The sequence below is a fragment of the Varroa destructor genome, unplaced genomic scaffold, assembly GCF_002443255.2.
Source record: "Varroa destructor unplaced genomic scaffold, Vdes_3.0 BEIS01000007.1, whole genome shotgun sequence".
Classification (NCBI taxonomy): domain Eukaryota; kingdom Metazoa; phylum Arthropoda; class Arachnida; order Mesostigmata; family Varroidae; genus Varroa; species Varroa destructor.
Genome location: NW_019211460.1, coordinates 39,142,075 through 39,214,163, shown reverse-complemented (window position 1 = coordinate 39,214,163; position 72,089 = coordinate 39,142,075). Strand labels below are relative to the sequence as shown.

Here is a 72,089-nt window from a genome sequence, read left to right as displayed (position 1 = left end):
TGCTTACGCTGTCGGCCAACGGCACAGGCCAATGCACTCACACGCAAAATGTAAAAAAATTATGTTCTTTTATTGCTAAAAACATAACGAGTACGACAGCTGGAACAGCGGCACAGCAGCACCGATACGAGTATCGGCAATAGCAATAACAACAACAGAAGGCAAACTCGTTTGTCTAGTTTTTGTAGTTATTTGTGTTTCTTTTATTGCCGCTGTGGGTGTTTGTGTTGGCTTTGGATCACAGTTATGCAAGAATATTTGCATTAATGTTGTTAATGCAACGTAGATGGGTTCGTGAGTAACAAGTTTGCCGCTGGGCTACGGGCTGGATAAACTGAATTATAGATCACAAGAGGTAGCTTGTCGATATAGGTTACTTTTCGCGTTAGGATTCCAATCCAAGCTTCCACGTAGGAAAACGTGCAGTACCTATCGAAGTTAGATGGATGACAATGAATAATGCTTAGCGCACAGTACGACGACCTCTTGCTTGTCCCGGTCTTCAAGGAGAACGAACGAGCTTCTTTGCTTGATTTGTCAAACACTGAACAGACGCCTGACATAGAGAAATTATATACTATTTAGTAACGTTTAGATGTTTTTCATTTGCATCAGTATACTGACATGTTCAATCATCTATTAATAGTCAACAGTTGCTCTTTTACCAGCGTTATTCTCGTTCTACCTCACTTGATAGATAATAGAGAAAAAACCTCTAGCCTGGCTCCATGAAGTTGAGAATGACAGCTCTTCAGTGAAAACAAATTGGCGAACCATGTAAGTTGGTTTGATTGAACATCCATTCGACTAATTAATATGAACTTCCAGCATTAATAGATGGATATGTGTTCAAAAAAGCGCGCGTTCCCGTTTGACCTTGCGTTTCATAGAGCTTTTGTGTGGATTCTAATACACAGGTAAGAAAGCAATTCAGAACAACATTTGATTCTTTTTCCTCACTTGATAAACTGTACAACTTTAGATCAGCCGCTTATTTCTACACAGTTATCGGTGCTGGCTCTGCTTCTCTTAAAACTATTGTTATTTTCAATTGGTAACTGGGCCAACTCTTTGACGGTTCCTTTAGAACCATTCTGACGCAGACTTCGCCATTGGTAACAACTTATTTTGGTCCAGATTTTCATTATCTGTATAGTTTTACTACTATCACTACTGCCGTAACAGAAGTTTAGAGATTCGGCGGTTTAATTTATAAACATTTCGTACGTAGTCGCGTGTACCGTCTTGGCTTTAGCAAACACCTGAGCCTTGAACCCAGCTATATAAGCTAAAAATGTTTAACCCAATGGAGGAAACCTAGATGAGACGTCTCAAACGAGGTGACAGACAATAAAATGATAATGATATGCTTATTGGAATACATTTCAGAAAATCAGTCGTGTATTATAGCTGACAGCGCCTTCTAGCCGCATGTCGTAGCTAGAAATGATAGATTTAAGCAAGTGAATAGCCGTATAGTAATCATGGTATCAGGCGAGTAGAAGACCAGCAACGATAGTGAGGGACGGTAGCACCATGGCGACGCCGGAGAAGAAGGGCGCGCAAGAGAGAACAGCGAAGACTGTGAAGACTGCGAAGACCCCTAATATTGACAGACCACAGTAGTCTAGAAGCGTAATGATAAAAACTCTAGTGTTAGATAACATGTCTGTTAATATTATTAACAACACCGAACGTTTTCCTATATGGGATTGTTAGTGATGCACAGTTGAGAACCTAGTGATATTAGAGAGTCATTGTTGCGCTTGAAAGCAAATGACGTTCTTATTTTCATGAACGCAAATTTGCGCATATGAAAGCAAATTTCTTATTTTAATTGTAACTTTGTAGTCAAAGGTTTCATGTATCTGTATATCGTTCTTAAACTTTACGAAAAAAATCGACTATTCACACACAGATAGAACGATACACAATGGTACCACGTACAGAAATGATTCCTAAGTCTGTTTTTGGTATCTATTTTGGTTCTCCGCAGCAATTCGGAGAAGTGAACCTACGTACTTACCGTTATCCTTATTAGAATTTCGTTAGCATATACTAACCCGCTGCTTAATTCACAGGGGGTTCATAACAGTTTTTAGAAATCCTATTTCTAATTAATAACCGTGTCATTCGTGCGGAATCGGATATGGATCAGGTTATGTGTAGCTATCCGGCTGGCGAACAGCTTTGATATTGCATGCAGTGTACTATATTAAAATGTGCTGCCATTATCTGGTTTACGTGTTTGTCGGATCTGCGACAGCCGGACCCGATTGACGGGACTCTTAACCGAGAAGAATGTCTAGTTATCAAGTCTTTATATAGACAATAAATGAGTGAATATATTCTCTTCGTTGTACAATTTGCCTTTTATGAGAGCAGCTTTTTCGTTAAGACACAGTTACTAGATATTACACCCACGGCAAGGTGAATACAGGAGATAACAGGCAAGTTAACTAACTAATTATTAATATTCATTAACAACAAGCTTACTTGCGAATACTTCTTACTGGAATCTTATTCAAATAGAGCTCATTTCTATCGGTTCAAGTCCACGTATCGGTCACAAATTAAAGGAAAAGGTCTTATTTTCTAACTGGTAAATGGTAAGCTGAAGGGCACATGTGGTGGGCTACTTAAAATAGAGCAATATGTTTCCAGTCTAAAAATGGGTTATCAATAACCAACCGGCGTCACACCATAGATGAAAGACATATAGCAAATGAGCTTCTAGACAATTTTTACATTTTCTCTACGTCTGATAGTATTAATTGAGATCGTCGTTCAACTACATTTTTTGTCAAATTGTTGCATCCAGCGGATGCGATGAAAGAAGCGCGAGAGATGAAAGCGGGCAGTTCTTTCGGATAGTTTCAATGTATATCAGGTAATTATCCTGTATCAGGGTAGAGATGATCAGCCCAAGGCTAATTAATTATCAACCTATCATTCTCACAAGTCTTATGGGGACAGTTTCGTAAAAGCCTGCCAATGACCATACCTTATCTTACGTGAAGAAATCCGTCTTCTTCGCAGACGAGAGGGATAGCTCCTTTTTATTCCTGGTTCATTGAGCTAGCTTTACGTGACATAACAGAGCTTGTACGTTTCGTATACAAAGTGATGACCCTGTTGCTGGTGCCTGGACGTCTCCAGGGCTTTCAGTGCGACAAGTTGTCCGATTAATAATACTTTGATCGCAATGACAAATAGTAAACGACCGTTCTAGAAAAGTTACGGTATCTGCAAGCATTCCGCAAGGTTTTGTAGCAAAAGTTTTCAGCCGTTTCTATTTTTTCACTAATAATAATAGTTAATTTTTTGTGATAGGATAGTATCATTCGCATCATCATGTGTCTCCCTTTTTCCCATGTGAAACAGGACACACAAGTGGAAGTAGTTGCCAAAATTAGTAACAACCCGGAGGCTGGTCGAAAAGAAATTTTTTCACTCCAGCTGTTACTGAACGTATCTAGACTCTTTGTTTCCGAATCAGCTCAATCAAATTTCCACACCGATGACGGCAATATTGTAAACTGACTAAATACCTGTTTAGATCTCATCCTATCAAATGCTGTTTCGTGTCTACTATTGTAGATAGATATGAGATGGTTAACGAGATCATGTCTAAGCCAGGAAAACACCAGCATGCATGTCCAGTTTTTGCAATGTGTCTTCTCCAATGTGATTTCCCTAAGCCTCTATCAGAAAAACGTACTTAACAAACATTAAAAATCGTGCAGTTCAAGCTGTGCTGTAATTTAGTTCCAAACGCTGCCTAAAACCTAACACATCGTAGTGACAATACGTATTATGAAGTGCGCGTTTCGCCTAACCATAAAACCGTTAGGCCAAAAAAGGCAACTTTAATGGCGTAGAACGGTAAGGAACAGGATATGATATACGAATAAATTATGAGACGATGGAAGGGCTAAGGCGCATGATTTATCTTCAAGTCACTGTTTAGGGGGCTTTCTTTCTCTAATAAATCTTGCTACCTTTATGAAATCGTCTTTATTAAAATCCTTTTTATCTTTTAAACCTTTCCATTCATTTCCGTATTATCAGTAGGTTATTATCACGCTTTTCTATCCTCAATACGATCTTCGTTTGATGAAATATCTAACCTAAACGAAGCAACAACAATGAGCCTTCTAACTAAGTAGAATCTTAATAGTAATACTATTACATAGATTAGGCACGTATATGTTTACTGTCCTCATACGTCACTATAGCTCCTTATAACAAGAACATACGAAAGCTCCGAAAATCAATCTTTGGACATGCTGGTCACTTGGTCCAGTGCTGACAATTTCAGCTGGTAGTTGCAACTATGCATTGGTCCACTTTTGTGGATTTTCACCTGTGAATTGACAGGTTCATATTAAAATTAATCCAAATCCAATTTCACACCCGTTGCGTAACGGTTGCATAAGAACAGCCAACCCTCCAATATAAACTCTTTGCAAATCCTCAACAATTGTCGTACAGATATCAAACAAGAGCCCATGCGCCCCAACCAACACTGCATGTTACAGGGAAAACGAAACTCGTTCCGAGAAAGAAAAATCATATTCTTAGGCGCAAACTTTCCCAGGTGGAAACTATTTTGATCAATCAGAAAAATCAGACCCAGAGAAAATGACGTTTCGTGTATCAGATCGCATTGAAATTTTTTTCACTTTATAAGGTAAGCTGATAATTGGAAGAGCAAGAGCGAACTTGAGTATATCGCTGGGTGAAACTAGACACAACCCCATTAAATTTAGCCAATTTTTAGCAAATCACTAAAAATGCATGCAACATGATTTTTCATCGCCTTAAACTATTTCCTGATCGTGTAATAAGCTATAATGTGAGAATATCTATAATATTATGAGATTGTCAACCTGGACCTAGGGTACTTGTAATACGTTATGGGAATTACATAAATGCTTTCTGGAGGGAATAAGGTCATCAGGTTTGATTAGCGCTGCCTGCTCCGCAGTTCCCACTCAACGACGATACATCAGATCGTCTTCGATGAAGAAGCTCATCGTTCAAACACCGCCAAGGAAACAATCGCTAGTTCGTTTACTATCCGGCTTGTCTAAATAGCAATTTTTTTTTGGCCATTATTCATGCTTCTTTCAGAAAGGCAAACGCATCACCAAAGGAATTTTTTTTGTAAGTTCTGTGTAGAAAATGACCCTAGATAGCTAGCGCGTCTAGTATAAGACGGACCATTCAAGAATATAGGCGTGTGCCCCACGTGCCACCTATAATACATGTGATTAAAGCGGGTTCAATGGTTATATCGCATCGGGTCGGAGTGATTCCCCTTCACAATTGGCTCCATTCTCTTTCAGACGCACGGGAAAAATTACCTTTTAGTTAGCATGTTGCCTAACCCGTTTAAATCGAAAAAAGCCTTTCAACCCATTAATCAACTGCTTATTTATCCAGTCTAATGTTTCCATCATTGCACGTAAATATGCGTATATCGTGATTATGAGTGGTATCTGCACAATCCACTCATAGGACAACGTACTGTGTGAAAAATCCTCACCAGTCACCATAATCGTGACAGCCCTTATAATCAGCCTCGGCAAGACACAACTGGGTTAGGTAGTCGACCTGACGTCGATGGCTATCATCGTACCGTAGCAGCCACTTGACAACCGCGCATCCGCTGGTAGGCTCATTGAGACGATGGTCACAGTGTCCAAAACGCCGGCTTTCTCCTATGCTGGCTGAACGTATTTGACAGGTGATCACATCATCATTCTTCCTATACATGGCCTTCGTACGACATCATACTAAAAAGGCGTCTTCGTGTCGACAACGATGTGAGCGACGATGCTGCTGGTGATTAAAGCAAACGGTTTTCACGAACGCCCGGCTTGCTGTTCCCACATTCCCCACCCGATAATGGCGGGGCCGTCGCATCTGCATGAAATTTCCTTGCTCCCTTCAACTGATGAGGACGAAAACAAGCGTAATATGCTGTGGCTTCATCTAAACGATACATTGTAATTCTATAGACTTAATATATTAATATACCGTCTGTAGCATAGCTCATCTGAGATTTGGCATGCGTGGTCCGTGCGAAACATGAACCTTTCACTAGATACAGTGATCATATTCTTCGTATGTTAAATCTTCATTCATATGCAGTGCTTTTGTTTGGCTACTTCGTGATGTCTACAAACCTCAAACTACAGTTGGGATGGCACCGTAGTTGGATGATATCATTTCGATTGCGTGCTTTAGTTTCAATATTGAAATGTATTGGATTTAACCAGCAAAACCGGTTGAGCTTAACAGTGAATATGTGTCGAGTTTTCTTTATCTACTTCAGGCTCGACACATCGGTGGAAGACTTATTAAAAAGGATAGAGAACTTTCGTATCGCAAACGAAAGCTAGAGTGCAACTGAAGACTTCAATTTTAGTAAATGAAGCAAGAACAAATATACAGATTCGAATGCATTATACGTGTGGATGATCCTCATGGAAATCTGCTGTCTCTAGCTGACGGTTTACGTACCGGACATGAGAAATGTATCCGCCTATGTCTACATTTTTATCCAGTAAGGATGTCAATATTTTCGTGATAAGTCAAAATAAAGGGCATAAAAGCATGGTAAGCGACTACATTTCACGAAATTGATATCGTATTTACTTTTACCGGTAATCGGACAAGCCCCTAAACGTTACATTGTTAACGTTAATTCTTAATATCGTTATATAACTTAATCTATAGCTTACTAGAATATAGTACCACTTACGGCCGCTGGATACTCCATTCAGGTTGTCATTTATAGAATAGATGACTGAAGTAAAATGTGAAACGTCAAAATTAACAGTTTTCTTAAAGGCGCAAGTAGTCATAACAGTTTGGGTTACACAAAAACAATACTGGACCGCGTTCGTGTGGGTTAGCGTTACAGAAAAAAGAAAAAAACGTGCCGACTAATGGATTACATTATAAATAAGGAAGCAATAATGGTTAGGTAAACAGAAGAGAAGGGAGTCTTAAGGTTCAAATAATGGCGAAGTCCGAGCCGATAGAAGGCTTCAGCTAACTTGAAGAGAAGTAATTATGGCCCACACATTTGCTATGCTTTGCCTAATCATATTAAGTTCACACTAGTTATAGGTATTGAAGATATATTTATAGGAAGGAAGACTGAAACTATTTTTATGTGAGTGCTTGAACGCCAGATAGGGTGACCATAAAATGAATCATCTATTTAAATTTAAAGCGCTGTAAAAATAGACGTCCAAAGGGCGTCTTGTGAATGACAAAAGTAACCGTAGAAGCTGCTTGTATCGATCTGATTATATATATATATATATATATATACTGGCTCAGAATATACAGCCTATGAATCTTTATTCAAGGCTTTATGCGACTTCAGACACGCTGTGTAGAACGAAGCAATTTTACTGCTTCCGTCTGTTTATAACACGTACCTCTAGCGCAGACCTTCAAACTACGAATGAAGATTTCATTCTTGCGATGTTCAGCCATCCAGGTGCATCACGTATGTCACGTAGAGCTGCCAATTAAGGGCTGGGTGTAAGGTTAGATAGGGTCATCTATGCACTCTTACCGCTACAACGTTTTTTTTTTCTTAAAACGTAACTTCAATAGCCTTTGGTGTGGATACATTTCAGAAGTTTCACTTAATTAAGTGAGACCTTATGTGAATCATAATTTCGTAATCCGGGAACGAATCACGTTTTACATGAACAAATATGCATATCGCAACAACCTCATCTGTGATGACCTGTCCCAAGCAAGTACACGGGCATACTACTCCAGAGGCATAGGGAATTTTCGCTTCCTGAATGACACAGGCAGAAACAATGAATGGTCAACATTTTGAGAGCATCAACAGTAGTGGGTATCACTCCATCAGTTCTTAAAGCAACGAAAGCTACCGGACTGCTAAGGTCAACGGAAATTAAGAAGTAATTATGGCAAGGGGGTAAGCGAAATAGAATATCATCCCTATAGACAGCTCTGGGCTGCTATACAATGCATAATTCAGGACATTCAGGAGTGGAGAGATACATCAAGAAGATCGTTGTTAATGGAAGTTTTCGCAGAAAATTGAATATTATAATAAAAGACCCTTTGGCATATCGCGTATAATGTAAGATGCGAATCTAGGCCTGATCTATGCCTGTACCCTGCGCAGCTCTCGAGCTGACCAGGAACAGACCCTACAAGGGCGATTCCAACGATCTTTGTAAGGTACATTTATAGATTAAAAGAGCAATGGAAAGCTGAAAGGTAACCTACTGAGGATGTATCGTGCAAAAAAGCGATCCTAAAAACCAGCTGTTGGCTAGATTGACAGAGAACGTCGAAAATGCTATTTTATAGCTTCGGAACAGAACGTGTCCGATTAAGCAATGGGTGTGCCTTTACATTTTCCATTAGCATTAAGTTAGTCTATCTCTGGACCCAACTTGGTAACGGTAGGGCACAAACACATCTTACAAAGCTTTTTTTTCGATTCACACTTTGCAGTAAACAATCAAATTAAGAGGGAAATACCATAGTACTTATTTAAAGCCTACATATTAATAATAGCATATGAGCCTTCAATGGCAACTCGGTGGGGTTTGAACCCCGCTACGTGGTAATCTATTTTTTTCTCGTGGGCTAAGTGTGATATTTAGGAAAGGATATTATTATTTCTGCTTCACAATTGCCTAAATGATTGGATCTCTTTAAGTTGCTTGATCTCCCAGTACCACTTTAGTGGCACGAGTATCATTACCCTCCGTTTCCTTTAACGACAAAGAGCAAGAAGCCGAGACGTTGTCTGCCTTTACCAGATATGATTTAAGAAGATAAGTTTGTTGTTGGAACCGGCACATTACTATAACTTTATGCGGTTAGACGCTCAGCAATTGAAAGCATAGCTTTTGTATTCAATTCCATTGCTGCTAATAACCTATGCAGCGGCTTTGTAGTTTTTTTTTTTATTTCAAATGCATACCGCGCGGATGCTGTAGGGTTTCAGCCTTCAGTAACAATAGGTTAAATCGTATGGACAAGTGAGTGTCTACGACGATCTGTCTTTATACGGTCCCAGAGGAACAACTGAATTATAAAACAGACACATGCATGACACAAACATGCAGACCGCAGGACAGAGCGTTTGCTCAGCTTTACGGATGCTTCAGAGGCATCTCAATTTATTAGGTCGACAACTTTTTCATGGGATTGCCACTAATGTAGGAACAAGTAAAATACACACGTATATATATATATATTAGAGAAATAATAAAAGAGTGAATAAGAAAAACTCCTAACAGGATCACAATATATTAAGCGTGGCTGCCTGGCGACTATTCCTTTGATGCTGGTGCTTTCCAAGCTGAGTGGGCAAATGTTTCCTTCTACGGGTATCTGCCTTTCTCCCTACTGCAGACTCACCTCCCAGTGTACCTAAATGAATTCAGTGCATAAGTGTCTTATAGCATAGTTGAACGTTCTATAAATTTTTGAATCTGACTATTTCTTCAAATAAAAATGGCTTCTGCATTCACGGGTAAAGCCATCAATAACGGCTACATAGTTATTGCGTTGAGAACGCAAATCTGGACCAAACGCAAACCACAACGCAGGGGAAATCTGAAAATGACGATACTATATCAGAGCATGCTGAAGGTGACGTCTCTTGCGGCTCCCCGTCACGGACAGAACCTTCGGCTGACTGGTAAACGTCAATAGCCGTCAAAAGACATCTTCATTACATATTTATAGGCCAGTGATTGGCTATCGTATTCATATTGCTGCCAAAGCTCCCGATCAACCCTTCATCCACATTTGGCAAGTATATTACATAAAATCGTTAACCCTATTAAAACAAGAAGTTATTAACTTGGTACTGTAATGTGTGCAAAAGCAGGTTCCAGTTTCTCTATCTATTTCTGTTCCATATTACACAACGTAGAGTGTTTTCGCCACTTGAAGCTAAATAAATAGGTTTCGTCTTCAAAGTTCTCATATATCGATATTCATTAAATTGTGCTTCACACTTCACAACAATATCCACAGAATATTGTCAAGCTTAGTAATAACAATAATTTTAAATCATAATAATATACAAAATGATATAGTCATTTACCTTCACAACATTACGCCACTGAAAATGGATAGAGATATAAATACCCTATACCAGAATAAAAGACGAATGAATACATGAACTCTTCAGGCTTCGGAATATGTATTTCAGCGGTAAGTCTCGTTTTTCTCTTACAAGTATGTAGTGCGTTCTTTATAGGGTACAAGTTCCACATTGCCTACTACTACTACTTCAGTGATCCGTTATTAAGCTGAGTATCCTAAAAGCCCCTAAAAAAATAGAGCCCTATTTCTAGCAATATATTTCATAGTTCTGTACCCGTATCAACTGATCAGAGCTAGTCAACTGCCCACCAGACGATACTGCCTTCCCTGCAAAATTCACAGGTTTAAAGTAAACATTCCCAACAAGCAACAATTTGAATTAATTGGCGATCAAATGATGCCACATAAGTAGTACTATCTATTGCTAAATAGATTTTCAAAAAAGGCATTATTCTTGACGGTCGTTTTAATGGAGTTATCAGGAGGGTGTAGCTCGGTTTAGTTTACCATGTATTCTAAAAGTACGTGCACCCGGAAGGCTTTCTTGGCCCCGAATGCGCGCTCGTCTATTATCGTGAACGATATTTCACAAATGAGATATAGCTGCAAAACGTCGTTTAAGGGCAGGGATGCTGGAAAACGAAATCTTGAGGTAGTATCTTCCCTATGACTAGTCAGAATGCCACATTAAGTAACACACAGTAAGATGCCACATTGCGAGTAGGCGAGTAAAAAGTTGCAGAAAAAAACTACACAAAACAACTTGGCCCACAGAAAACACGATCTTAACATGTTTTCTGTGGGCCAATCTAATCTTAACGTAACGAAAAAACACAACATAGCTGTCATACTTATGTTGCTTATTTTTCCCTAATCTCTGACTTAAAGGAATGAAAAGGGTAAGATCGATTAAAGAGGAACTCTCCAGCACTTCACGTCATATATTAATCTAGGCGGTAACCAGCCCAAAAGAATTCAATATATATATATATATATATATAGCATTTATTTAATTTGGAGTTTAATTGAGTAAGACCACAAACCTGTAACGACACATGCATATCCTCGTTCATTAACTAACTTCTAGTTAGTGATCGGACGCTAGCTCATTACTTTAAGAGCTGTAGTGATCCCCAATAATCCATTATATTGGTGAAGTTTGTACATGTAACAAGGTTTAGTAAGTTTGCGTTTGATTTTATCTAATAACTTTTTAACAATGTCCACATCTAGCTGCCATCTAAATGCATTGTCATCCGTACAAAGTGCTTCTCTGATTTTAAACGATTTCTATTTTAGCAAATCACTGCGTATAGAAATGTCTCAGGGTATCGAAACCATGCTATATAATATTCTCTCTCTATACCCAGTTCATTTAATTGGTCAACAGGTAAATGTAATAGGTCTTCACGCCCTAATGGAAGCTGATCCTTTATCCGTTCTCTGACAAAATGGTAGCAACTAAACGAGTCTTGTGTGCATGATAGTGCCAATGAAAATATAAAAACTATTTCTTGTCTACTGCAGCCCTAGGTGCTGCTGAAACGTCATCACATCAGATGTGATCCTCGTCCTTTTATTACTTCTACCTCATATTTTCGCTGAACGATCTTTAGGGTTTATGGGTTGAACTAATCTGTAGCGTTGTTATTTTTACTCAGACTTGACTTGTTCGCTCGTTTAAGCCTCCTCCTGTGACTCTTGACCAGAGCTGACTAAAGGCAAGGGATTCAGAGTGACTTTGACTTTTAACGCCTGATTTACATGATGTCCTTGTTTCCTCTGCAGGTTTCCTGAGAAATGCACGCTTCTCAAGTGTTATCGCATTGAAGCAGGTACCTGAGTACGGTTCTGCCTTCTTCCTCCATACGGCTTTCGTTCAGACCAGTCAACAGAACGTAACCTACGGCTCGCGCTAAAGGGAATCAGATCTTCTTCGTTGGGTGGCAATCCCTATATTATTTGATGTTGCGAAGGCTTTAGGTTCTGTTGACTATGGAATATTCATTAATATTCGTTTTCAAGTGGAACCTACTGAGGATTGGTGCCAATAACTCCATGCTATTATATTTCCATATAATATTCCCTTATAAAAGATGTTGGTCAGAGAGCAATTGCTTAGAGTATATGCTTAGTACTTTCCTAAGCTAATATCAGCCTTCCCGTTCTCTCTACTCAAACATTCGCAGATGACACAAGTATACCTGCTACAATAAGTAGCTTCATAACGCGATAGAACAAAATCCGTTCTACCATTAATCGTTCATGCTAGCGACTGGCTGAAGTGCCAGATTAGTCTTCCATTACAGGTTTTTTCCATACACGAATCTCTGTTTCGTTTTCTCTCATCTTATTGCGTCACTGCTTTGGAGTTTGCTTTACGTGCACCGAAGACTTTTTTTGCACCACGATTTCGACAAAACTGTGAGAGAAAGGGAAAATTTCCCTGCGGTACGATTCTATATATATATATATACACTTTTTTGTAAAAATGCAACCTAAAAGTTGTTTTGCAGGCGAAAAATCCTACTTTGTTGGCGTGAAAATAGATAATGTTATCTCCTCAAAACTAATACGATTTAACGCGTTTTTAACGGGTTTCTGACTGAATCGAGAATTATTGCAAGAGAATCGTATACGCACCGCTGTAAAATTGATGCCGAGGATTTCGCTTGAGCCTAGGCGGCGGCAGCAGCAGCAGCAGCAGCAGCAACAGCAGCAAAGGGTATCCCGCTGTTTAGTGATGCCTTTCCACTTGGTCGTTAAGAGAATGTCCTACGTGGCCAGTTTGACAAATCTCTAAGAACCTGGCAGTTTAATTATTAGAACGACTGAAACTACAAGTTATTTCAGTTATAACATGCTGTAGACTTTATAAATCAATAATTATACGATTACGAGGGAAAGCATCGATAGAATATGCAATTTAAGTTTTTAATGAGCTCGAGCCGGGGGCATCCTCGGTCAGGTTCTTAACCGTTCGTAATTATATTTTCATCTACTCGAAACCATCTGTTCGCATATAGAAAATAACAACTCGATAGTGATAGATTTCACATTTACGTTCATCTGAACAATGAGCGAACGAGGGCTGACTAACTGGAAAAAACATTTGAGAAAAGCATGAGTGTTTCTCCAGCAAACAGATTCTTATAAAATATCGGCACAAATACACTTAGCTTTCCTGGGGCATCCACGCGAAAAAGCTGCATAAAGGAAGAGGGACGAAGTGATCATTATTATCCCGTCATTTTATAGCAATCCAGGTTGCCCGAATCTTGTTATGTAATAATTATAGAATTCATGCAAAAACGACAAGCTTCGCATAAACAAACCTAGAACATTTATAGAAGATCAGTTCATTCATCATAAAATTGCGTGAACGGGAGACGCAGACCATTAACTAGCTTCGAGCTATATAAACTTTGGTTAATATTGCCAAAGCTTGAATTGTATGGCACAAAAAAGGATCAATGTGCCGCCCTACGGAGAAATGCATGATACAATCTTTACTTAGCTAAATATGCTCGCTCAGATTGCCCGTCATACTATTAAATCGCAAAATCAAACAGAGTAAATAAACAAGAAAAAAAAACACCGGTCTAATCGAAATGAAAAAAGAAAAATAGAGATTCTTTTGGTGATTATTTGAGCTGCTGCATGTAATATCCAGGTAAATATGTAACATAGAACTCCATACGTTGCCAATATATAAAATCGATTGCTAAAATAATGCAGTATTTGATGCCGGATTTTTTTTTCTTTAATTCACAGATCTCTTTACCGGGACTCAACCTACCTGCTTTCATGTGTTGGCGTGGCATGTGGCTCGTGAAGTCTTGAAGAAACATAATAACACCCTCTATTGTTATTACTGATCTGATCGCACAGGCAAACCTATAAAGGTAATACAAGCACATTAAAATTCTTAGATATAAGAATGTATTAGTACTGGTAAATCGAATGCGGTGTGTAAACGATTCAGCTGTCGATGCAATGATGGCTTCATGAACTCGAATCTACTCTATGGGAAGGAACATGATCGAAGTTAGCTTACTTAATAAGTTGTGCCATTCATATCAGTACGGCAGTGAACGAACACCTGAGATATATATCTATCTATCTATCTATCTATCTATCGCGCAACGGAGTAGCATAGAAATGCCACATAAAAAATAACCTAACGGAGCTAGCTCTATACTTTCGAATGTAATAAAGTCCCCACAACACTTAAAAAAGAACGCAAACGTTCTATCTGGGTATGGTATATATATATATATATATATATATATGGTAAAATATGGTAAAACGCAAGGACGCAAGTATGGTATTGCAAATTGTCCGATCTTTTTGTGTATCGCGTGACTTTTTGCCCATCGCATAGGTACGGCTTATTCGATTTGGTTAATTAATTTGGTTTCACAGCAGCTTCTATCAATGTAGCAGGACAGTATATACTACAACGTGAACGTACTTTTCATTGTACCTACCATAGGATGTTTTTAAAGTATGTGTGTACGTAAAACGTGTCTTAGCGTATGGGCCGATTTCTGCATGCATCGAAATAGAATGCTTCGCTGACTTGCGACGTACGAACACCTACAGGCGCATTTGTTGTTCTTCTATACTTATTGAACCCTGTTACTTCGGCTGTCTAGAGACCAGATTTAATTCCTACACTTTGTAAAACACCGTAAAAAAAATCGCTTCTATAGCTGCGGGTTCTCCGGCAAACTCGCGTTTCGCCCCAACCACGCGAATAAGTCCAGCTGAACTTTACTGAGTTCGTAGACGTATTTTTTTTTATAGGCACGTTATATTATCGAAGAACATAAGGACGTCTACACGACTAGATTATTAAATAATAACTTGTTTTTCGCGCACACTTTGCACAGCATTATATAATGGCGCATACCCAGGCGCAAGTTAATACCCCTACGAATCATAGTCTTGCAAACGAAATTCGGCGCTCTACTAACTTGCCTAAGATCACAGAGAAGACGTACGTTACGCTGCGTAATGCAGGATAAGATACAGCCTGAGAGACCCGTCTGTTTGGCCAAAGGTTTCAAGTCGTTAACGAGATACAAGCTGCGCGGTTTCCGCGTCACATAAACAATCAATATCTGGTTGACAAGATCAGAAATTTTATTAGAAACGAAAGTCTCATAGTTATCTATTTATCGCCGATATACGATTATACATTTCTAGAAAATAGTTACGGTTCTAATTACCTTTTCTTCTATTTTTTTTGATGTAACAAAATATAGAATGGCCAGCTATATCGCGTTTCGATGAAGGAAGATCAAATCGAAAATGTGTGGTTTACGATATACGCCGTCAGTAAAATAAGCGACGGTCTCTAAAAGGACAACCCATCGGAGCGTACGTTGAAGGTATGATTCGAACGAGCTCGATTATATGGCCGCTCGTTAGTAGTAGCACTCAACTTGGTTGCTCGAGGGAACTTGACATTTACAATAGACAGGCTGTACTTTGACACGATCGTGTGTGGAATAAGCCTCTCCAATGATACCTCCACCGTAGTGTTGTGAAGACATCTCAGATATTCTTAATCATAGATTATAGTGTTCGTTTTCTAAAGCCCGTATAGCATTTGTTGCTGGTTGTTAACATTGTCAGCGTCGGCTAAGGCAAAGGTAAGCGCTACTTGGGCAAGACGAACGAATGCCAACAGGTGTATGTATTTGAGCTTGAATCACTTAGTAAACAAATTGCAATTTTTGTACCTATTCAGATCGGTGATTGCTTGAAAGTTTCCGGTAGAAACGTGTACGACGCTGGAACGTTAACCCACAATCAGTCCAACTCTAATTTTTATCTGATTTTGCTGGAAATTTTAATTGTCTGTTATATATTGCCGTTGTTTTGATAAAGTTATTTATCATATCTGATAATATTATTTTCAAACGGACCGATAGAAGAGCAGTAATAACAGTCAGTATTTTTGCTTGGCTATAGGTCTGTCTGTCATTGGTTAGAGCCTTACTGATATTAGCTAGTAAGTTGACCCGTTTACGTGTAGAGAACGTACAAGTTTTCAAGAGGAAAAAAGAGTTCCTAAGCTACAGGTTACAAGGTTCAGGTGGGGCAGAAGGCGGCGAAAAACGGATTTCTACACTGGCTAGTTGTTGCGTTTACCCTTTTCAACATTAAGCTGCTAGTTGTTGTCAGTGGACTAGCGACATGTCGTACTTATGACGTGCCACAAATTTACACGGTGCAAATAAAACGTTACGAATTGTTGTCTAAGACAGGATTTATTTGTATCTTTTCTGTCATCCCTGAAATTTTTCATAGAAATATTCGGTGGACAAGGATCGTAACATCTATAGTAAGAGCCTAACATGACGTTCTGAAACTGGGTTTGGCCTTATGAATATATACGGATAATTTTCCAGGTGGCTTCTTGTATGATTCGAGCAGGATATCGGTATTTTTTAGCCATAGTAGCATAGCTATTTTCGATTGGATAGTTACTCATTAGTGAGGTTTTTTTTACCGAACCATTGTTTAGGTGCTTTGCAACCTCGTCTTACTATTAATACGGCACGATACGGATTTGCATAGAACAAACTCATTTATATTTTGTTTGTTTTTGTCAGAACGGACGACTCTACCAGTATCGTAAAGAAAAAAATTGTTACAACGTCGTCTCTCATGTGACAGTGGTCAAATCGTCACTAATTTTTTCAGTCCATAGTCACAAATGATGGGTTTATATTGGCAAAAAAACAAATCGACAAAAGCTGCAGACAGAAGCTGATCGCTTATTCACTATAGCCACTCAGCCGGACTCCTTTTAGAATCTATCAAATCTGAGTGCGGACTCATACTTCACGAACGCAGAACGCGTCCATCAGACGATTCAAGCATATTAACTGACCTCACATTCGATTCAAGTTATGGTATAATTGGATATTTATAATATTGATTGCTGTACCGTTCATTTACTGATAGCCAGCTATTTTTCAAAAAGTTCATAGCTTCGGCTCTTCCGTATCGTTTTGTCGATATCTAAGACCTATACATTGGGACGCTTTCGCTAATCGACAGGCATTGTTTATCGAAAGAAAAAACTGCAGCTCCTTTCTAAACTCTGGTGTTTTCAGTAATTGCCTAATAATTAAGTTATATAGGTTTTTGGGCGTAGTAGCAGTTTTTATCCTTGGAGATTAGACCTTGTTATTGCCAACGTACACCTTAGCCACAGAAAGATGTTATTAACCTAGACAAGCTATGGGCATAAAAATACACCTTATATTTTTAAGTGTACTATACATACGCGTACGCAGCATAATAATTACAAAAGAATCATATAATCACAATGGCTTGCTCGGGCGTGTCAATCTCATTTCCAATAGATACGTGAAAACTGGAACAATATAGCCTTCTCTATTTATTTGTTTTTTAGTGTTTTAGCTCAGAGTTAGGATAAATACAGTCAAATTTGCTGATGGTAACGTTACGAAGCGAAGAGTAGCTGTTTTTGTTTCGACTGGTCCAGTAGAAAGGGTCCCGGTGCGCTCGCCACCCGTGCGCTGGTGCCATTGGCAGGCCAGTTTCTTAAATAACAATATTTCCTTGTTTGGTACATTTCTGACAGTGGCCCCCACTTATCCAATAGCTTTGCGTATCTCTGCCATAAGTAACTGTTTATGTATTAGGCAAATACCGAGTAAAAGATACTGTATTACCCTCCCGGTACCAACTTGTCTCGCTTGCAGGTGAAGCTAATCGAAGCTCTGGCTGTCGTCTATGTGGCTGCAAAATACTTTCTCGTTTGTGAGCAAGAGATCTGAATGCCGGCTAATGGAGTGCGGCATCTCTAGGGCAGAGTCGAGGGGCTTTTCGGGATGAACGAAAGTGATCGAGCTTATTGATGCAGGATTGGAGCAATACTAATCGATTCTAAATACGGACGTGCGAAGATCTGTTGTAGTAGGTACTGCTGTACTGTTTCTGCATTCTCGTAGCGTTTTATTTCGTTCGCTGACAAGAGTCGCTCCGCGCCCCAACGTTTCGTTTAGCCTATATCCTCAAAATAAGCTAGCGTCGCCAAGCTTATATGGGATGCCCTTTGTATACAAGCATGTAGATTCTGTGAAAGATAAACGCGCAGGTATTGCTGACGTGAATCATTACGATGGGGTATTTCAATGTATGCAACCTAGCACTAGAGCACATTGGTAAGCAACTACATTTACGCTACGTACGAGTAACGAGATGTCGGACTAATGAACTCAGCTCAGCGAAAAGTCCACTGTTTCGTTAGGGAGACGGACAATGGTTGACAGGTTCACTGGGTGAACAGCCCATTGAATCTATCGGATACTGTTTAGTACCCTTAGGAGATTTAGTACCGTTCAAAGTTGAATTAGAAGTTGTTTAACGTTTACAAGCCTATAGGCTAGCGGCTAGATTCTCAGCTATTTTTGCTAGAATTTTACACACTTCTAGCCGTTCTTATTTGCATGAATCAAACAAAAAGGCAACAGAAGCTTTAAGTAGCAAAAGTGTTGCCTCTTTTAGTTCTGAGCAGGTCGGTCGCCGGCAAGCTGAAGTGCCTAATCAATGGCGACAACGAGTAGCAAATGGAAGGCAGCTGCAAAGCATCAAGCGGCCAGACCCGTAAAAACGTCTCAAAAGGGAGAAAAGTTGCGAGGCGCTTCTGCCAGTACGACTTCAGGAGCAACACTACGGGGCTGGTCGCAGAAATAGGACGCCTCCTGTATGGTGCGGCTGCCACGATGAAGGACGCGTTTCTATTTAAGCACACACTGTTACATTACTTAACCGATCACATAATAATAACAATGTTAAGTATATAATAACATTAAGTGATTCGCGTGCGAGCGAATAGACGGAGATTAAAATAAGCGTGAAGAATGGCCAACGAAGCCGGACCCGCAGGAGGACGTAACAACTCTGGCGAAGAGCGAACAAGGATCGATACGCAGCTCAAGATACAGTCTCTAAGAAGTAAACAGAATTAGTGGAAAGTGTGAATCGGTAGCCAAACGTGAAATGACTATAACAGCGCATAGATCAATTCATGAAAATCTATGACTCTGACTGCATAGCAGAATTCGGCTATATGCGAAATATCTTATTCTGCTCCGAGAGCATCTACCTGAGCAGTACCTGAGCAGTCTAACGTGAACAATACCCACGACTGAGTATTATGAAAGCGACGATTACTTCGTTACCAGAAAAAAAAATGCTATGAGAATGTCTATGAGCTCCTGCGGTGGTAGGGAAGGACGGCTGTGCTACGCAAAATACAAGTGGCTGGTAAATTGCTATTGTTGGCGGTGACCTATAAACGAGGCATGATCGACGAAGGTACCGTAATTAAATGGGCCGAATCATTGGCGACGACGACGACGTCATCCCGCTGTGTAGAGAGCAGGAAACAGACTCGAGCGGACCCAATAAGCAAGCAAGGATGGCGGCAAAAAATCCGAGTGAACGAATTGAACACTGCCGAGCGTAACTAAGCAACAATAAAATGTTTACATTAGGACTTCGATATATAGGGGACGGAAGGAAATGGGTCGGCCACATCGAAAGCGACGGTATATACCAACGGTAAATGAGAACGACGCATGAGATGAGAGAAGCGCGGGTGTGGGAATCGCGTCGTATCTCAATAGACGATCGTTGATGTTTCAGACGGCGCGGATGGACCTTCCGATGCCATTTATAGATTATGTGTTTATGCAAAGAACCTTTGCTATTACAATGGATCCCGCATGGGACTCTTTACAGATATCGGGGTGTAAAGAAGGCGGCATCTATTGCACCTGATGGGCATCAGGCGACATTAGTGTTGCTGACATTAATATAAGAAGGCCAGTTCCAACAAGTCTTGGCGGGCATTAAGGAAAAGCTTGGGAGTGTTTATGTTTATGGACGATTTAGACACGACAAAGACAAGCAACAGCTAATGAACATTGTGCTAGTACTAAAGGCATTAAGTGAAGCAAGACTAATGGCGCGGACGGGAAAACATTCTTTAAGAAAAATACTGGCTTTCTTTGGTTCAGAGCATCAACGGAGGCAGTGAGGCTTAGCTCAAACAAAGTGAAGACAATTAACAAATATGGAGGGACTAAAAGCACGGCAGAAACAAATTAACTTCCTGTGACTATTTGAAAAGCTAGCACTTCCAATGAATACGTTGTCGAAAAGGTCCCAATGTTAGTGGAGTTCCAGACAGGGCTGCACACTGATGCCAGAGTGGTCTCGAATTAGGAGCATTGCTGGTGCTACTAGTAGCTATTGAATGGTGGTTGGTACATATGGCCATAGGTCAGAATATTTCCCTGTAGAAGACACCTATTATTGGATCACACTCAACGTCTACGACACACCGCCCAATAACTGGACCAATTGGCTTAATTCCAACTCAAACCCAGGTGTAGGCTGTGTACGGCGATGCAACAAGCGGACGCATTAAGCCGTAGTCCTGCCGTAAGCTAAGCTTGCAAGCTGAAGACCGCGAGTCTAGTAAAGATGGTTGACCAGTGAAACGAGTGATATTTGTAACGTTCAAAGATCAATGGCAACGATTTTAGTAAACGGTTGCAAACTAGACTGACAAACATATATTAATTAGACTAATTAATCGATAAAACGCCACGGAAACGCGGAGGTTGTGTTCTAAGGATATTATGCTGTTCTTTAGGAAGAAGAGAACGAGCATGAAAAAAGCAGCGAACCGAAAAATTTATGGTTTGTTGTGCCCAACGGAACGCCAGAGGCCATAAACAGGCAAGATATTATGTTATGACAAATACTCTCCGTAGACGTTGTTGATTCTCTAACATGAAACAGTATGTGCAAACGTATGTGAGTGCATGCCTGCAGTGCCTTTACAATAACAATAATAGTGGAAAACAACCTGGGACATCGAGTTGCCCACCCGAGCCGACGGCTGTTGCAGGAAATGTATGTCGATCAGACCGGGCCGCTACCAACGTCAAACGCGAAGGAGCACATCATCGTGGCAATCGATGGATTCTCGAAATGCGTTCTAACGTAGGCTGGTAGATCAACGTTGACAGATCATATCGTTTATGCTTTTATGCAGCGATCTTGCTGATGACAGATTGTGGCACCCCATTCACGTCAAGGGACTTAAAGGATTTCAAGAAGACATAAAACAATTGCTGATACCAACACAGCACCGGCATGCAAACGGACAGGGGGAACGTTTGACCACGGAAATAATTCGAGGATTGCATACGACTTGCAGTGTCCTTGAGACTTAAGACTGGGTATTTCAACTGCCGGTGGATGAGTCGCAGATCAATGGGGCGCCTTCTGAAGGTTCGGAGAAGTCGCCATTTGAAGCCTTACATGGCTCCCTAACCCGTAAAAATAATTTCTCAGCAGTCACTCATACGTAACAGGACCAGATGTGGCGCCCAGCGGATGAAATACAACCTATTCCATAACCATGACGCAAGAGAAACACAAACAACATGACAAAAGGAGGCAACCTCATCTAGTGCGATTTGATGCCGGAGTCGCTACGTTTGCTGGCGCCGCTAAAGACGTTCACTTAGTTGCAAGCAAAGTTCAGAAGGCGAATGTTAGTGTTGCCCCTATGATACGCCTAAATCTATAAAACTGTGACCTTAAGAAGCGTGCTGAGCTACGGAAGAGTTGCGCACTGCTTCCAATCTCACTTGTACGAAATCGCTATAGGGAATGGTATAAGCATTAGCTATGATGGCAATGCTAATCATGGCTGGGAAGAACAGGGCACAAATGAACAAATCGACAAAGACAGCCGACGGTAGACGAGCGCACGATCGAACACCAAAGCGACGATCCCAGCAGGATGAGTGTAGCAAAGATCACAGGAAACGAGAATGATCGATGACAAACCGCAGCTGTAAGCAGAAGTGAAACGGGCAGCTAAAGGTTTGATATATTCGTCATAAACAAGAAGCGCACATTACAATAAAATATGACTATAATTATTATAATTATAACCAATTTTAGGAACACATACAAAAGGTGCCATGATGTGGGAACGAGATGTGAGACGGTATATTGTAGTAAATATAGATTGGATGTGCAAACGTAAACTAATTATACAGAGAAATAAAAGCATACGGAAGAAAAAGAATCAGTGGAGGATTTTGTGGATGGTACGATGTGGTATGGTGATGACCTAGTGTCGAAGATCAGACGCTGCCGTTCCTAGAAGTTGAGTTGATTGACAGCAGCGCTTCTTAACGTCATAGTGGAGAGGCAGAGCTACCCCTCTCTACACATTAAGGCAAGGACAGAGCCACTCCTGAATGTGTAGAGAGCGGGAGACGTGTCTAAAAGACAGGCTCACAAACGTCGAAGAAATCACGCCTTTGTGTGGTAAGTACCGGTGTTTTCTGCCGATTCTCATAGGTCCTCATTATATATAAGTATGTTAAAAGAAAGTCGAATTAACTATTAGTAGAAGTATCCCATTAAAAAGTTAATTTTTATCACGCCTCATTAGTGCCAACAGAGATTGAAAATTGCCTGCGTGTCTATATACTTCAGGAATATGATAGGCTTTAAAAAAAAATTATAAATTGAAACTTCAACATACATATATATATTAAGTACCATGTATGTAGTACTTAACAAGTATGTAGGACTGTCAAACACTGATATCGGTTTTCCAAAATGTATCCGCTTTTTCGACACTGTTCGATAGACTTCGTTAGATTTATATGTATATACATTTCGCGGCGTTAATTATGTTAACAAATGTTAATTTGTTGACAAGCTTGTGAAGTGGTATAGTTCTCACTCAGAATTAAATTCTAATTAATAGTATATTTTAGGTTTATGAAGAAAGATTCGCTTAGTATGAGTAAATTTAGCATGCAAGTTACGTTTGTTATAGATAAAGTTCGTGACGGAAAGCGTACCCTGTATATACTTTATCCTGTTCCGAAAATGTTATCCTAAACAATCGAAGAACTGAGTTTATGAATTTTGTTTTACGCAACAAGCTACGCAAATTGATGGTCTCACAAACTCCGATCAACACACACCAGAATACCGAGCTGGAGTCCAATACGTCAAGAAAAAATCAAAGTGATATTTACCTAAATACATTTTTTAGAGAACAAAGTTCCTTCCAAACAGTTTACGGAAAGAACTGACTGATTGGCTTTAGAGTAATCACAGTCATTGCAACAAAGCCTACATCGAAAGCGTGCAATGCAGTACGTATTCGGCCTTCCTCCTGGTCTACTCCAACAACCTGCTAAATCGAACATTCGGTTAGGCACTGCTTCGAATGAAAACGATTGCAACAAGATTCCTCTAGACGCCTTAGCCGCTTTTATTATAAAGCAATTAAAAAATAATTATAAGGACAAGCTAAGTTTAAAAAACATGTTTCAACGGTTCTACTAAGAGAGGGAGCCAGCTGCTATATGCAACGGCTCCTGAAGTTCGTGGCAAGTTAACTGGACTTGAGCGTCGCCTGGCAAGGCAAAGATAGTAATGCAGCGTCTCCTTCACTACAAGCAAATTGTCTGTTTGAGATAGTTTTGCATGATAGGAATGCACCACAATGGCTATGGACGGTTTGAATAAGCATCTACATCAATGTATTGTATAAGTTCACCAACGTAAAATTTGTCCGAAGTTAACAAATGTACGTTGCTGATTGTTGCAAGCAGAGTAGAGAGAGGCCTGCTATATCAGCGTACGATCAATGTGTAAACAGATAAGGCCACTTGCAATCTAAATGATTCTCTTACTTGTTTGCTTAGACAACGAACTTAGGTTGTTGTCGTTAGTAAACAAATCTTGTCATAACAAAGCTGCCTTAGCACTTTTATTACCTGTGTGTTTACGATCTGACGTAGCGAGGAAAAGTGATCGTGACAACAGATGCACACGATGAATTATTTGATAGACCCCCCACCCCTCAAAAAACACATGGAATTCAGTTTTGGCATATACTTGATAGGAATTAACCCTTGCGAAATAGCTTTAACTTACTTGATACGGGACAGTCGAACTCTTCCTGTGAGATTAAACGACCAGGCATAGAGGATTAGTCACGATCAGAATAGCTGAAACGTCTGCATACGTTGTATGATACGGGTCTTGCCGTAATCACTAAAGACATTTCACAGAATTGTATCTTAGATGTGTTCCAGTGTGCAGTTTTATCTTTTACAAGTTAAAAATTTTGATACGTACGCATCTCATGCAAATACCTATAACAGTAGCAATAACTAGGTATTACATTATTATTCTAATAGAATCTTCCGCGACACATGAACAATGTAACATGTTTATGCACATATTTTGTATGGGTTACCCTTAGATTTAGGTGCAGGTAGAGCAATATGAGGCGAAACTAACGTGATTGATACGTACCCGTATGATCGAAGGGAGGCCCTGTTGTGTAGTTTTCCTTTCCGAGCGATCGGAAATTTCTCGGAGAGCTTTCGAATCAATTGAGATGGATTTCGTTTGTCGTCAATTGCTTTATTCAAAATATTTGCTTAGTGAACGTATTCAAAGGACAGGTATCAAAAGCAGCGCGCTTAAATCGGCGTCGCGTCCATCGGCAGAATCGATACTGTTTTAGAGACGTACTAATTCGTATCTGATTCTACACTGGAAAGCAGACAGAATTCTAGAAAGCGGCTGACTGCCAAAATTGCTAATAACAAAAGAAAAATAAACGAGTTCAACTTAGTTGATTGAATAATCTTCTTAAACGTCGTTGGGAAAACGTTTTGCAGCCGTATCGAACTTCGAAGCGAGCTAAAAGTCAGGCAACCTTGCTGCTACAAACTTCTCGAGGTAGAAGGGAAGCTACACTTCGTAAAATGTGTGAGAAAAGAGAAAAAAGTACGGGTGAACAGCGTGCGTGGGACGAGCCTAGTCAAGAGGCAAAGAGCGTAGGCCTCCTTGAAATACTTGAAAAATGCTAACGGGTGTGTACGGTAGGTACGGCCTATAGCCGTGTAGCCCTGCTGAAACGTAACCGCATAATAGTCAAGCAAAAAAGCAATAATCCGCTTTTCACATCGTGAGGCCGAGTCACCTATGGCAGTTACTGGTCATCTGGCAGTTAGTAGCCGAGAAGCAGCGAAACGATGCGCAAAAAGCATCGTGATCAAGATGAGACCGCGGACGCATCGTGTTTTTTTCTCCCTGATCCGTGAATTTTGCAGTTCAGTCTCCTCGCGCCTTGTGCTGGATGCTTCGGATCTGTCGACTTCCACATGTAGTTGCTTAGCCATAAGGAGTATGCACCACGTTGACTCGTTAGGGAACGGTTTTTGTCCTTTGTTTGAATTGTGATTACCTCTTCCCCTCATTTTATCCTGTTATCGTGTGCCATAACTCTTGTATAAATCAACTAATTGCGACTCCGTCGCGTCCGTTACGCACTTGAGTTTTACGGTAGGACCCTCTGCAGGAGCGCTGGTAATTTCATAGTTACGCATCTCGTTAGATTGATTGATATTACATGAATGCACCGCACACGATCCGGTTGTCCAAGGCCAGTTAATCATCTCGGTGCAAATTGTTGACTTGCCTATACTGAACCATTTACAGAAGCTCCAGGAATAACATTAACAACATACATGCAAGTAGACAGAAACCACTGCTTTACCTACCTTGGGCGTCTTTTCGATCTAAATTTAACTTGTAGCAATCTTCATCTTGGTCGTAGCCTCTGTCCACAGCATCGTTACGGTCGGAAATTTTTTTCTAATATCATTTTCATTTAGCAGTCGTTTACTAGTAACAATACCTGTTATGGCGGAGCGGGCGGTCGTTGAAAATAAGACGTTTTACCGAATACGCTAGGTATGAGCACTGCCGAGCCGGCGAGACCGTCAACGGAACGGAACGGAACATGCCGCCACGGCATGTAGTCGCGTAATGACGCAATAGTTGTGCGCTATGTAAATGAGTAAAAGGAGTAGAATAAAAGTGAGCATACGCAACGTACACCGAACATGCGTCAACAACAACAAAAGCATGCTAACTTGTTCGATCCTTGCTATGCCCCAACATACATTGTAAACGCAGCTTGCAGCAGCAGCAGCAGCAGCAGCAGCAGCAGCAGCAGCAGAATCAAGTGAATAGAATGCTTATAGCTTTCTTTTTTTTTGTTCTACGTTCCCTGCCAAATTCTCTCCATTTCGAATCCGCTTCATTGAAAGCTGAATTTCAATGAAACGCAAGGAAACGGATCGTGCAGGAGCGGCTTCCTGAACGCCATCTTATACGACGGTTGTTATACAACTAGAGGAAGAAGGCTGCAATGGGAAAGAATTAAACAGGGTAGCATGGCTTAGAAGAAAAAAGACAGTCGGAATAAGAAGCGACCTGCGTTCGTAACGCGTTCACAATGGCCGGTAACGTAGGATAGAGATAATATACATAGGACTTCAGACGACCACGTTTTCGGACCCTTAATAGCTGTTATAATGACGCTGCATAATATTGTAGTACGCGTTATTGCTCAGCCTCTGGTCAGCTGGTAACAGATCCCGGAGCAGGTATTTACCATTGAGCAGATAGGAAAGAAGCCATCCGACCAAGTGCTTACTCAATTGTACGTTCGTCCATGTACGTAATAAACCTGTTAAGTAGAATGATAAGTAAAGGAATTATACATAAAGCACAAGTGAGCAAGCGGCCACATAAGCTAACTATTTTTTTTTTAGTGAGCATAAGCTAGCAGATTTTCCTTGTTCGTAGTTCGCTCTCGATCTAATGGGGTCGCTACTGTTGGGGTGCGCAAATGGTGAATAGGACCTTTGACATGGTTATCTCTACATTTGAGCTAAAAAATATTTAATTTTTCATAAATATTAGTGTGAGAAAAATGATAATGAACTTTTTACAAATAAAGGACAGCAACAAAGGTGTAGACACGTGTTTGAGTGCAGAGAAGGTCATATAGATGTTTGTTGGTCTGACTCATACGCGTTACCTATTATGCAAAACAGCGGCCTATACCATATTCTTCCCAATATCTTCTTTTGATTATATGGATTTTTATTTCTTTGATTATATATTCCCCAATATTGTGCATGTTATCATTAACAATGTACATTCAGTAGAGAAGGGACAGACTAATGCACGGAGTCATGGTGCAACACATGGCGTGCTAACGCTTTTAAACTATGTCTACGAAGGGTTTAAAATGATCAAATTATTAAATTGCGAAATGTTTTGTGTGAAGAAAAAATAAGTTGTTTTTTTATTACAATACCTGTTCCGTAAGTTAGAACAACAAAATTCGTCGGGTAGTAAAAAAGCACCTTGACGGACATTTGTAATTTGTCTTAAATTGCTTTCAAAGCTCCATTGAAAGTCAGATCATTTTTAAATCGGATCATCTTGCTAGTTCTTGCGAGTCTTCACCAGGTACAAAACGCACTCCCTGCGTTAGCCTTTCGATATTTGCAGAGGCCGATATATATATATATATATATTAATTAACCATACAGACGCAAAAGACAGAAAGAGGGACGTAATATTGCCATGACAAAAGACTCACTACAAAGTTGGATCACTACAAAGGACCGGAGTAGCTGCGTTGTCGATGGGTCTGGCGGAGGTGCACAGGGTTTTCTCCAAAAGACGGCCATCCCGCTTATTAATTCTAATTTAATATCATGAAGAGAATAAATAATCAACAATGATGATTTTGCAATTTTTAAACGAATCATTTTTCTTTTAGAGGTTATGAAGCCAGGGTACACCTTTATTATCTAGAGCATCGCTATTATACGTAAATAAGAGTGGTATATTTTATACATGGTGAAATCACCTTGGAAGAATGATTAGTGACTTCATAATTCGTAATAACTTGCTGATTTGTGTAATTGTCGTCGCAGCAGTGTGAAAATAAATAAAGATGATAATATGAACTTCTATTTCATGTTTGTTTGGTAAAATTTTTCCATGTCCGAGTTTTACGTCCGGCATCCCCGTTAAACGTTCCATCAGACGGTTGGATGGGTTCCACCCAACACGGGACGAGGTGTGTTCATGCTCAAGTTCGAATCTAGGCCATAATGTGTCTCTGGGATTATCAGGCAAATAGGGTTCTGAAGAATTTTATCGAAGTGATTTTAATGTGAAATGTCGGCTATATATTGCTTTTAGTGACCTCACATTTGCCACCGCTTGTTTTAAATTTAAAGTGCTCGGAAGCTTTTCTGAGACCCGAGATAATTTCAAAAGTTCGCATGAAACACAGCCATCAGGTCGTGTAATGAACATGAACAGAAACGACTGAACCATGGCAAAGCTGATATCAACGTCGTCCTGAGGTCTTCGGTTAATTGGAGATAACATCACTGCACTGAAGTATGCCTATGCGTTAGCTAATATAGTTCAACAATATGTACACTCCGCCACTGCGGGCAAAGACAAATATGCTTACGTCTGTGATGTACCCGGGTCAGAAATCTATCTGGGATATCTCATTCACCATTCTTGTCATATTGAGATGTCCAACTCAGTGACGTGCATCTCTCAGCGAACCGTCTCTAGTTACTGGTAGTAAGTGAGTAAATATTTACAAACCGGGTTCGACCGTTTTGTTGAACCTCTCCATAAATTGTCTATTTAAATTAGGTACCAATAAATTGTCCTACGAATCCCTAGTGAATGAACTGCCAGGCTAACAGCAACTGTTAGCTGAAGTTTTTGGACATAATAATTTGTGTACGATCTAGATACCGATATGTAAGGCGCTCAAAACGCAACTGTAATTGGCCTTAATTAATCGTGGAATATCGCGGTACATATATTTGTTATGTACCATGTCTTTTAGGACACCTAAATGAGGAAATTGTGCGTTCATTATTAGCAAACGCCTTCGGCGTTTATTGCTGCTCTTCAACTAGTAAAGCTGCAGCTTAGATCCTAAAAAGTACGTCCTAGAAGTTGTAGCTCCTAGATAAATAAGGGTTATCCTTATCGATTGTCCAAGTTGTTAGTGCCAAGAAAAATAGTGCCAGTCCTCAACCAGCCGTTCTGTGTGTGTGTGTAAAGCATCCGTCGAATATTCCAGCTATCATGAGTTCGTTATAGAAACGAGGTTGCTATTGAAGCCTAATATTACTTTGGCAAGATAGGGAAAAAGTCAATTTTGATTTTGCACCTTCCACACGTCCAGCGGCTAGGATTAAGTTACCGTTTTTCGCTGGCCAGACGCCACATTAAACATACTACATTAGGCGCTCGTTGTAAATAGACTACTTTTTTATGCATGTTGTCTAAACTGTATATTAAAAATTTCAATATTTTTCCCATTTGCTGGATTTTACCACCGTGAAGATACTTCTAACCCTAGTGGCGTCTGCTAAGCTAACCTCAATCCATGGAAATTCCAGCGACACTTATCCACCTAATATTTCATCCGTCATACGCAGGAACGCGCTTGCGTGGAAGCTTGGGCCATTTTCGAGCCATAGGTTGCCAGTAGGGTTTTCAAAGATGAAAAGGCCTATGCCACAATTTCAATTAAACCCGCCAAATAACCTCCACTGCAAGATGGCGTCCATATAGATTGCGCGTAAACATGCATGGCATAATCAATGTTGTTTTGCCGCCATAGCCGAAAGATTATCTGCTTCGTGTAAAATTATTTTCAAACGTAAAGTTACGTATCGTAGTGGCTCTGAGGCTGTAAAAAACCGCTTGATCACTCCAGTAACCGTCGGTATCTTATGGCTTTATACGTTTAGTTATTTTAGCAATGGAAAGTATCTCTATTCGTGCTGCATACATCATCGATGTTGATCACCGTCGCTATTCGTCGGACTGTTTACTAATTTCAACACACCGGATGGAAATCAGGCCTGGTAGACGATAAATACGCAGTTCTGCCGCAACTTCGGGCGTAAAATGCGAAGAGCTGGATTGAAGAACGTGGTTTTATAAAATGCTGAGAACATATTATACCTACTATAGCAGTATTCGTGATGCGCAAATAGTCAGCGTACAGACCTATATGGGATTAGCGTTGGATCTATGCGCTCTAGTCAATAAGAATATTAGATCCGATATAGAAAAGTAACTAATGTACATCGTAACAAATGTTATGCCTGTAACAGAGCAATTGTGTTTCGTGAGAAAACACAGTTCTTTTATGAGGTCGTTCGAGATTACCGCAATTACTCTAGTAATTAATAAAATTGGGTAATCCTGGCCAGCTCGTGGGCTTGTCTAGGTTACAAGGTTAACCTTCGAGGTTGGGATGGCCGCGTTAACTCAGCGATTTTCAACCACATTAAGCCTTCTAGGTTGTCAAGTGCACCTCATTACATGTTTCTTATTATTATTATCTGTGACTTGAATTATATATTTGGAAAATGCGGTAAATAAGTAATTTTCTAGTTGATTTCGCTTTGCCGAATGTCGAATTTGTAGGATGTAGATTTGCAGGAATATTTTAATTAAATAAACACACAAATTTCATCATAATTAGGAAGTGAAATTTGCTTATTACTGGCCATAACTCTGCACTGTATAGGAGATCCGTTGTAATTTAGAAAAACTAACGTTCTAAAAATTGCTTCCTCTGTAAACAAGTAATTAATACCGCAGGCGAGTGTTACCACTGTACACGTATATCCAGGACTTGTCACGTAAAGAAATGCTCACTGTAGAAGATCGCTAGAGAGTAATCTTTTTTCGGTATATTTAGATACCCTGCGTATAGATCTTCTGTTGCCAGCCGTGCTATTCTCGTCGCCTTGTGCTCCCAAGAGACCTACTCAACATTTTGATTGAGTATTACCCGAGACAAAGCCGTCGATCTAGGTTAGAGCGGCTTCCGTCCATCTTTTTTTGCTACATCTGTCAAGGATCCACCATCGAGGCACGTTGCTTGATCCTCGTTCAATACATTATATTCCCAAAACGATCGCAGTCATACTTCGAATATGGGCTTTGTTTACGAGATTTGTTTTTTTGTGACCGCTGTTTCTGTTTGGTATCTACAGTATACGATACTAAGGTTTAATTCGGTGCATTGACATCTCTTTAATTCTTCAAAAACGTTTAACTTCGATATGTACGTATATTCTGCCTGAACCTGCACAAACTTAGCAGTAAGCTTGCACAGTTAGATTCATATATATAACAGTTTACACACAAAATATTTCCTGATTTAGCTCAGTCTCGCGACACTTATCGCGGCGCCGGTCTTTTAGCGTCTCGCACTGACGGGAAGCAAATATATTCCCAGTAGCGAAAAACAAGATCTGTTTTAGAGCACGTACTTCCGTGTGGCTTCCAATGAATGCTGAACATTCTAGAATTTAGTCATAACATTTCTACGAAATCTAATTATCTACTATATAATTAGCTATATAGTTATCTACGAAATATCGTTCATCATACTCATCGTGCCTAATTGTATGGTAGCATGTGTTTCGATACAATCATGCTGTCGGTGGCCGTTTTCTGTTTTTTGGATAAAATAATTTTCGGTCTTGAATCTTATCTCGAGTCACTCGTTCTCCACGGCATGCAACATGGATCCTCACAGCTTTAGTCCGATAGGGCATGTTCTGAGCTATAAATCGAGAGAACTGCTGCCCAAGATCTAACAGAATTTCCGATTTGCCTAAGTTTCATAAAGCAGAATTGCCACATAGTAAGATTATTGTATGATTCTTAATCTCTGGGATTTCTTTTACACTACATTTGATAAGTTGAATTGAGTCGCGGTATGCGTTCATTATCTCGTTTTATTTTTCTTCTATTTAGTGCCGGAAACGTGCTGCCGAGACAAATAATATTATTTGCGAGGTTGAAACAACAATCGTTATCACCTGTCAATTTGGCTTTAGTCGCGTTGGAACCGTCGATTTCATTTTGAACGACAAGTCACGCTCCGAACGGCCACCAGAGGTACGACAAAGTACCGGTATTTTTTGACCCGAGAGCTCTCCGTGCAGCGAAGATGACTCAGGAGGCTATTACATATCGTTTACATGCATTGGGACTCATGAATAAATGACAAAGAAAAACAAAATACCATTTCTACACAAGAACAGTTACCGGCTACGATAGACTGCTCTTTTAGGATAGCTGAAAACGTTACCTAACCAAATGATAAGATTTGTCCAGTTTTAGGCGACTGAACAAATATCCCTGGGTAAATGCTACACCTCTGCATATGCTGGGAACTATGAATCACTTAGATGTCAGGAAACAACTACAGTATAGCGTTATGCAAATCAATCCATCCGTGCGAGCCACGAAATTGATAGAGAACGGTCTTAGAAGGGTGACGTAAAGCGATTTTGCTGTGTGACAACGCTGCACCCCATACGCTTCAGCGACCCAACGAACGCTAATGGACTTCCAATAGAAAGCTCTGCCCCATTCGGCTTGTAGCTGGGATATCGCTTTATCTGATTATCACTTGCCTTAATAAATGGGCCATAACCAGAAAAGCATTTCAGGACAGAGGCCAAAGTCCGCATTAGGCTGACGAATAGATCGCTTCCAGGGAAGAAGCCATTTTACTTCGAGGGATACATCGATTACCAAAAAGGTGGGCGAACGACTGTTTCTGAGTCGGCAGTAAATTAAGCGAAAAAAACAAGGACAACTAATATTTCTATCGCGTACAAGGAGTTGGGGAGAGCGGCACGATTAAATCCTCTCTACGCGAAAAGTGATTGAGCTCAACCTTCACGCAATAGGGAAGGGTACGACTGCCTGGAACGTGATTTGTGATTCGAGCAGTGGATACAAATCTATAGTATCAAAACGCTGAGGCCGATTTCAGCAAAAACTAATAAATGGACCAGAGTGGCAAATCTGCAAAAACCAAATGCGGTAAGTATCCTAGACAACTCCGTTGTCTATGTATGACAGCTGTTCATCTCCCAGAAATGAATGCAGCAAGTGTTGAATTTTCGCGAGCGTCCGTTGATCACATTGCAAAATTGCTATGAACGAACTTGAACTCTATAATGTAGCAGACGAAAAATAATCAGGTTACAAAGTGCGTTTACTGGCAAACTAGACGGCGGAGTAAAAAGTGTACAGACAAAAGAGGTTAGGTCGCATGTGTACAGAGCAGGCGTAACCGACCCAGAAATTTATCACTGGTCTCAGCAAATAGTAATAATACACCGGGCATTCATAGGCCATGTACGTCGATAGTGGTTGGTAAAATAGATTTGCCACTGTACGATAATGGCGTCAAAAAACCGGTAAGTAATAAATAACAGTTCGTAATAAGTTGAGAGCGTTCTGAAAGTTACTCTTTCATCTTATTAAATACCGCTCACATTTTCGTTAATAACAGTTTCGTTCACCGTATCCTACGGTATACGTAGTTATTGTTTCATATGATGTAGAAACGAACTAGAAGGCCGCTCTATAGTACCAAAAAGGGGTGCTTAGAAAAGCTGTAAATATTTATATAGTTGTTACGCGAAGAAACGAAAGGGATATTGTATCTATATACCTAACTCGATCAAACGTGACACTGTTGAGGAGTTTCCCCCACAGGGTTATGTGTCGCCAGCTTTAAAATTGCCTAAAAAGCTGATGGTAGCGGATATGAGCTACGTCTATATAGTAGAAGTAATGTAGGTATGTACAAACAGACTATTCATAGACTAAGAAAAGCGTGGTATTGTTTCGTTTTTCGTGCAATGAGGGATCGGGGAAAGGATTTTTTTCGTTTACCAAAAGCTTAGTACGCTTATACAAACATGGGATTATTGCTCAATGACAATGTAACGAAATGGCTATTACTAATAATAATGTGCACAATTTTTTCGTTACAATTTTACGGAAGAGTAAAATCACCATCAGCGACAGAGTTGTCGAAATTCTGTAATTGCTTTGGCTTAATAAAACAACTCCTTTACACAAGGGGTTCACTCTTATCCTTCATCTTGCTGAAGGGCGTTTCTAATCAAATAAGAGGGCCGAAGAGGATAATCGAAGTCATCTTGTATGCAGGTGACTTAACAGTATATGAACCTAACAGGTCCGAAGAACAGCAAGCTCTACTCCGTCTCCACGCGGCAGCCACAGATTGGGACTGACCATAAATTAGAGGGGGAGGCAGAATAGCAGCCACTGATTTTTTGTGCCTCACCAGATCCCAGCCTCCTGCCTATGGGAACCAATTTCCACACTACGAATAGTATAGGTATTACCACACTCGTTACCGAAAGATGCGGCTACATAGGCCATTCAGTGGCGCCGTCGTTTGTCTCTTGCAACCGCACCTAAGTAACTGCAGTCGCAACATACGGAATGCACGTCATTGAGTAGATCTTCCAATAATTCGAAGCGTCAAAGCTTTCCTTAAAAGACCGCTGAAAGTATTCAAAATGGCTTCACGTATTTCGTAACCGACTTACCACTGCTATCCGACAATCTACGTCGTTGGTTTATGTTTCCGGCGAAAAGGTGGGCGCCTAAATTTGCGGAGATCGATGGAGCTTTTTTTTTTTGTTTCATGTGCAATGAGGAATCGAATGGAAAGGGACGAGCCGGATAAAGACACACATCGTTACTTGCTTTGTTGTGCAGGAGTTCCGCCATGGTCTCTGCAGGAAACCGAATTTCTACGAATCTGACAATGCATGTTAATCCTCCAGATGCAAGGGAAATCGTAATATAAGCCGTACTGTTCGTTGCCCTTTGGCATCATCCTTAGGAAGATTTAGAAAGACTCTCAAATGAGCTTCATAGAATCAACAAAACTTATATAGCCCTTACGACGCAAAGTGCCATAATGGCTGTGCAGGCTAGCTCTGTCCTTTGGCTATTGTGCTGTTAACCTGTATATTGCAAAGACTAATAAATTAAAGTAGGTACATTTGCCCAAGCGCGAAGTAGCGTATTTTTGAGTGCTATGAGAAGTACCACTAGAAGTTGCTTACTAAGCATTACTTGCAAATCCTTTCAAAAATCAATATGTTCCAAGTTAAACGCTGTACTTCAGAATGCTGAAACGGTTTCTGCAGCATTTAAAGCTATTACATTGCCTATGAGGTTGAGCCTGGCAAATTGTCCGGCATTGGTTACGATGATAAGGTTATAAAAACAAGTTTGGTTGTTGGCCTATTAATTTGTTTTTCTTAGGATAGTTTTACTTTTTTTTAAGATGCAGTGTCCATGACTTTCTTTACTGCCAAAAGTTAAAAGAACTGCTACAGGCTAATGGTTTCTACGATGGCGAGGATTGTTTTTTATTGACTATTACGTCAAAGGCGGTTGGAGTGTCACGAGGGGTAATAGCGTAATGGACTGTAGTGAGATAATAAGCGATTTCCCTTTACAGAAAGCTAAGGATGTATAAAACAGTGGGGTTGTTCAGTGGAAAAAATTTAACAGATATGAGGAAACTTATGGCAGCTTTGTAGCACCATGTAGTTTGTATTTCGTTCGATATCAGTTTTAGGCTAATGGTACTACGTGACGTTAGGATATAGACTATTACGGGTTATGTTACCTGAAAGCGTTAATTTTTCGAAGCAGTTTTAAAGATGCTATTTGGTACATTCAAAATTAGAAAAATTGTATCGCCTTTTCCAGGACACGATTTGCCATTTTGATGCACGTTCTAGAAATATGCGTGTCTTACACAACGGAAATTAATCCGTCAGTACTTTATTCTGTGACTACTAAGGCTTTGTAGATACTTTAGATTAAGCTTCAGCTAATAAGGTTTAGGATCGGGTTTGATGCAAATAGGTGAGGGCCTTCGCTGGAACATAGCGTCGAAATCAGGACAATATGAGCCTACACGACCTTGAAAATACCGTGGACTTAATGACTCATATACATATTAGTGAGGCCATTAAGATTTTTCTGAGAGCTACGATACTTGGAATGAATAAAGTAAGCCGTCCAACAAGTTCTTCTTTTATTAATATTCACCCTTTTTCTTTATGAATATCATAGCTGATGACTTGTAGGAAATGTATGATGAATGATGAGGCCTCTAAATGCATATGGTTATTTATCAATGAATGAAACGTTATCAAATTTGAGAATCAAGGCAAATTATCGCGTACCTAAGTTTTCTTGAATAGGCCTGGAACGGTTATCCTTGGCACGGGAAGTGTAATAGGAAATTTTGTTGAATTATAGTAAACAATATTGATAATAATTAATAAATAGTAATAATACGAAGACATTTTTTCGCAACTGTTCGCTTCAAGGATAAGTGTTGAATCCTCAACATAGCCTCATCAGTGTTCCCTCTAATTCTGATATCAACAACGTTGGAGAGCCTCGTCCTAGTTCCTTGGTCATTTAAAGTTTGTTTTAGCTTGATGCCTGCAGACACGTACGCAGAGCGACTGGCTACTTTATTTGCGCACTTAAAATTTTCTAGTTGTATTGGTTTTCGGGCTTTATGAGGTCTCTGAAGTATGGTATAGTTATGTTGTGATCAGATCTTTTGGTAGTTTTCTATAATGTTTTAAAATCTTTTTTTACGGCATCTGTCCGATGCGTGTGACTGTCTCGGTCTCTTTTGCACGCATTCACAGATGCACGCGTTTCAAAGCTATATTAACTTGCTAACCCAGCGCTAAGTAGATGTCCTGTTTGTAGTTGACGTGAACGTTGTGACCGCTGTTATTCGATTCAGCTAGCAGTCAGTGTTGTTTTAGTAATCCGTTATTGTTACCGTCAATCGGATGGCCGCAACAGGCGCCTTAAACGCCTACAACATTCTAGGCGCAGATCTAGATAAAGTTATTGATTTATATAGAAATGATTTAAACACCGGCAACGTAAGGTACGCACATGCATGATAAATGAATTGTTGTCCTGTATGTTCGGATAGCTCCGATCACATGAACGTGTAGAAATTTATCTAAATAACATGCCACTGAATCTACGTGTATTTTCTGTGAGCTGCTACACGTCTTCCTGACAGGTTCCGTTCCAATCAACATTGTTGTTCCGTGGCTGAAATTGCTTAACCTCATTTATTTTATCATTACCCCAGTCTTAGGCTGTGTTTACCAGTATGCGATAATGGAGACTGCGTTTGTTCAGACGTGTCCGCGGCGTCAATACGAGTACTTACAATAGTTGTAGCAGTTTCATGTGGCACTAGCAATATTAGCCATACCGTAGCGGTCGTTGGCTTAGTCTACGCGTTGTACACGCTGACTACGCGACCGCAATACCGTTAAAAAAATATATCTTTCTCTTTCAGGCCGACGCCGTGGCACACCTTGCTCCTTTTCAGACACGGTTTGGATCTCAGCTTCGAAGCAAAATGCGTGCTCATTTTTTTCCTGTCAAGCATTGGTCTGACAGCTGAATACAACGGTGGCTGCAACAGAGAAAAACCCGGTTTACATTTACGAACGTTCATTTTCAATGACACGTTTAAATTAAAAACACCTGAGCGAACTACGGCAGCAGTAGCAGCATCAATAAAACAAATGGCTCTCCTTCTTTGGTTACATTTTGTTAAATAAGACAGAGCCCCCACTATTGTTACTTCTAACTTACTGTCGACGACCAGTGAGCGGATGTTCAGTAGTAGACCGAAACCAAGAGCTAATAAATTTCTCTTTTTTTTTTTCTTCATTTCGTATATCCAAAAAACTCTCTCAGTTTCATTTGTTATAAAACACCAAAGCGCCCAAGCACGAGGTATTCTCTCCTTGCTATCTGAGTATGTTTGGCGCACCGCCTCGTCGTAGAATACAGCGTCAGATAGGTGCCCTAGCCAAACCTCAATTTGAATGTCTGCGTTTCTAATTAGAAATGGAAGATTGCACCTGGGAATAGTCACTGCTCGCGAAAAATGAATTAACTTTCGCATATGAGATCAGTAAAAAGATTTCGACGCAGGGCTTCAATGAAATCCCATCGAAATCGTAACGGAGATCAACGGCGTCCATATTGGATACCCACGAAGGCGTCTAAACTTTTTAGTGCAAACAGAAACTTGACCCTCCATATATTATTGAAAAAGTTTTGCGGCAAAGCTTGTCAGAGCTATGAATCGATGATAAATTAAGTTGTACCAATCGATCTTATTCCTTTTATATAAACAAACGGAATAAGCAAAAAATTACCCGGGTTCTTTTTGAAAACTAGAAACATATGGACTTTACTGGCAGAAGCTTTGTGAGGCTTCGATGACTGAAGCCTCCAAATCTAGAGATATTCAAAAAGTGATACTCAGCACAGAGGCTGTTATACCAATTTTAAGTCACCGCCTTTGTTTACTAGCTTTTCTATTAAAGACAAACAGACTTTCTGCGTTCAGTTCTTGAGCTAGGTGTAGATTTGACACGACAGAAAATTGTCTTTTGTTTTGAGGAAAAATATCTGTGGGCGAATTGGCGTAGCCTTCGCGCATATTCATTAACTTGATATATTGATAATGGCTCTAAGATGCGTTATTTTCAATTTTACTTTTTGGCTTCTAGAAGAATGCTTTGTGCCCGCGTTTATTAAAAATTATTCTTCCACAAAAGGCTCCTGTTGACTGTTCTATGATTGTTCGACTAAAACACAAACTGGATAATTGTTGCACATTTCAGTGGGTTCAAGCGCTTCGGACCTAAATGTCAGGACCAGTTTGCTTGTTGGACAGCCACGCGCGATTTAGGCACGTACCTGATTCATAATGTGTGGCGAAGCAATGCAGCGGTGAAGCCAGAAGGACCAGAATAATCAAAACAGGAACAGCGAATCAGACAATAGATGAACGCTCAAGTTTCCACCCAGGTGGTCAGAAATCTTCTAGCGCCAGCCCGAACTTGAGAAAGTGATACTGCTGTGAACTGTTATGGATGACTAAAATCAGTATTTTCATCCTGGATATGTATTTCAATCTTTTTGTTTCAGTCGTGCTTTTCGTGATTAGCGTTAGCTAGGGTAAATCAGTATCGGCGTTCCGTTCTGTTATCGATACTCATACAGATCGTAATGGCGCGTAAATAAGCAAGATGCATTTTAAGCTGCAGAGTTTATTTACCGGCAAAAGTTCTTCTTGTTTTTCATTTTATTTCTGAAAAAATTTTAAAAAAATCAATCGTTTATAGCCCTTGTAAGTAATTTCGATTTTCGTGGGCGGAGAATGGATGGGCTCGCTCAATGGGAAATAGCTCCCTGTTCTGCCATAGACCAAATATGGAGATAGAAGAAGCTAGGAGGTTTCAAGGCTACCTAAAGCAATGTCCACCGGCTCATGGTATCTGGCGTAGAACGTATTCGAAGGCTTATAAAACGTACATAAACCATCAAATCAACCATTTCTCGTGGGTATCGATTGGCGGAAGACAGAAGCCATCTCATGTATATTATTAACGAGAACAGAATCATACTTTGACATAATCAGCACAGTGAAGCTACAACAAATGGTTATTATATATATATATATATATATATATATATATATATATATATTATAATACTATATTTATATATTATTCTTATATTATTATTAGGTATTATATATATATATAATAGTCTATTGTGTTCTATTTTGTGCGTCCCTGGCCCGCTCTTGTAGCAGTATTATCCAGAAGAAGGTTCTGGCATCCTATTCATGCAGCTGTGTGTTAGCAATACGAAGCAAGTCTTAGGGTGTCTGTTAATCGTTGGGAGGCTTTGGGAAACAGGCCCTTTCAAAAGAACAGCCTGCGTTACCGACAGGTTAACTTACTGGACCTTAAAATGTGTTGTGAAGGCATCGAAAGCACCCCCGGGGACATTGCACTTGTATTCTTGACTTCGTCATTCTCGTCGTGCTTCAATACGCCAGAAATGAGAAAGCTGAACTTCTAACTTTCGTAACCAGTAGTTTAGAAGCGAATACGTCCTTGCCCCTTTCTGCTACCACAGCCAGTTGTTACCACTTTGGCTCAGTTTCTACAAATGAGCATGGAACCTATATTAAAATTTAGAATGTTATTTTGCTCAAAACTACAGCATATAGCTTGTCTTTTGTGGAGCGTGTATTCTCCTCAGGCGGAAGGATATTAAGTAGTGTCGTACGTGAAGATACGATTCACGTCTGCAGCTTGTCTATTAAAGCACACGGAGCGTGAAACGTGCTGTGTAGGGTCGTGTGGCCGATAAAGAAAGGCGAATTTAACGGTAAAAGCAAATCTGAAAAACGTACGACCGAGTCATCGGGGCAAGCCAGCAGCCAGGCTTATGAGATCTACAATTTTCCAATATTGTTTTGCCAATTATTATTTTCTAACCGAGTGCTTCTCAATAGAATCATGATACATCCATTATTGTCAGATTCTAATCCACTGGTGCGTGCAGCGTATGCCATCCTCAAGTTGTATGTAATATCCTGAGAGTTGCGCTAGACTATAGAAATAGATGTTCATCCGATAATATGCCTGCATTAACGAAGCGCTGGATAGTCGTGCGACTGAATCTGAAGAGAATTTTCGCGGCATATTTACGTAATAAACAAATTCTGAATTAATTTAGACAGTTTATCTTACCATATTTCTCCTTGTCCCTGTTTCCTTGTTATTAGCATACCGCCTCCGTTCCGAAGAGGAAAAGCGTCAAATATTAAATATATTCGTTGTTGGGATCCTTTGGGTGTACTCGTTGACTCACTGCGGCAGAATTTCATTGCGGTCACAATCCATATGGAATTGTGGGTATTATGGAAAATTGAGATCATTATACAGGCTACTTCATCTGAGATCCGTTCCGAATTTCAATGGTATGAAGCGGCCTGCGCAATTCCGCTTACACCATGAACCACTTAATCATTAAGCGCTAAAGTGTGGTAAAAAGCTAGGCCGTTGGTCAAAGACTGACAACATATCGGCTAGCGACAGCATGTCAACGCTAACATATCACTTGCAAGTGCTGTGAAGGGTTAAGCGCTCGTCGGTCGGAGACTGCCAGCTGTTTGGCTAGAGGCTGACAACATGCTGGCTAGCGGTTATAGCCGCGTCCAAGCTAACAGCTGTTTATTGCTTACACACCCGATCGCAAGACCGTGACTGTTACGTTCGCTACTTCCGTCGGGTATTTCATCACCCGGTTGGCTTGCCGCACGGAACGGAATCTGCTTACGCATTCGAAAGCACACCATGTGTTCCTTAAGTCGAGGAGGCACACACGTGATTCGCCTTGTTATCACGGGAATCGTAACACCGAGCCACTGTTACCGACTACCTTCTTCACGTACAATTCGCGTGCCCCTGTGCGGCTGCATCTTTTGTAATAGCAAATGCTATAGCGTTGTCCAGCGCACTGGGCGTGCGGACCGCCCTCGCTATTCCCGTCCTTCGTCGTAAAACGTACTCAGTGCATTCTCTTCGAGGAGTTTTTACAGTCCTAATCTTACGGCTTCAAACGGTATACGGCCGCTTGCTCTTTGTATGGCAGGCGTATGGTCTTCCTCGTCGGTCACGCGTTCTGTCGACACTAGTTCTTCGCGGTTAAACCTTCTCTTCCGCCACCTGCTTTAGCGCCTATGACGACGTGAACCACGACCTGACCCCGCCATCAATACTAACAAGGGCTTGCCTCCTGCGGCGGTCTGACCCCCAACTGACCTGCTTCTTGTGGTAATTTAACCGATGGCTGGCGTGCTCCCAGCACTGGCCGATCTCTAGGTCTCGTGGCTCTGTCGCTTTCACAGCTTTGATCGGACGCGGGTTTCCTCGTTATCACTAACCTGTGAAAGAAGAGGGCATGAGTTGGAGACGATGGCGAATCCAGACCGGACAGGAACCCTAACTACGTACAAAGAGGCAGCTGTCTATTCTTCACATTTTTAACGTAGCGGTATATGCTATTCTATATATACATAATAGATTAACGTTTTTAACCGAGTTAAAAAACTTGCGGCGCCGTAACGTGTTAATGCATGTAGATACGTCTTATATTTTAGGGTTGAGGGGGGAGGACTACATAAAAAATGACGTAATATAAAGATGACATAAATATGAGCAAATAGGTGCGTGTGGAAGAACACCAAATACAACTACAGATCGGTTTGAAAATGAAGCTTGATCTGTTACAGATTAGCTAACGATACTAACGGCATTTTCTATAGAAACCAAATTTCATGTTATATATCTGATATTCGATGGCAGAGAGCTAAACAGGCTTATATAATTTCGCTTGACAGTGCGTTTGAATGTCTATGATTTGGAACTCGTGCTTTAATAGTTCGTGCGAGTAAGTTTGTTGTGATACCCTGCATTTAGATCAGTGTATGTTTGCAAATGTCCGGCGTTGAGTATATGTTTCTTCAACTAACCATATATGGGACGAGGTCAATGCCTATAGCAGCTTGCCTTCGTAACCTACAAAAGCCTAAAACATATCAATAGGCACCGTTTTCAATGTGCTTGCATTTAACAGATTCCAGTAACGATAGGTAAATTATTACACGAGCCTCATATTACCTTATGCCGATGTAATTAAAATGGCAAGTTCAGCGTGTTCCTTAGAACCAGTTCTTGTTATCTATCTGTCTAACCTTTAAGCCTTTACTGGCGAGCCTAGGTATCCACGTGTGTATAAAAACCCATTCTAGAGCTGGACATAGCTGCTGTATACATGTGCACCTATAAGCCTGGACAATCCCTCTTATCGATCTGAAAAATGCTTGTTAGGCTGAATAATGTAATCTAGAGCTCTTGAAAAAACTCATTTATATTCGTACTACTCACCAGAGGAATAGTGACATCAGCAAGGGCAGCTTAGGCCGACCGAATCGGCAGGCCTACAAAATCATTTCGTATTCGAGGAATCGAATTCTTGAAGCTACAAATGGCGGGCAATTGAGAAAATTGTTGGTGATCAACTAAAAGCGATACGGCCTTGTATTTCAGTCGTGAATTTCTATCTAGCCGCTCGTGGCCAGCTACGTAGACGGGTTTACTTCCATCATAGGGAACTTCTCTGCGCAGTAACGTTATCGCTTTAGTAACATGATCCGTTATTTTATATGTTGCCATTTGATGCTTTTCTAAAGTTATAACCGTATTTGTCCCTGAAGATGAAAATGTCAATTATTTGGTTACAAATAGCTGAGTTCCCCACATATACAAGTATAGTTCGATTAAGGTCGTAAATGCCGGATTATCGATATAATAAATCGTAACGGCTTAAAATCTAGTTTTTTGTTACTTTTTTTTTTTTTTTCCGGTACTTAATCATTCTCTTTATAGACCCTATCAATGGCGTACAGAAAGATACACACACAGAGAGCTTAGCTGTTTGTACATACGGCATACTAGTTTTGTTTTCTATCAAATCAGCGATGGCAGTTGTTCGTTATGGGCAGTTCATGTATAAGGTTACTGGAAGTTACACCGAAACCAATCTCCATTGAATACTGGTCGACGGGGAATAACAGTCTTTAGATGGAACTCATTTACGTGCCGTTTACGCTTTAAAAATTGTAGTCGATATCCGACGACGCAACGAAGATTTTTTTAGATACGCGTTTGCGGCATTCATCACTTTACCCTAACATAATTATGGATGAAAACTCTCAAGTTGACAACCTTTCCGTGTAGCGTAACGTTTTACTTCCGATTCCGCTATTCGGGACCGTATGCATCGTAGCTGATTTGTTTCAGCTCTCACTATTGTATTAATTTTTAGCTGGCTTTTTTAAATTTTATAATACCGTTACACTGAAAAATAGTTTAGACATTTTTTTTTACTTAGCGATTGACAGTACATTTAGTTCAGTGTTTAAACGGCCGTTCGCGAAACTTGAAACATCCATTAATGTATACTAGTGTAGATTTGCTCGCTTTTCTCGCGCTAAACTCGCTTTTCGTATTAATTTCCTAGAGGCAAGGTTTCACTGAACGCCCTTCAAGTACCCTTACTAGACGAACGTAACGGTGTTACGTCTAAAAAACCGTCCGCCAACGCGTGCAAGTTTGATTAGGAAAAGAACAAACGGTTGAATTTTGCTGCTGTACAAGTCAACAGCTTTCAAAGCCTTATTCCGCCAAATGAGTAGAGCGTCTGATTGGCGCCCTAACGGTAACCTGAATCACGTCTCTGCTAGACAATGTAGTATTGAGAGGCTAGAAACGCTATGTCGGATGGCCGGATTTATAGCGCTTTCAGATGTCTCAGATCCAATCGTAGACCAAACGAAGCAGTACGTCGTTGCTTCAGACCAATGAGAGCTCCTACTCGTCATTTGCACTAAGCTGAACTCGACCAACATACCCTATCAATACTATAACATCCACACCGGCTTGGTGCTCATTTAGGCGGAACTGATCTCATTGTGAGAATGCCAATTGAACTAGCTATAGTTTGCAGTAAAAAGAGATCGACAAGATATAGAATCGATGATCAACGATTGATGATGAATTGAAATAGAAGAAACTTTGGGGGTCGGAGGATCGTAGATGGCGCTGTACTGACCGAAACTGAACAATCTTCAAAATTAGGCAAATTGCAGAGGAAATGCTTTGGAGAGCGTCACAGAAAGCTGCAAGGATATTACGCCTCTTCAGGAATTAGATTTTTTAGCAAAATTTATTTACAAAACATTGTGATCATCGTGTTCCAGCAGCTAGAGATCTGCTTTCAGACTGGTGGATCACTGGTGTTTATTGTTTAACGTTTTTTTATGCGCTATATGCTCGTTTTATTGTGCGCTAAATTTTCACCGAATACATTTCACTGTATAGCAGATACGGTTATTATCTATCGTATTTAAGGGTAGCGCGCATGGTCAGTTCAATCTGTACATTTATTTAAGTAGTGGGAAATAAACTGAGAGAGAGCTTTATTACGAACACGTATTATTATAATAGTTTTACCGAGCCGTGCGCCCGAATGCAGTCTGTTGGTACAGGAAATACCAAACACTGTTTATATACGCTCATGGTACCTTTCGGTTCGAGATCGACTGCAACGAATCCTAGCTTAGCTAAAAGATTCCGACAGTTTCTTTTGTTTGTAAACTTCTTTCTTCACTACTTTTCGCTTTTTGTTGTTTACTCATAAGTAAATATCGGTCAAGAGCGCTTCTCGTGCTCTATCTACTGTACTGTAGCGGTCTTGGGTCGTAAATACGACCTCAACAAGGGGCATTGCAGGTGAAAAAAATGCATGTTTGGCCCTTGTGCTAGGCACCGTGTGATGAACAGCGTTGACAAACGAAGTGGGCATTGGTCGAAAAGATCGACCGCAGCCAAAAGATCGACGTTGTATCGAGCGTCACGCGAGCAGAGTGACTGATTTTTGCGTAGAGTTAGTTGTCGGCGGTTATTAGAGAAGTGATGTCGTTACGTCAATCGAATACTGAAATGGTGGCTCCAGGGAAGACGACAAAGGCCAAGATCAAATCAAATCTTCGTTCAAAAAAAAAGGTTATACTTTGCGTTTGTGGGGACTGCAGTGCTTTGATTTATTGTGGAGTGTTTACAGCGAACTGGATAGTTGATCGGCACGCTTGTTCGGTCCAGATTTATTGAATCAACCAGGTTAATCGAGAGACCCCACGAACCATGGCAACTTACCCTGCTCGGTGACAACGTGATGTTAAAACAACGGCAAACATTGTTGAAGCTGCTCTCCTGAATTTCTCTCCTTAAAATTTGTGCTTCTTCTTTTTCCGTTTCGTGGTCTTAACTTGGACTCAGACTACCGATTCAAAGTGCCTTTGAAACAAGACGCGCTAGTTCCTCAAAAGACGATATACATGTAATAGAAAGGTAGAACAAAGTCACGAACAATGACATTATAACTCATTCTCACAAGGCTCAGAAACTTGTTATTTTCTAGTTAGTGGGAAAAATAGGGGATTCAACTTGCCCAACCACTTTATATATAGCTCCTTATTTAATATAGGCTACATATAACATAGTAGGTGAACCATAAAACACAGAAGCAGACCGGACCAACTAATACTACGGACCTAAGGACATGTTCAAGGAAGAAGAGAAGCAATCAAAGTTAATAGTAATTGTGATCGTGAAGTGACTTATTTAAGTTCAGAATGAAGTACATATAATGGTAAGTGCATTTTACCGAATAGAAAGCTACCACACCTTGTGAACAATGTTAGCTTGTCTCACAGTGCTCTAAAAGCTGCCTTCGCCGTACTATTAATAATAATGAGCTGAACCCTGATTCCTAGTAGCGTTTCGTTGACGATTATATCTATAGCTGACTTTTTGGCCTATTGTGAGCTATATCTGTGTCTGAATATATCGACAACGTTTTTATTATGCATGTAACATATATGAAGGTATGTCATTTTTTGTTTGCCATAGCTTAACATATATCTATGTATATGCTTGTTGTTTCTCCTTCCTGGGGAAGAACTCGGTGGCTGTTTGCTTTGCCAAGCAAACTGGACTAATTATCCTTGCTGTGGGAAAATTATACAAGTACCATGATAGCCAAATAGCAAACACACGGGGAACTACAAGGGCAAGCCGTTCAAAAAATTCCTTCTTCCAGCCCTTGTACAAAAGCTTCACCCGTTGGCGGCCCGCCGCCAAAATATCACTCGTTATAGTTACGACGGAACGACGACGCCTCAGGCACCAATCGAAGAATTGTCTCAGACTTTTTCGTTGCTACTGCTGTACTCTAGTTTTCACTACTCTAATAACTTCATCGATACAAAAGTACCAATCATAACATTTGTTTTGAACGCAAACGTTAACAGATTTTTATAAAATGAAGTATTTAGGGCGCTAACTACGTTAAGCCTATTTTGACGTAACTAAAACGAATCGTAACTTGGATTAAAAATTTTTAATCAACACTTGCCACGTTTTTTTTCAACACGTTATTGACAGGACCTAAGCAAATATACATATGTACATATGTGGGGCGGAAAAAAAATTTCTACACCGCCGTATTTGGAGGAAAGCGGACTGGTAGCATAATAATAATGATTTCGACTTCAAGTGTATCATAATTTCTCTTGGCGACGATAGCACACTACTAGAAACGTTTGCATGGTCCAATATAGTGGTTTTCAGCTGATCCCCAGCTAGCTCCCCATTGTCCTGTATTGTTTCCCCGTTCTTTGTTATTCATCAATTTATGCCTACGAGGCATAAATTCACTAGATCTTGACAATAATTATCATGGTTACATAAATTTTTTGAAGGGATTCTATTGAATTTGCCTCTTTTCACCAGGCACAATTTGATCTTCTCCAATAGTCATGTAAAGCAACAAAATAACGATCTAACCAATGTTTGAGACGGTTGTCCTTCTATTTTTTTATTTGTTTTTTTTACGAATATTTTTTGTCTGTCTACAGTGCATGGTATTTGCCTTAAAGAAGCAATTCATATTGTTTCTCCTACAATTGTGCCCGGATTTTCTTAAAATTGTGTCTTTCAAGTTTGAGGCGCATTCCTTAAATTTTAATATTAAGGCCTCTGTTATTCTCAGTTGTTTAGTCGTGTTCTGCGGACATGATCTTTCATACGTGAAAACTGGGTATCGAGTAGAAAACATACAACGACTCTGTGAAGTGTCATTGCTTTAAACCAGTTGTGAGTCATCTCTTGAGGTGATAATATACTTGGGATACATAACAACCGGGTAGTCGCAGGAAAAATAACCCACTTTTGGGTTAGTACGAATGATCTTTTCCAAAGAAACATTTATTTTTCCGTGAAAGCCTTTTCGCATAACTAGACTTAAAAGGATAACCTTTTGAGCAGATTCGCCATATTCCTACTGTAGGAAATTTGTAGCACAGTAACAGCTAAGCGACAAAGCTTTCTAAAGGAAAACTACCGCTCAAGATGCTGCCGTTACTGCTTTTTCGATTAAGGCGAAGGTCTCTTGCGTCCATCGTCTTAAAGATGGACGACAATAATTGAAAGCCTGGTACCTCGATCTGAGTTATGTGCAGTGTTTCGTTTTTACTGCGTGAGAATGCGGTCGTCTGGCTCCGACAGAGGGAAGTGATAGTTTACACCTTTAGTTGTAGAACAGAAACGACTGCGAATGCCGTTATGGTTTCATGATTTCGTTGTAACTTCATTATCTGTGCGGGCAGCCAGACACTGCCTAGTATTTTGCAGGAGTCTCTAAAACAAACGCCCCAATGAGTTACTCATTTTCACAACACTCGTATATAGCCTGAGTCTTTCTAGCGGGTAGTCCCTTTTTCCAAATCAATTGACATAAACCGATACAACTGTCATATAACGATTTGTGTGCATACAGATCACTGGTTGAAGCCTTGTGAAGTGGCATGTCCCCCTGTAACACAGACCGATGTACCATTTTTGCCGGCAAATACTGCAACCCTACAAACTATACCTCCGTTGAATAAGTAAGTTGTAACAGGACCGTCCAAAATAACCGTTCGACATTTGGATATGGAAATCAATATTCCATTATTTGCATAATAGTGGATATAACTGAGCTTGCAAGTTGATACTACCTGTAGCAGTGTACACGGAACTTGTACGAGGCGCCATAGAGTTGTATAGCGAAGTCTAGAACCGCAACGTCAAACAGGAGCGCGCCAACGCATAACCCTTCGAGCGCTCCATATTAACAGGTAAGTCATTTACTTGTTCGTAACAATGACGACTTGACTGGTAGGCATCGACTCAGCGGACCGTGTTCTTGTTCTTCCTTAACCTGCAGAGCTCTTTAATTAACAGGTTATATTTGGTCCAGTCAAATACGCACGAGGAATCGCAGTGGATACAGCGAAGGCCTTTGGCCGATGAAAATGTAATCCAGTTGTGAATGATTTTTTATATTTCAGTTTATGTGAAACGACCTTTCTGAAACTTTTACTAACCGTCGTCATACAAACAATGCAGTGAAACAAATCACTCAACGTGAATTTTACAGAATAATAGAAAGTAGGGTCATGTAGAAAGTAACGGACGTGCCTTATGCGGCAGGTCTATCATTTTTTTTTTGTTCCTTTACCATTCTTCTATTCTAGGCCTACTATAGGCCAAAAAGGCAAGGAACGTAGTCATTAAGGTTTCTGGGACAAAAAACTGACGAGTTTAGCAATAAAGCGTTATAAAGAATATGGGGTGCCATCAAAGATAAAATTACGTTATAGACTAGGCGACCTGATCTTATTTATGATTTTTTCTATTAAAATTTACAAAGACCTAAGGCAAAATAATTATCTCGTTTACCAAGAAAGGTTCTTGCAATCTTCGCAAAAGCAGACGCCAAACGAATACTAAATTAATATGATTATTTCCGGATAATCTGATATGTCGGTTTCAATAGGTCTAAGAGTGGTATGGCATAGCAGTTTTCGACCTTTTCATTTGCGCATCGATACAAAGAATACCGGGCTAGCAAAATCTTGTCAGATTTTATTAAATTAGTGTTCTGTTGATGATTGATGAAGCTTGATAGCGGTAGACTGCACGAAGTCTGTGGCAAAAAAAGAATATTAATAGACACAGAATAAGGAGAAATTAGATTAGTTCTTACAGGGAACAATATTATAGAAGTTTTTTATTATCATAATAAAGATGGAAATCCAATCAAAGGCATACAGGACCCTAATAAGAATTTTTCTAGCTTTTGAACATACCGTAATCAATGGATTAGCTTCGTTTTGGAACAAAAAAGTTATTAAAAAATGATTCTAGCCAAAGAAAGTATTTTCTATTCAATCCTACATTGATTGCGACGAAAAAAGAATTAATGACATTAAGATCTTCACAGACAAGCGCGAGTTTGTCGCACTCATCTTATCTTCTTCTAACCTTTCGGCAAAGTAGGTCGACACACATCAACAAACAACTTTATTAAGAGTGAATGCCCAAAATCTACAAAACTAGAACCTAATCACATCAATTTTATCTTACATTGGTCATCTGACCGTATTAACGGTGTTCATGTAACGATAGCTTTTTCAATGGTTTTTTTTTCATAGAGTTTTTCCATCGCAAGCCCCTTTAACAACTTCACAGCCAGTTCTAGAAGAACAAACTTCTAAAGATATTTCAGATAGATAAGATAAGACTTCTAAAGACAGTCATGACCAACTAAGTCACATATTTATCTGCTCTAATATTTGTTACCGAAGAATCAAGTCAAAACTTGATCCTGCTTAGGTTATTACTTTTGTAAAAGATAAAACCTTTTGCCCATAGCCATGCCAGCTAAGCCAAGTTCAATGCTATTCTGTTAAATCTGCTTTGCCCCTGAACGTGCGGCGGCGGTAAAATAGCACTTGACGGCCTTGAGGAAAACCTTTAGAAGAGGTTAATGCCAAATAATAAATGCCATAAGCAAATGAATTAATTAAAATAAGCTGCTAAATACAAACTGATACTTACCACGTGAAGATACTATTATATATCTTAAGTGCAAAAATAGTTGTGATAAAGGAGGACCTTTTTGTCACGTCAAATTTTATAGATAACGTTCTATACCATGTCTTAACTGTTATCGAGAAGAGGTGTATCATTTTATTATTGTTATTTCCTGTATTCTGCTGAATACGGATAAAATGTTGACTGGTAACTTTTAAGTTGCATACCTCTTTTATCGTACCTGCTCAAGGAACGACCTTAGCACTGGTTTTTATACTCAGTTGAGCGGCTTACATGAATAAAACTAGGTCGTGTAACTAAGCAACCTTTACGAGTTAGGCCAAGCGTATTTGGATGTGCAATATAAGGACCGTCTTCTAGGACATTAGGGAAGCCAAAATATTGTCAAGCTATTCGAAAACAAGCAACGCTAGTGAAAGTCTCATTTTTTACCACTCGCGAAGCATTCGGGCAAAAATCATTGTATTAATCAACGACAGGAAATGCGCTCGTGTAAAACGTTCAAATCAAGATAAGTAACATTTCTGTTACTAAACAAAGTCCTCTAATAAAGGCAAACAACAAGTGCGTGCTGAGTTTCAGAATGTGGCCACGAACGAATAGGTCGTAGGGTAATTATTTTTTTTATAAGTTTGGATCACAAACGGCTAAATTTATGATTGCACTAGAGAAGTCAGGCCTATTTTCTCTCTTTCTGCCTACAGCCCATTGGACCTTCTATGATCCAACACCACCCAAACTCATAAATAGTTGAAAGAACTAAATGCAAACTATCCGAAAAAACGGCAAGTGGCATACGAATCAAAAGAAGAATCAGGGAAACATTGAAGCTAGGTTTGCCTTCGCTTTGACTGATTCTTATAAAATAACAACTATGAAGTAACCTCTAGAAAATAAACAGGCTTTATGAAGATTTTTATCAAAGCTGAAGAAAGAAACGCTAGAACAAAAAAACTTACCCAAACTGCTAGAATTTGTTTCGCCGAGATTATTAACCATTAATTCATAGTGCCTTTCCTATACCTCACTACGAATCTAGGCGGATCTTCCTTTAATAGTACTATGGATTTCCGTGTACTGAACACAACAGCGTTGTCAAGGTGAGGTTTTGCATTGTCGTATTTTGGTCTGAAAGGATGCTGTCTTTTTTGTACCCCTGCGAAGAGATGCCGACCTGAGCGCGTCCTCTTCATGGCGAGGGATAACGAAGGTAAGTTACACTCCAGCTTGCTGACCAAATGACTAAATAGCTACCCGAAAAGCGTACATGATATCTTCACGAAGAAATATTTTTAGGAAAAAACGTTTTACAGAAACGGTGTACTGGATGGATAACACTAAGAACGCAGTGGTCATTTTGCGCAGTTCGCTCTACACGGTGTTCGTGGACTTCAACACAGCCTTTGATTTGACGCTCCGGAACAGGATTATCCTCACGCTGGCCAAAATTCGTGTCGCTATGAATGTGCTCAGTCTTTTTGTGTCTGCCGTTTATCCAATCGACCTAGCTCAAAATACAATTTGCGTCCACTCTTAGTTTTCATCTTATCAAGGAGCTTCTCTGATCAAATAAAAGGGCCGATGGTTTTCGAATCGAACAGGTTCCAAAAGCAGCAAGCTCTAGCCCTGCTTCACGGAGCAGGACAACGGCCACTCACATTTTGTATATCGTTTGTCCCTAGGAACCGCTTCACCTCGAAATAGGTCAGATCGCAACGTATGGTATACGAGTGACTTGGTAAGACCTTACTATGGAGGACCTCAAACAGTTAAATAGCATCAAAGTCTTTTTCCTCACAAAAATATTGAGATTAGATATAGTGACTCGATAACGTTTCACGTATATCCTAGCCGACCCGCCACTCTTGTCCAAGGATCTACGTCACCGCTCTGAACTCCTAGCGGTCGAACTTGTCAAACGACCATTAGAAAGTGGGAGCAAAAATTCGTGGAGATAGGTGAAGATTTCTTTGGTTCGGGTCCGATGAGGGACAACGAGTGGCAAGGGACGAACTGGCTAAACAGACATGTCATCTCTTACTTTGTCGCACATTGATTCCATCATAGACTCTGCAGCAAACCAGGCTTCCATAAGCCTGGTGATGCGTCCAGGCGACCCAGATGCGAGAGAAATCGCGATATATATATATATATTACAGTTGATTTGCTTTTTGGTAACCAGCTCGACGACATCTGGCAAATCTCTCAAATTAGTAGTCAAGACTCGTATAACCCATATGACGCAAATCGTTTTAATCGTTTCCACATAACCCTTCTAACATTGCGATATGGTGTTGTTGACCTGCATCTATTCATTTTTTACAAAGTTTTTGACTACTACCAGCAAATTCACTTTGCCGGTAAACTTATTCACTAAGTTTAAAGTGTGATTGAGACGGGAGAATTTATCTAAAAGCGTCCCTTTAGTAGCCGCCATTGTCTGATTTAGAAACATGTCGAACATGCTGAACTAAGTCGGCATGCTGTCCGCGCCCGAACGACTAGATACGTGTCACTAGGGTGTGGCGACCCACTGATAATTGGCCAATATTTTAATTTCATTTTTCATTCAAAACTAATTGAATTCCACTAATAAATGTATTGAATTAATGATTTTTGTTTAATACAAGATGCTATGAACTGCAATCAGGTTTTCTCGTTGGAACGAGAGCGAAACGGAAGTATAGTGCGTAAGGCTGGGGCTGGACATATTTATCAGATACAGTTTGAGGTATATAATGTACAAACACCGCTGTAAGAAGGTGGAGTGCGAAAATTGCACGCCTTATTTACAGATGTCCCTTCCTGTAAGCAGACGACACAAAAGTTTACTTTAGCACAGTATTAAATAAATATTAATAAGTATTTAGTACAGTCTGACAGTGATGATCGCCACCACGGTAGAGGCAAACATTGTGACAAGTGATTCTAGCATACCTTCATTTAATACTACTAGGGGATATGTTCAGAAATCGATATCGATAGAAATCGAGTCCTATAGCACAACATCTGGATTGTACGACGAACGCATTACCCCTTTAATTTCTCTCGATTTTTGCCAAATGGCTAAATTTGCTTTTGATCTGGCATTGACATAGCATGAAGCGGACGCCCCTTATGTTTAATGGTTACAGCTGATTTTTTTAACGACTTATCGTTAACTGTTGACAGTAGAGGCCTGATTAAACTGTTTCGCTAGGTGACTGCGGCCTATAATACACAATGTTTTTCTAGGCTTAGCAGCATAGCACTACCTTCTTTGGCATCAGATCAGGCGGTGCCCCGAAATATAGAACATATATGTAATAGCTCGATTTCGTCACGTTTCTACAGAGCTTTGCAGATGAAAATACGATTAAGTGAACCCTTTGTCGTAAGTAAATCGTGTGGCAGTTTTTTAGTCGCTAAGTTAGTTTAGATAGTCTAGTGCTGGCTGACGCTTAGTCTGGTGACGTCATGACCATCCACGTGCCAATCTTGGTCAGCTTTTACTGTAGCTTTATAAACTTTCTTAATTATACGAAAATCATCTTTCACAGGTGGAGAGCGACAGAGCCAGTCGCCGGCCGTTTCTTACAATCACTTATCTTGAGCGTATATGGTACACGTTGTTTTTTGTAAACCCGGACAACATTTGCGCCTTTATCATAATAATAAAATGGTAAAATATTTTTTTTGCGGCAATTTCACTTATATCGAGGGGAGGGCTTTTTGTCAAGTCTAGATAAAAACATTTTAACAAATTTTTCACGTCTACTGCTGTTAAATACTAGCCTTAAAAAGACGCTAGCGCCGATCTGATTCAACTCACATTAGCTGAGATATGTGCCTTTGAAGCAATCCAGCTAAATCGTAAATACTTTTTCGACAACCCGGATATAGCTTATGTTTATTCTGTCTCGACAACAGAACGGATTCATGGTAAGAAGGAAACTAGGAAACATGGTAAGGAAGAACTAAGGAAAACATTTTTCTAGATAATGATCAATATGTTTGACACCTCAAGACGTTCTAGGATGAAGGCGCTGTCATGCCGATCAATTGGAAATGTCTCAACAAAGGAATTTTGAATTTCGCGCGTTCTAACGAAGATACAGAACACACGGAAATCTCGTAAGGTAAAAAAGCAGACATGATATTGCACCGCACCTACGTCGAACAAAAAATGTTTTCTATATAAATTTTCTTGGCGCTGAGGCATCAATTGGGTCCAGTATAAAGCATGAATCAATTCCGGAAAGCGAAATATTCAGGGAAAGAAGACTTTTGTACGTGTTCTACAAAGGACAAAAATAGTACTTTGATATGAGTCTCCACCATTTGCTTCCTTCCATATATCCGGAAAAATCCCTCGTCGTAGTATGTCGTTCGCCAGCTTTTGAAAGATCATCGGCCACCTTTTGATTAGCATCCTGAACACCTGTGGTGGAACGCCGTCCGGGCCAGGTGCTTTTCCTGTCGCTATTTTATTTCTTGCTTCTGTGATCTCTTCGCGTGTCACTCCTGGAATGTCTCCTTCGTCGGCCTCGAACGTTGTGTCACCCCTCCAGGGCTGCGTTGGGAACAGGCTTCTTACCGCTTTCACCACTATATCTGGGGGAAGCGATGGCGTTTTTGTCTTTATTCATTATCATCTGATAAGGAAGTCCGAATACGTCTCGATCGACTGTCTCGATGAGTTTCTGCCAGCATCTTTCCTTGCTACGTCCTATGCCTTATCTTAGGTTATTTCGGGCGTCCTGGTACTCATGGAGCTGTTGTAACGCTCTCTGCTCTGTTTCCGATTGTAGGTTATTCGTGCACCCCCGCCAGCATCTTGTTCTTGTGTAGGTGCATCTTTTGCTCACACATATTCTCCTGAGCTCTCTCTGCGATTTCCTTGTTCCACCAGTGTTTTGGGCGGTGATAGTGTCGCCTGCTGGATGGTTGCGGGTCGGCTTTTGTGCATGCTGAATTGCTGCGCTTCTATCTGTATTCCTCTACTTCCCGTTTCGTGTCGCATAATTTGTTCGCACCTTCTGTCTATCTCTCTTTGCAGAGTGGTGTCGTCTAACTTCCTTGCTTGCCATCTTCGTGTCTCTCTCCGTATGTCTTCTGATGGGTTTTTCTTTGTTTTTCTTTTGATTTTCACGAAACGGTTCCACATGGCAACGAACTAAACGTAGCAGTTACATTGAAAATGAACCTTTAGCCGAAAAAAGGTCGTTAAATTATTTTACTGTATCGTGATTACGTCGTTTTAAGGCCTTTCGTCCTTCTTCTTCTTACTTGCGCTTTGTTTGCCAGACTTAAGCCTTTCAGGTTTCCATTTACTTCGATCAACCTAAAATCTGTTGGTCGGCAAATACAAACGTTGAACAAGACAAATAATCCATATCCGATTATTTTGACTCAAAAAGGTAATAACTCTACGGTCGTAGAGAAATCCGTGAGCTGCCTGATATAAATGATAACCGTAGACCATTATTGCTATTATTACAGTGATTGTGATCCTAGCACAGTTTCAGAAAGAATAGATCCGAATGTCTTCATTAAATATATATATATATATACAAAATATCTAATTAGGATTACGTTTAAACATAAAATTTCTTTGTATATATATATATATACTATATACCGGTGCGTATGTGTGCAATACAAAGAAATTTTATGTTTAAACGTAATCCTGATTAGATATTTTTCAAGGATCAAAGTACGTTTTTAGATAGTTGGATTCTGATAAAGTTTCCGTACATCATGTATTTAGGAATTAAATTAGTTTCTACAAAGCGCGCATGTTCTAGGCCACTTCAGTTCATGTTAGAAAAGATGCTTCATTGATATATGGTTGAAACGAGCTTTTCCTCAAGCGAAAATCTGACATATAGCACACAGAGGTGGCCTATGAACGCCGTATATGCCATGACGTGATGGCTTCTGATTGCTAAAAGGACACGTGCTAGATTTCGTAAACAAGCTATCTATATATAGGAAATTCTATCAGAAATATGCCGATCCTTTAAATTGGACAATCAGAATGCGTACCCAACCCTAACAAAATTGTCTCTGATATGAACTAGTTCTATTTCTAGGGGACACATTAACATTAATATTATCTAGTAATTAAACAACAATAGTCGCACGTAAAAAGTATAAGCTTTACAAACGTTCGGGTAGTGCGAGTCATTGGTTATTATTTCGCCAAACGAGGTGGACACTCTGTGGGTTTTGCTCTTCACTTCCAAGAGATGTTCTAATTAACACGTTCAGTATAAAAGGTTACATCATTATTATTGCGAACTTCAGAAATATTCGCTGTTACACCGAAAGCCACTTCGAAAAAAAACAGATTTTTAGCAGCAATAGATTTACTTCGAAAATAAAATATCATCCTATTTAGCAATTGGTTCTGATTTTACTACGAACCTCCGGATAAATTAAATATCTATTTCGTAAATGGTCAAAGCTGGATCCTCCCATTCATAAATTACATGATTTAAATTCCCTTGTTCAAAATGTAAACCCAAGCTAAATGATCCTGCTATTTTACGTAACATGATGTAAGTGAAAGGTAATGTAACCCTGCACGTTACTTGGTACAGTTGTCAGGCATAACTCATACATCGACATGGTCAAAAAGTAATGGCCAGGTTAGAGTTGAAGGGAAACGCGAGCGAATATTGTAAAAAGGGAATACTTGATGGTCGGCCCACGGAGGCTCACTTGAGCCGGATTCATTAGTGGGGTCCGAAGCGGTGAGCAAGGGAGGATTTCCATGAGTTGACTCCACAAGGCGGCCAAAACAGAAATCAGTCAGTGCCATTCAACACCATCAAACGCAAGTTGGCCTTTACAGCTAGCTAGCTAGCTCAGCAACAACTCGTCACCACGACCTCACTGGGGGCTTGACCTCGTCAGGGCCCCAATGGGCTAGTTGAGAGTGAGCATTTCCGCTGCTGCCATTGGCATCGAAAATTCATTATCCAAAATGAAGACCGCTTATATCCTAGTAAATCGGTAATAAATCACATCGGAACTGCAATTCACCTATACTTTGTATAGAGTGTTATCGCCGCGGACATGTCAACTGGGTATTTTAATTGGCATTTAGTGGGTATGTTATTTTAATGCTCCCGAGCGCGTTTGCCTTGTTGCTATATCCAGTGCCATACTGCTGTTATATTGTCACTATTCAGCCTCTATACAAAGAACAATAATCTCTTTTTTAACCACAACAGCATACAACATTATAGCGGACTGTCATCTTTCAACGGGGCGTAATTTAGCAACACAAACGCAGAAGTCCTGGCTAAATAAAGTACCTGGAAATGTACAAGCGTTTAGTTAGCTGTAGTAGAGAGCAACAATGCGTAAGGCGAGCGGGACACATTGGACCAAAAATAGTTTCTCTACTCTGCTTTTCAGCTTAGGCCAGTCAAATCGATTCGTCTAAAGTAAGCGAACATCCAAAGGGAGTCGTTGTTTGGCTTGTGCTACTGGAAAAGGCCCAGAGACAGATGATCAGATAGCGTCAGAGCAACGCTTAGACAGTAGCTTCTAGCCAATAAGAGCTCGCAGCGTTAGCTAACTGTGTCTGGCTATATAAAGGCCACATGTACGTATACATATATAGAAAAAAAAGGAAGCAGAACAAATTTCTTCCAGGTCGCTAACGCTATTCGGTCCCTCGGCGGAGCTATCGCACTCTGACTATTTTAAATGAATAAAAACTGTTGGACGGCGCTAACAAAGGAGATTTTTGCTTAAATGTCTTCAGTTTACTTAACTCTCAAGGACGCACTTAGGTTACCTATCTATTTATTAAAAATAACATGCAAATTGTACGATAGGCGATAGGCGTTGTAACCTTAACAAAAAAAAATATTTGCAACAACTCCAATTGATTTGGCAGGCCATATACAGATCGAAGGCCATTTTGTCCAACCAAAATTCGTAACGTATCGTTACGAAAACCATTGGATAACGCAAATGTCGCCCTTATAATTTAGGCCGTATGCTTTGCATATTAATGTAGCGTGATAAACGTACAAAGCACTAGATTAAATGAAATGTTTTCAATATATTTTTATAAACTTCTTTAAACTTAAACACGCATCTGATGTTCATATATATATGTAAAGGACGCAAATAGGGTGTCGATCGGTAAGAATGATAATAGACATAGTGCCTTCAATGTAATCAGCCGGTGTTTTTTCGAAAGTGTACGCCTTAACAATCGGCGTTACATGCACGTCCGAACTGGGACAATACCGTGAACGAAGTTGTGCTCACAATGAAAATGTCGCGCCGCAGCAAAGGATCGTTGGTTAATCTAAACTTGAGAACCCCTTAATGTGGGCATCGAGAGATGGCACAACCTCTAGTTGTTGTTGATTAAGCAGCTATTATATCTATATTCTCACAAAAGGCAATAGCTTGTCTTGTCAATATTCTACTTATTTACGTAATGGCTGCTGGCACGACGCTCTATGATCAATCTTTCTAATTAAGACAGTTCATCACTGTCTTCCAAAGGTACACAGTTGGTGTTAATGAACCTAACATAAAAACACCATTATTGACCTGTTATTGGTATCTTTAGCCCAAAAAGAGGAACGGGTTGCTTTTCTTTACGCCCGAATTAAAAATTAGACATTGGAAGTGGCTTGAAACCTTCATTCAAATTGACAATATGGGCCACGGTGAGACTTACAGCCAACTGACCAAGCTTGACAAACGCCAGACCTGAGCTCGCGGGCTTCAGTCATTGTTGGCAACAACTTCTTAACGTCCATTCCTCTCGGACAAAGTAAACTTGAAGAAAATCCAGCCTCGCTTTTCAAGCTTCGTTGTTTACCTGGTTTGTACCCCGCTCAGATAAATTGAGGCCTTTTTCTGATAGCACAATCAAAAGCCTGCAAGGCTAAACACAATGCAGCGTGCTTCTAGTCAAACATTATATTGTTCTTTATATAGTCACGTACATGTCGTCTACCGATTAGCTTTTTTGGCCAAAAGAATGGTTTAGAAGGAGTGTTCATAAATACTAGTTCATTCTTGTCGCTTGGCCCGGATCAGTAACTGCGTTGCTATGGGGTTGTCCGTTAGTGCAAGACAGGCGCCAAAAGAGATTCATGCGGCTGGACTTGACAAATCGTTCCGTAAGACGTCGTTGTTTTCCCCCGTTTTTTGGCGAAGTGGCTCTCAGCCTCTGCTTACAGGACAAGCTCAGGTCTGTGACAGGACCTACTGAACCGGTGGTTATATTAAATGAGGAAAAATAATCGTAAGTCGTATCCTTTTCCTATCCGATATTAAGAACTGACTAAAGTATGCGAAGCAATTTCACAGCTGCTAGTTATTCTATAACTTTTTTATTTTTTTTTTCGTGGTAATACCAATGGGTGGACAATGTACAAAGGGCAATTATCATTAGACGCTACTATATTAATAACAGGATGTGATTAAAATTCTTTGCTTTTCGTAAGTAATGTCATATTGGAATCGTTAAAAAAAGAACAAAAATTGCCTAATCCTATAAGCGACCAAGAACCGAGACTGTTGAAACGGGTCGACAGAAAATCGTCAGTACACAGTAACATACAATCAGGCTTATTCAAAGACGGTCAAAGTGAAATTTAGAGGGAAACATAAACATACATAGTCGAAGGTGAACTTGACAACGAATACCTAAATTATAAAAAAAAAAAAAAAAAAAACATTAAATCTAATGAGTGCTTTGTGAATTTGGCAGGCGCGTTATCAGAAGGCAACGGGTACATCAAATAATTACAGCGAACCCACTCTACGGTTAGGTAAGTTAAAAGGCTTGCGCAACTAGAAGATTTCGATTTCGCATAAACTTATTAATAATAAACACAAAAGAAATTTGCTATAGCAAATCCCTTCAATGTACCTTTCCAAACATACTTTCACTGAACATATATCATAGACAAACAAATAGTTAAAGGAGAAAAAGATTTTTAATCATTCTGTTTTTAAAGAAACATTCGCACGTTTCGCTAGCTAATGCTTGCCATATACCCAACTTATGTGCGCGTCCAAATGTACGTAGGTAGCAGGAATATTTACCAAGGCACTGGTAACGTTAGCAGTATTGCAAGGCTTGATCATTAGATAACAGTGAGAATACCTTTCACATATGGTGGAAACTGTGACTTGTCCTACACTATTTATTTGAAAAATTTAAAACTATGTTTACTTCACTCTCTGGCACAAAGTCAGCACGCGGGAAATAACTATCACAGTGTTTCCTATGGCGACATGTCAAGGGAAAGAATATCTAAAAAAGCTTCTCATTTATAGAATCCAGCAATGCCTAACTCATAAATTTGATGGATAACTTTGTGGTTCGCGAATTGAACTTACTTTAAGTTTATCACTATCAATGTTCTCAGTATTGAACTATAGGTTATATACTAAGAACAATCGGTAGTCGTTTTCGTGTTTATTATAGAGGTGATTTCTATAACTTGTTTTACAGTATAGATAAGCATATAGTCTATATGCCACCTGTATTTAACTGTACTGCTTAAACATTAACAATTTTTTTCATATCAATGTATGCAAACGTTTTAAAGGTATAAACAGTTATTGGTCAGTTTTTGTTATATGTCGGACCAAGCTCGATCTTTGCGATTTAGTCGATTTTCGTTGCCGAAGAAAATAAGTTACTTATTACGCTTACTATTATCGTCGTGACGTGAACTTTCTGTTTTTGTTGCGGGAAACAAATGTTCATGCTGGCTGCCAGTCAGTAATTGCTGAGGCTCTTCTTTTTCAAGACGACATATGATAAAAACGGGCATGAGCTTACCTGATGATTTCGGACAAAGGAGGAGCCTGAATTTTACACCAAACGAGCGGGGAAGCCAGAGAGAAGGAATCGGAAGTGGAACGTGACAACTGGCCCTGTAATCTTTCCGAGCCAACATAGTTACAGTCACGATGTATGTAAATATATATGTAGTGACGATGCACTAGTATCGGCACTTTGTCAGTGGACTACTTATCGGCAAACTGAGAAAGAGATTCATAGCTAAGCACGATTTTGAGAGATTTTTTTACGCGAACGTTCATTAGATTAATTGGCATCAATATTTAGGTTTTATATTACCACTGTGGGACAGAATGACAAAAAAAAATGGACAAAGCTCTATAAAGTTTCCTTTTAATTTTCATAGGCATGCAATGAGCTACTCCACTCCGGACCAGAATCTTACCATGAGCGCTATGCCTTTGTAAATGATTATGCTATGCAATCCCGGTCACTTTTATGGACTGCTCATGTAAATGATCAACGCTATCCAGCACAGACGATCGATTAGGCTAGGGGTAAATGTTCGAAGCAAATACCTTATGGCTAGAGACGTATAGAAAATAATTATAGAAGATGATAGGATGCACACATAACAAAAACAGTGATCCCACCACCCGCTGCTACAACTCGAACTAGTCCGATGGGCGCCGCGAGAATTACATCTAAGGAGGCGCACTGCAATAAGTGAGGCAGGATGTAAACGTTCCGCTAGACGGTACTCGTCAGGCTTGCATTCCCAGCCTTGGTCAGACGAAAATAGATATATAAAAACAAAAAAACCCGGTAGATGCTGCCGTTACAGATATCAATGTATTTGGGTTAATTTTCCCTAAATGAATGGCCTGTTTTGTTTGTATAAAGATTTGGATGGATGTTGATGTACTAGTGTAGAAGTTCCCTAACCATGAAAAAATGATTTTGCCGCTTACTTGAGGAAAAATGCGCATGGGTTTAGAGGGAACTTATTGTGATTCACGAGAAAGACTACAACATCAAACGTATGAAGGAAACTTTACTTTTTACATCACACACACACACACACACACACACAATAGAGTTCAGCATTTTTTCGGTTTCTGGGAGTTTCTAGGAGTTCGAAGTTTCGAGGAGTTTGGCCCGGAGACGGCTGCCACTGTTGTTCTGAATATAAGCCAATAGTAAATAGATACATGAAGCCGATGTTAAGAACACGGCATAGACAAAAACACGAATCGAAAGTCATGATCAATATCTTCATTCAGGTTCTTATAAATGAAGCTTGCTTCGGTGCTATAATGTAATAAATAGCCAATTCAGACGAATCGGCAATGTTAGATTTATTTACACTGGACAATTTATGGCGTGTCGCAGAAGCCAACGTCCAGCTGTTATGTTAAGAAAATATGCCTTAATAACGTAGATTCCGCTTTCCCCTCCATTCCACTATTTCATCAGTCGAATTTCAATAATAACATTGGTTAAAATGCAAAGTGTTTCGTTCGGGCTCTTCGCTTTACTGGTTGAAACAATAGGGCTGGCCATGCACTGCAATGTTAGTAAGCACATATTGTTAACGAAAACATATAAAGCTCGGTGGGTTAGATGTTGAAACATTTCTATATCGGTACGGCTGGTGTATGCAATCGTTTTTTCGTTGTGACATTTTAATTTTGTTTGTAAACAAAGAGGCATATTCTTTTCGATCTCTAGTGATGCTGTGTGAAAGATTGATCTGGACGAAGTTGAACTAAAAAAAGAATACCAGACAATGTTTGATTAGTGCAATTAGTAGTAGTTTTATAAACAATGTCTCATAATGATGACCTAAGCTTTACCGATTCTGACTAGCATATCTGCAAGGCAGAACGTCGACGGGTACGAGGAATAACCATCAAAATATATATGGTAAGGTTGAAATCATGTATAGTTAACAAGACATTAATTATAATATAGCCTGCTCAGTTAGTTACCATTATGGTCGTTGCAATCTTATCTGAATGACTTTGCTAATTAATAAAAGGAGTGATTAGCGCTAAAATGTACGTTGGTTCGAAACAGAAACGAGTTGTCGAGGCAACGCAAGTGGCTGAGCTAACCACGTATCAGGTCCTTTCCGAGCTCCATGGCTTAGAATTTCAGGATTATATATGAAATTAGGACGTAGAGGTAGAAGAAGCCTTGCCGAATGTCAGCCACAGTGTACTGCGGCAATAAGGCATTTCCTCTATGATATAAGAAAAATTGAATTTTACCGCATTTATTTTTATTTAACTAGATTATCCACGCAGGCTTCGTTCTGCAGCAATCGGTATTTGTTTGGACCCTTCTTGCTGGGGTGTACTGTGAAATATTTATTAACTTAGTTTGTTTTCGCGAATGTAAAATAGGGCCCTTTGCGGAGTGAAACTAATAGTCTTACCTAGTAGAAAGTACCTTTTTATGTAATTAGAATTGTATATCTGTCGTCAGCAATACGAAAAGCAATCTGCGTTTGTTTAAGCATATGCAAGCTTCTATGAGTAACCCCGACAAAATTGCGCAATTCTCAGCTGCGATATCTATACAACAGTAAACGCTCCTTTGTCTAAACCCATAAACGTCTCTACCTACTTTGCAGAGTCTAGCAAGGATTCTGATGCTGTTTGGTCAAATACTGTGGAGCCTTCCCCTTCCTCCGGGACTTTTGTCTACCCACCTTGGGCATCTGTGAATTGATTGAGAACAGCTAAGCGTTTATCTGTTTACGAGGTAAAAAAAACTATGGCCTTTGGAAAAGGAGACGGTCGTAATGATATAAACGTTTCGTCAAGCAAGAAGACTACAAAACAGAAGCAAATGAGAAGAAGACATCATCGAACGTGCTCGTTTGCCTGCTGAAACTCGTTTCATGGACAGCGCTACTATCATTCCACGAACAGTACTATCATGCAGTACGAAAGCTTTTATTAAGGCCTAAAAGTGTCGAAATAATCTAATGCTTATTGCAAAATATAATTACCCTAACCCAATTCTCCGATCTCTCTTGCGCTCACCGTAAAAGGCTTTGTTACTTGCGAAATATGCAAATAACGGCGAGTCAGATAGATCAGTATACAATTTCTCACTAACTCTAATTAATCCACAGCACTACAAAACCGTATTTGATCGGAGATCTCCTGTGAGAGTCATACCAAGAACGTACCCGTTCTGGATTCTCTGCTTCTTCTTTAGCTACTATTCTCTATAGTTTTTACTGAAATCATTATCCTAATTGCTAAGTATGATCCCGTACAGATTGTCCTAGCTTTGCTCTGGCTTCTATAATCATCAGTAGTTAGAATTGTGATAGATTGGTTCTGCTGCTATTCCCCATTAAACGCTTCATTCGATAACCAGAAAGTTTCACAGACTTAAATGTATTTAAACAATACTTGAAACAAACGATGGGTACATATATAAGCAACGTTTTATGCTCGACGTCCTATTCTGTCCTGACCCCGTAGCTGTACCTGGTCCAAACAAAGTTGCATAGCTGCTGGCTTCACAAACCAAAAGGCCCTGGGAACATATTCGTACCTGACACAAATATTTTACCTCCACGTATAATTATATAAACAAGCCCTGCCTGCTTGTGCGAGAAGCAGGTGGTCCCTTGATTGTATCAATGTGTGACACCATTATATCCGGTAATTTTAAAAAACATAGCAATCTATGCGTACTCGTCGCCGCGTGGATGCCTTTTTACCATCAAATAGTATATTAGCGTTACCAGCTCTATTATACAATTTATGCGGACGCAGGCTGTCTGACAGTTCGCAATAATAGACTGCAATAAGTAGAATTTCTTTGCGTTGGGATAACATCAAAAAATTAAAAATTTCACAGGCCAAATTTCGTTTCTTCCACTCCGATTTTCCTCGTCATTCGAGAAATAATTTGTTCGATTTGTATGGGTCGGTGTCCAGTTGTACCTGATTGAGTGCCTAATAAGCTAAATCTACATACAAATGGCCGCTACGACCATGCATCGTAAGGGCGACAATACGACCTATCATTGAATCAGACGCTTGTAAAAACCTGCCTAAACAATTACCGCTTCTAATAGAGTTGATAGGATACCAGCAACAGTGGTGGCGTCGAATGCTTGCTACAGCACGAAAAACCAGTTCTATGACTATACTCGAAAAAAAAAAAAAAATTTTGATCTCAACGTATATAGTAATAAACGTAATAGATACGGCCGCTCAATAAAACTCCATATTAATAGGCATGTTAGAATTTTTTCTCACATTATTTATTAGGTGTTAAGGACGCAAACTGTAGGCCCTTGTGTTATTAATTAGATTTGTAGGTATATATATACGGAGTTGCTGTTTCGAACCTGCCGAAGATCACAAAGCAAGACATATTGGATGATTTGTTGGGTTTTTTTTTCATAAAGATAACGTCTACTTTATTATAGGTGGTTATGTTTATAGACATAAAAATACAACACTCAATGTACGCTGATGAATTACGTGCGCGTTTAAAATGTAGAGGCAGCTAGCGTAGGTAATTTTACGATATTTTTTTACTTTCTCCTACTTATAATTAATGCATTGTTTTCGATTTTAATTTTGAATTTTCTGTTCAGGAAGTGCACACGGCCAGATACAAAGAACCGCTCAACTATTGCCACAAAAAACGAAGCCACGCGTACTAAGGTACACAAGTCACCTAAAATCTAACGCATGCACATAGAGACAGCTCTATATATATATATATATATATATACATATATATTTGATAACTCATACAGATAGTAAAAAAAAAAAAAAGAATCGTTTACTTTTAGTTTTCCATAGTTAAAAATTGAGCCTATTATGTTAGTCGTACTGGCTTTTAAGACGATCTTCAGTTAGGTTCGACCTGATCATGATCTTATTTCCTAGGTGCCGTACAAGGCCTCCTTTGGGGACAACTGAACCCGTTCGACACAAAGAGAAGGGCTTAACAGAAGGTTGTTTGATGAAAGGATCTGCCGATATCTGAATTTCTCGATTTTGTTATATTAGGACTGGATCTGGTTAAACCGGCTTATGTGGCACCTTTCACAGTCTTCGTACGACTCTTACATACATGTAGTACTAGGTAAAAAATTGCTGCAAACGAATCGCCAATAGAAATATCACAGAAAATCTTGATTGCCTATTCGCCATAGGCCTTTTGGTTAGCGAACGATAAACGATGCTATCTAATAAAATATTGTTAAAAAGGTCAATATCCAATCATTTGTAGTATATTTGAGATGCGTATTAAGGGTTTTTGTTTGTTAAGGTATCGACAGAGGTAACGATTGTCGAGGGGTAAGAATCATAGTGGATTCTGACGAAATCACTGAACAATATTTGAAGCTACAGTAGAAAATTGAGAGAGCTATTGTTGATAGCACGTGTAAAACATTTACAGCATAGCGCGAAGACCTGCACGAGGTGTACAATTATATCGTAAACACTTTCTACTAATTTCTACCGTACACAGTACGACGAATCCTTTTTCAAATTAGTTATACGCACAAAAACATCTGGCCTCATATTTAGATAACTTCAATGTACGCTAGTTGATCGTATAAACGTACGGTGAAACGGCTAGAACTTAGAACCTTGACTGAGTAGCGTGCGAGTGCAAATCTCGCAACAGTACCAAACAAACGTTGAGACTTCTTCCGTTACCGGAAGGAAGTACAGAATCCATGTAATTTCTTAATTAACGATATTATCCCTAAAAAGTACAATAGAATAGCCTATTCCTGTTAATCAGGATTAGATTCACGGGACCCTCAGGAGAGCACATCTTTTGCAGCTGTTTTCACGATGTGTGCTATTGGTTATTGAGCCTTAGCACATACTACGTTGTTTTGATTATTTCGATTACGCCTGGTCCTGAGCCTAATAGACACAACGAATCAATGCCAATTACTCTAGAAGCCTACAAACATAGCAGGTCTACGATCAGGATATAATTCCATTGTTGCGTCTGCAGCATTCGAAACCATAGGCTTAATACCGAAGGCCACTAAGATATTGGCATCGCTGAAATGGATCGATGCAAGCAGGGATTAAAGTGAGTTTGATTTCTGCTTTCTCTATTCCTAACACTTTAAACGTAATTATTTTATACAATGTAGCGTTATGCCAACGTGGAATAACGCTATGTCCCTCATCCATCAAACGGACGATAGGACCGTTTCATAGTTGGTACGAAATGCTCATTTCCTACATCAGCCACATTTGGCAATATATCGATCTCCTACATAAATCATGGTCTCAGAAAATGCCACTTATACGACATCTCATAGTATTTACGAGAATTACCGAGTTCACTAGCTATTGGATCGCGCAGACCACTTATTCAGACTCGGGAGCTAGCATTCAGCAATGCCCGATGCTTCCTTCCACAACACAACAGATACAGAACAACAGGTCTAAACCAACATAGCTGTCGATACTGGTTGACCAGAAGCGCAATACGAAAACTTGGAAACTTCTTTTTGTCACCCTTGAACATTGTAGCACGGTCAATTCGTACCCATTTTATAATATATGCTAAAGTGTCTGTGACGGGAATACGAATCCCCTAGGGGTCACTTCCAGCGTAACATCAAAATGGTTGTGGCAAAATGCGGCAGAGTCCAGGTTCCGCGAATTATAATTAGTTCTCTATTTACTTCATAAAAATTGAGCTGAGTTTATAAAAAAATATCACCTTCAAAATAGGGTCAGGTATGATGCAAATTAAAAGCTGACAGGACATAATGAATGCATTAGAATTTATGATTTTCTAATTCTATTAACAGCTGAAAAAATTGTTGATAACAAATAATCTTATGCAGATAAACTTCGAATTCTGTCACAGTTATATTTTAAGGCGGATAGTGAACAACGGTAAGTAAGGCACCTAAAACTAAAATTAGCCCTTATACATCGTAAAGAAAAGTAAAGCGTCTCTGATAGCCTCAGCATTGGCTGAGCACAGTTAACTTGTAAGGCATGTCTTGAATCTAGCATGGCGTGAAGTGTTTCGTACACATAATGACGGATGTACGTGCTATATTGATAAACATAAAAATGAAGTATGGAAGAAACCAGAAGGAGCCGAAAACAATTCAAATTATTAGATCATTCTTATGTAAATGCTGATACGTTCAACATGCTGATACTCGGAATAGCAGAACTCCAGATATGGTGTTCAAGTTTCATTGAAAAAGGAGAAAAGGACTGATCTAATTGATTTTCTTAAGATGCTTGACATTATAGTTGTTACCATCAACAAAAATCCACCATAATGCCTCTTAAGCTTATTCTCTCTGCCTTTCAATGCATACACCGGATGTACTATTCATATTACCCACGGAAACTGTTTGTTCCAAATCACTAGAAATACACTTACACACCCCAAAATCATAGGGGCAAAGACTAAGCTAAGCCAACATGAAACTGCTTTCTTGCTTGAGAAACTCATAATATGAGTTCCCACTGATATGAACAAGTCACGATTAGCCGCTCACCAATGTCTCGTTTGTTCGCTATTATAAATCATTGAATCAAGTGCAGCATGCAATGAAGTGCTCTGCTTATTTTTTCTTTATTCTTTGTACATGCAAAATATACCTTAGGTTGTCGTAATCGGTCTTTTTTGCATAGGTTCAGTAAAGAACAGACTGTCAAATATTGGTCTACTCATATGTCGGAATCAGAATGGCCTGCTCCGGTGCTTCGTTGGAATTTATTATGCAAAAGTGTACAACACCGACAAATACGTAGGCCAAACATGTCCTCTAATCCGTGATAACACGGGACGCTACGTCAAGGGGTGGGGGACAGTAGAGAGGGCTAGAGGAGTCGATACGCGAGTGAGGCCCTGCCTGACCCGGAAGTATTTGGATCTATGACCTGACCCTAAAGAGGCACCATGCAGAAGAACTGAGATCAAGGTATAGTGGGCTGGCATCTTTATGACCAAGTCGCACATTGCGACTACCACATTCTCATGGGGTCTGATGGTAAAAGGCTTTTTGGTAATCTATAGTGCAGGGGGTAATAACTTATAGTTCGGGATTCTATATATCTTGAATAACGCTGTATTTAGGAGCCTAACGTGTTTTTCTTTATTATTATAAAATCTTCTTTATTGACCCAGTGTGAGGACACATGCAGGGCGCGGTCCAAATGAGACCCTTTGCTTATTTTATGGCCACTTAGGATTCTTTTCGAAATTATCTAGCCATTATTTAACACGGTATGGCAATATTTGTGAACAGAAGCTTTATTATATAGGGAGCAGGCCATGTTCGTGCTGAGCTACAATATATGTATTGACGACTTGAGAGGTCAATAACCGCGGCACTGATAATCAACCAAGAAATGCCGTAGGGCAACCCGAACAAGGTAGCTATACATAACAAATAGGACGAAAATATTCGCCTCAGTTTTTTCAGGAAGCAAGCCTTTTTACTCGCCACTTATTACAGTCATATAAACTTATTGGATGTAAACGATATACGTAAAAGCAGTATTTGGTTAAATATAGATTTGAACTTCGAAGTTACCACAGCGATATCACTGAGGGCTTTTATCTACATTAGACTACTCTTGTAGAAAAAAGAAAAATTCGACATTCTTAAGTATGGCCTACGAAATAATTAAATAAATTACTATCATGTGCATATGTTCTCCTCCGAGGAGCAAAGGTCGTCAAGGCTACTTTTCTTTCATCAAGATATCGTAAAAAGGGAGCTCGCAAATAAAGAAGGTGTACAAATATTTGAGAAGCTTAAGAAACAAATGTGATTCATTGAGATTAGTTGAGGAGCTTTACGGTTCGATTGTCTTCAGAAGGCCACACGTAGCTCCTGTCTGCTATCCCAATATATAGACCGCCTCGGCTAAAAGAGCTAGAATTGCGACCATAGCCCCGGTTGAAAGCAATTACCAAAATCTTCCATGCTGGTACATATGCACGTTTTTAGGAAAAAAAAAAAGTTTTTAGGAAGTAGCCATGCTTAAACAGAAAGCTAAAATCGTTCCCGTTGACGTTCTGTATATTTTAAACGACGAATCGCATACTCCTATAGCTATTATAGTAAAAATCCCAAGTTTTTATATATACACAACCGTTAACAAGTGTCTAATCTAACAATGAAAATCTCTCGAGACTGTAGGTTAACTGAAATTTTCCAACCTTTAAGTAAAGTACGCTAAATAAACGATTGATCGATCGATCGATTTATTAGCTTAAATAGCCATACAAGCAGATCTATTTAAAACCGTGCTTACATATATATGAGGAGAAAATAGGTTCATCGGGCCTTCACTTGAATTAAAGTGGATCGTTGATTGCTTTCCACAAGGGCAAAGCAAACTTTGCCGAAACATACATAGCTTGTCGATGGTTTAAAGAATCAAGCGATCAGCGTAGTATTTTTCGAAAGGTGTCTCTTTTGTTTCATATGCCTAGAGTCAAGAGGTCAGGACCAAAACGAAGGCAGTAGATGACATATACCACTAGAACATAATATATCCTATTATTTCTAAAACATGTACATATGGTGATTGTCGCACGTTGGTAGGCACAAGACTAAATATTACATCGCATAAGGGAAATGATGAGCTAGATGTCATGATATGGGTCTGTTTATTTATTAGTCGACCTACGTTTGCAAGTCGGTGCAAAAAAACCTTTTGTTATCAAGCTATGTACCTTTATGGCGTCTTAACATAATGAAAATGCTCATTACTCTGTCGCCGTCAACGTATGCCCATGAATACTTAAGTCAATATACGTTAGTGTTATATAAAACGTGCTACAAGCAGAGGATTAATCGATCTATATCCAGGAGATGATTTTGTGCTCCGAGCTTTCTCTGAAATTTTAGCAGTTTTGATAGACTCAAACTCCACCCTAGATTAACGTATAGAAGTCCTTTGAACAACGTACGGTTTTTTTTCTTTCGAATAAACAAATTAAAAATAATATAGCTCATAATGTCTCATTTCTGTAAGAGCGTCACACGTTAGTGGTTGAAAGGATAACAAGTTAGGTTCTTCTCAGTGGCAAGGTAAGACTTGGCAACTCAAACATAAAGTTATCCGTTCACCAAGTAGGTTTGGACAAAGGTAGCTACAATAATAAAATATATGTATAATTCGTTTTATTTTTTCAGGCCGTTTTCGAAACGATAAAAGCGTTTGCCGAAAGTTTCAAGTCCGTACAACGTTCAAACGTTTCCCACCTTACCATGGATTTACCAGAGATCATTCAAATACGGTTTTTTTTTTTTTTTTTTTTTTATCACATTACGCTCTACGAAAAACACTCGAAAATTTTTGCAGACCGCTTGTATGAAAGTTTCAGACAAATTTAACACGGGCTATAGATTTTTTGCGGATAATTCTTTCGTCAAAAAGCAAAAAAATATAAGCTTCTAAACTGTGTATGTCCCATGGGATGTTTCAAGCGTATGTGTATGTTCGAAGCCGAGAGACATTACAAAGATAATGTACATTATATTGCCACTACGACTGCACGCATTTCTACGTATCTTTACACACTGCCCGTGCATAACTGTAGTCTAACGTGATCTCGATGCACGTATTATCGCTGATATTGGACGTATACTTGAGATAGCAATATTTCCCAACTAGTCACCAACGCATTTACTTCAATCCCGGCGAAGCCATAACGATATTTCTATGAACGAAAATGGTTATCTGCAACGCTCATCGAACGTGGCCTTGATTTAGGAAAAAAAGGAGTGAATCCGAGCGGAAGGATTTACACTGGTAGAACCAACTTCT

The 72,089-nt window shown here is 39.8% G+C and overlaps 2 long non-coding RNA genes across 10 annotated transcripts; both read left to right on the top strand.

Moving 5' to 3' along the window:
- The first annotated feature begins 71 nt into the window (after nt 1–71).
- On the top strand, nt 72–4,110 carry LOC147754695 (uncharacterized). The gene is made up of 3 exons (XR_015316573.1): nt 72–355; nt 829–917; nt 1,390–4,110. It is a non-coding gene; the product is annotated as an uncharacterized LOC147754695 (long non-coding RNA).
- A 14,597-nt stretch (nt 4,111–18,707) lies between these two features.
- Nucleotides 18,708–66,514, top strand: LOC147754694 (uncharacterized). Of its 9 annotated transcripts, XR_015317124.1 has the most exons (8): nt 48,117–48,712; nt 54,481–54,592; nt 60,211–60,271; nt 61,262–61,426; nt 63,124–63,180; nt 63,893–64,205; nt 65,888–65,957; nt 66,186–66,514. It is a non-coding gene; the product is annotated as an uncharacterized LOC147754694 (long non-coding RNA). The 9 variants fall into 9 exon arrangements; XR_015317120.1 differs by lacking the exons at nt 48,117–48,712; nt 54,481–54,592 and adding an exon at nt 56,168–59,742; XR_015317117.1 differs by lacking the exons at nt 54,481–54,592; nt 61,262–61,426; nt 63,124–63,180 and adding an exon at nt 59,565–59,742.
- Nucleotides 66,515–72,089: the final 5,575 nt, after the last annotated feature.